General features: G+C 39.9%; 2 protein-coding genes across 3 annotated transcripts; one reads left to right on the top strand and one right to left on the bottom strand.

Moving 5' to 3' along the window:
* The first annotated feature begins 18832 nt into the window (after window positions 1-18832).
* Window positions 18833-27191, top strand: gpr143 (G protein-coupled receptor 143). Its single transcript, XM_036544657.1, has 9 exons — window positions 18833-19088; window positions 21682-21791; window positions 22152-22246; window positions 22612-22704; window positions 23055-23164; window positions 23496-23604; window positions 24299-24416; window positions 24709-24967; window positions 27088-27191. The coding sequence occupies exons 1-9, from the start codon at window positions 18833-18835 to the stop codon at window positions 27189-27191; spliced, it is 1254 nt and encodes a 417-aa protein (XP_036400550.1).
* A 3723-nt stretch (window positions 27192-30914) lies between these two features.
* LOC118788879 (F-box-like/WD repeat-containing protein TBL1X) lies at window positions 30915-63490 on the bottom strand. 2 transcript variants are annotated; one of them, XM_036545059.1, is made up of 15 exons: window positions 63431-63490; window positions 41425-41529; window positions 39195-39340; window positions 38458-38677; window positions 37115-37247; window positions 36190-36331; window positions 34704-34767; window positions 34486-34583; window positions 34168-34228; window positions 33294-33415; window positions 33092-33166; window positions 32626-32753; window positions 31644-31809; window positions 31396-31497; window positions 30915-31187 (listed from the first exon to the last, which is right to left on the bottom strand). In XM_036545059.1, exons 2-15 carry the CDS (start codon window positions 41480-41482, stop codon window positions 31161-31163), a joined length of 1542 nt encoding a protein of 513 aa, XP_036400952.1. In that variant the 5' UTR covers window positions 41483-41529; window positions 63431-63490; the 3' UTR covers window positions 30915-31160. The 2 variants fall into 2 exon arrangements, with proteins under 2 accessions (XP_036400952.1, XP_036400951.1); XM_036545058.1 differs by lacking the exon at window positions 63431-63490 and adding an exon at window positions 62156-62589.
* Window positions 63491-72000: the final 8510 nt, after the last annotated feature.

The raw sequence follows: 72000 nt of genomic DNA, 5'->3' as shown, positions 1-72000 counted from the left end.
CCCTAACCTTGTTTTTTCCTCTCAGTTGTGACACTGAAGACAGTGCTGTGCCATGGGCAATAGCCTAAGCCTTTGGCTCTATGCAGAAGGTAACAGTGGGTTAGCGGCAGTGATTACTGTAGCAATGATTTACCCCTATAAGTTACAGTTGCTGATCTAGCTCTGTGAGTGATCATGTATATCCAATGCCTTCAGACCACATGGCACACCTTCAGTGGTGAGAGTATATACAGTTTGTGGTATATTTGATCTGTGAGAATCCACATATTACATGAAATGCACCTTATGTGGGGGGTATTCACATATGATCAACCAAGGTGCATTATTGAATAATAGAAAGAATAATAGAAAGAATATAAGGAAATACTGTCCCTGTGGTCAATGGATTCCTATGTCTATATTCTAAATCATCCCTGACAAATGACTTAGAAAGAATTTACAGTTCCTCCTGGAGCAAATTCTGATGGTGGTGTATGCCACATATTTTGCAACAGGACCTCTCCTAAACTGTCCATTCGTTTTAGCTTCACAATACATCACACTGACTGCTGGACCATGGCTTCTCTCAGGGTCAGCTGAAGTGACACAGATGCATGGCGACACGACACTTCCACTAACACAGGTTAATGGGATTCACAGCTGGCCCCAGGGCCTGACAGCAGGAACCGTTTACCTGCTCAAAGGTTTCCTGACTGGGAGGCAGCATGGCAGGTTCTTTCAAACAGGGGGCCTGTTCTTTTGGACATGGAGATCCATATAACACAGTCCTGCCTCTACCGGGTGATGGCTCTTAAAAAAAAAAAAGAACAGGTTCGTTCTGAAACCTCTCAATCAGTCCCACATAGTTCATCACTGCAACTACTGCAACTTAAGCAACAGCTAATTAAAATGGTTATCCTAGCAAAGTTTTGATTTTTTTTTTTAAAGAACATGAACAACCTTAGGCACTTTTCATGGGGTATTTGGTCTCTGCTGTTATCCTGAACTGCAGAACTGAAAAGGTAAAGGGAAATGAAGTGCAGTGGAAGATGGAGAAATGCATGATCTAGGATTCACATTCTGACCTGGTTCAAAAGCCCAGAGTGATATGACTGAGCCCATGATTCACAATGCTGATGTCAGCCATTGTGTGTGAGCTCATGTCACTCAACATCAGTCCAAGCAGTGAGCCCACCAGCAATACCAATCAGTGTCACTGTCAATTTCACCAGGGGATACTACTGCATTTTCCCTCCAGTAACATTATTTGTATGCAGCTTGTTTTCGTCTCTTGAAGCACTATAATTCGTTAATGAATAGCAGTATGAAGACATGTATGCTGTAACACTGAGGGAGGGTAGGCTGTTTCAGTTCTCTGAAAGTTTTATATTATACGTACACTTGGCTTATTAACTGCCTTGGGCCCAGAGTTGCAAGCTATTCATCCTAATAATTAAGCCAAATCAAAGTCAAAGTAAACTCCATGACAAATCACTTTCTGTCTTTACAGTTCTGAAATTGGTATTGTTTACATTTAAATTACATTACAATATCACAGAGTATACGTGAATATTCTACATTCATTACTTACATATCTGTAACTTTCAGCATGTACTACAACACATACATAAACACATATTTACAGCAGGGGCTATTTTTATATATATACACATATGCACACAAGACACACACTTTTACTATTCAGGGTAAACTTATCTGCCTGTGGATGTCAAGAGTCCATATGCTGACCAATACAATTTGATTCCTGGCTTTAGATGACAGCATTTTCAAAGTGTCCACATATTCCTGTGGAGCAATTAGTGTTTATCCCTATAGTGGTAAAATACAATGCCTTGCCATGTAACAATGCTGGTCAATTTGAGCCTGAAATATGGCTGACGCAGTGTAGTGGAGGAAAGGCACTCAAAAAGGGATAAGAGGAGAAATCAGTCTCCCTTTAACTCGATCAGATAGATGGAAAACGCCTCAGTTCCCTCCTCTTTGACAACCAGACCCAGGCTTCCAGAAACAAGGAATCTATTCATATGAATATTATATATAATAATCGATGCTATAGATTTATGTAAACAAATAATGTTTCCATTTTTCACAAAGGGCTTTTTTTGCAGCACTATTCAGGTATATAGTTTGGAAAAAGTAGCAGTGACTTCTCTTAAATAAAGCAAAGTTTGGAATGAGTCCTGCATGGCCCACAGCCCTGCAGAAATCCCTTTTTTCCAGGCAGCTTTGTGTGGAAGAAGTACCTACTCAATGATAATTACAGCACTACAGGTGAAGTACAGGTGAAGAACTCTGCAGAAGAGGGATGCAGTGCTGTAGAACCTGGAATTTAAAGCCCAAACCATCTAATCAAAAGTCAAATCCATGACTCCCCACTCCCAGAGCCACCAGAGCGAGCCTGCACACACCTCCTGTATCTTCACACCGCAGAAGCCTCTATAAAGAGCCAGAACGCTCCCCATGGGCCACACACACAAACACACACACATTTGCACACACACAGCCACCATATACAGAAGAAGCTCTCCCCAGCAGGTGCAAGGCTGAGAGGACAGCAGTGTTTTTTTTAAGGACTGGCACAGAAAGATTAATGGTGTAAACTCTAGTAGAGTCCCATGAGAGGCTCTGAATGAAGTACACATGCACCACTGCTCTAGACACTCAGCCAGCTCCACAGGCTGGTTCATGGTTGTGAGGACACAGATAAAAGTGTTTACTTCAGGAAGCATTATTGCTATTATTGCTGATTGTGGTTTCGTCTCCCTTTGGTTGCACCTTTGTTTCCACTGCCATCAAAATTCAAATTTGATTCATTGTTTGTTGGACTAAAAACCAAAAGGACTAAAACCACAGAAATCCTGTCTTTTCACTACGTACAGTGCTGCTGTTGTTGAGCTAACACCAGTGAGCTCTCCACACTATTGCTCATGTTTAGAATGCCAGCAAAAAGAGGTCAAGGGTATCACCTCAGAAAATGTAAAACAACCAAACTTCTCCAACAGTTTAGATTAGATTACAAACTTTGACTACTTTACTACCCTAAAGCAAAGATGTTGCAGGTAATAATGCAGGTACAGTGGGGTAGCATGCAGAAAATATAGCATGGCAAAATCATGCACATTTTCCTCATTATGACCATGACTTGCGTTCAGGGAGATGGGAGAGCACCAAGGAACCACCTTACTTACAGTCTACCAAAGAACAGTGGCAGCTCATCAACAGTGGTCATTGTTGGACCTCCTCCTTTTAGCCCCTGGCCACAGGTGCAAAAGGGGTGTGGCAGAACAAGAACACTCTGTTGTGGGTCTGTGTAACTGCAGGGAATCCACCCCTGTCAGTACCTATCAGTTCTCTCTCTCAGCTGATCTGGAAAACACACATCACTTACAGTCATTCACAGGAGAGGCCCTCCCAGAGGAAAATAGGCTGCTTCTGGAATCACTGAGTGTCTTGGTAAATATTTCATTTAAGGAAAATGATTTAAAGCACAGGCTAACAATAACGGCTGCCAAACTTTTGGACTGGGTGATAGCTATTCTGTTTTAATACAGAGTGCATTAAAGCAGAATGAAAAGAACACTGAATTGCCCGAAGACTCTTCGCTAAAAATGGCAGCACCTATTTTAGTGCAGGATTTATGAAGCGATTCTTATCAATGAGTAACCAGCAGCAGGATGGCACTGGATAGAAGCATGCGTTTGAACAGCATCACATGTGTACAGAGATAAAACATCGACTGAAAGAATTTCAAAAGGTACAGTCAGAGGCACATTCTTAAGACACTGAAATTCTGAGGGCTGTTAATGCTGCTAAACATTTTTACCTAAAATATTTATAAAAATAACAATAACACGAAAACCTCCAAAATGAACAAACACTTGAAAATGAATCATTTTAATAAATAGGAGCAGACAACCATTTGAAAATATAGTCTTAAAACAGTATTTTCAGAAATACTTTTTTGGATATACTGCTATCTAATACTAAATCTCAGGTGATCCAATTTAACACTGGAACATTCAAACTTGGAAATTGGAAAGAAGAACAGATCCACTTGTTTATAAATGGTTACAACTGTTCATGGCAAGAAAATGTGGATTTTCAAAACAAACTGAACGAAATGATCTCTTGTGACACAGTTTATGTGGAGTTATGGGAACAAAGGAAGCATATTGGATCCAAACCATATACACAGTGACAATCATGAGTGTTAGTTTGCCCATACTATTTTTATACTACTGCCACTTACACTTGTGTTGTTGCTTTGTGATCTGGAACTGTCATTAGAAAGGCCCTAGAGCTGGAATGTGGAGTTCTGCCCAAAAGATGATTTAACTATTGAAATGAGGATTTCCAGCAATTAAAGAAGCACGAATGAATGAACGAGCCCTCTGTGGTCTCCTTGGCAGCGCTCCTGATTTCCTCTGTCCGCATCTGCTCCTCCTGATGTGAACCCAGCAGTGAAACCAGGACAGGGGGACCCAAGGGTGACCGAGCACCAGGATCACATCAGCCATATGTGCCCAAGAGGGGAGCTCTGAAGGCTATTTAAGTGTCTGTTGCCATGGCAATCAGGCAGGTTGTTGAGGCTTCTCTCGACGTCTGGCACGATTGCGTTAGTGAGACGGGGGCATCTCTCTGAGATATACACCCCAGAGGGGGCAGCAGAGCAGGGGGTGGGAAATTATCACTGTACCCCTCAGCACAGTAAGCACAGCTGCACATGGGTCCTCCATAAGAAAACTGCCCGTGAATAATTAGTCCCATTGTTGAATGCCGATTGTACCTGTACATGTGCCAGGTTTGTTCACATTGTCAAATGTTAAAAGTGGACATTGGTGTTTTACATTGTTATATTACCTTATTGAGATTTTCATCTTGAGTGTGAGGAGAGCCAGTCATGCTTTCTGGGCTCCAATGTAAACTCATAATAAACTTTAGGGTAGAATAAAATGTGATACATTTACATATATAGAGTAAGGAAAAAATATGTAAAACACAGCTATCTAAAATGTTTAAATTATTTAGATTTTTTAAAATGAACTTTTCACATGGATAATTTACATGCAAGACAACAGTGGCAGTGAAATCAGACAGTTGGCGAGTGTCACTCAACAGCATCATGCTTGACTGGCTGGAATTTACCACAGCTGTGTGCTACTATAAATGAGCAAAGGTCACAGCCTTAATTTACGTTTTGACAGACAAAAAAAAGGCTAATGTATGTTTGTATGGAAAATGACACAGATACAGAAATTGTGTTAGTGAGTATAATGTTACTTTGTGAAACATCACTATTATGATCTGCGATGTTGGGTTTGCTGTTTGGTATTGTTGGTTTTTTTATGATTTTCCCTTTTTTTTATCCCAAATTGGAATTACCATTTGTAGACTAGGCTGGTCTCTTCGCATATGTGCCGGTTCCAAGTTTTCTGAGAGTGTTCAGCTCTGCTGCCTTTTGTAGAAGCTGAAGGGATGTTTGCCTGTGCAAAGCATTGCTGTACTGGCGCCATATTCCTGCAGCAGCCTGCTCTGTGCTAACCCAGAGGAGGGCGTGCTCTGGCATTCTGTTATCCCACTGCCAGGACATTGTTCTCACGCAAACCCTTTTAAAGGACACACCCTGGGAGGGATGGCTACTTTAGCAAAATTGATTTCTCTGTGTCAGTGCCATATCTCAGCAGACTGGAACCTAACTGAATCGCATTTATGGCTCTAAAAAGGTATGCCATTGACATGCGAGCACGGAGATGTTTTCTTTTCATGTGAAAATGTGGGTTAGAATGAGTTTTCTCCTGGAACTATAAATGAAGCAAACAGGATGCCTAGGAGACATTGTATGTACATGCCTCCCAGTGAACCCATATTCGGAGCCTTAAATTACATACGTTTTTTCATTGAATTTTCAACTTTCAAATAGAAAGAACTCATTCATCTCTAGCAAGGAATCACGTGAAGTTGACTATAAATTTACACATAGTAAAGGTCTTAAATAACTTGAAGCAATGGTGTATTTATAGTAACTCACACGTGATACGTTCACACCGGACTCATATTCAGTCCAACTTAAATTGTGCAGAACTGGAGCACACATGCATACTAAATAATATGGTGAAATATTTAAAACAATTTAAAAGTATGTTCACTATGACTGACAGCTGAGGGTAGGAAGTAAGGACAGTAAGAGCTCAGATACTGTTACACTGTAATAAAATTTGCAGGATTACTTCTCCCCAAGATTTTTAAGCTAACCAGTGATACATAAAAACTGCCAAGAGCACTGAAAGGATCTGTCAGTTTGAGAAAAATGACACAGCTTGGGATGAGTGACTTTGACATAGCGTAAACACTCCCCTAGTTAAAAGAGCTGATAATGGGACAACTGTACACAAGTGCTGATCAGCTGTATGTTTTTATCCCCTCAAAGGGAAGCAAGAAACCATCTTTTAATTTCAAAACACCACGGATGCAAACAAAATCAAGTGACTGAGGCATCCTTATAAATACATTTCTTTGGGGATAATTCTTTTGCTGATTGGAAGCATAATTCCCCAAATTAAAGCCATTATATTTGATGTTTTTAGGAATTACTATGTCGAATGCTATACTATTCTGCAATTTTTTTTTGGTTTTAGATGAAACCTAGCAGGATTGATACTTGCAGTGGTTTTACTTTCCTGTCAATCAAACCTGCCTGCTTAGTCTTTGAACTTCTTTTGTTTCTGTGGCTACCTTGCAGGAATAGCTTCTAGCTGGAGAACTTAAAAAATAAATGTCATCCTTTAATGGTGTGTCTAATGCAGTCTCTATCAAGGTGACTGCAAATGTCTTCCACATCAGCTTACTTCATAAAATTAAAAGCACATATGACAGGCATTTTCCACTGTGCAAACAGATGCTGTTTTTGGTTTTTGTTTGCCATGATCCAGAATCACTTTCATATGCAGGCTGCAAAGGGTGTCGATGATAGCCCTCATTTGGAAGATATCTTCCAAAGTCAAATGTGATTTGACATCAGTCCATGATGTTAACGCTTTGGCCTTTCCTTGGGCCCTGACTAATAGGTGTGTTGGATCTCGTTGATGGTGGGAGTCCTTTGGTTTGTCAGAGCCTCTGCTTTGTGGTCAGTGTTGTCCTTAACTGGTACCCAGCCGCTCCAGCGACCTCCAGCTACAGGCTCACGGTACAGAGGGGATCAGCATAATGCAGCGCTCAACTGTTTGTGTGTGGAATACTTCTGACATGAGTGCTTAACCGTTCATCATTATTTAGTCATCTGCTCCGCATATATCCTCACTGACGCATATCAACCCTCCATAGTGAACATTTCTTTGTGACTAATTGAGTGAATTTGATTTGACGTTTTTGATCGCGTTTGGGGAAGTTCATGGAGGACAGGGCAAAGAGCACTACTTATGCAGATCTAAAAGAAAGAAAATGTAAATCAAAGATAGGGTCCAGTTCTGTGCTAGTTGGAGCCATGCATGGGAATATCAAAACAGAGTAAGGCAAATGACAGCTGAGCCTGTGGGCATTTCTTATCATCCTACAGGAAATGGACAAGATAAAAATATAACCACAATAACAGATGATGCAATGAAGAAACTAGGGGAAAAAGAAGTGTAAACAAGAAAAGAGAATTTGATGACAAACTTTAGGTTGGCTTGAAAAAGCCTAGTTTTTTAATAGCTAGTAGTTAAAATTTTTGCTCTAGAGATGGTCTGTATCTGTAACCAGTGTAGTGGGCCTATTTTACTTTTACTTTACTTTCGTCTGCATGTGTTAGAATGTTCAGATTCTATTCATGTTCTATCCATGCCATTGGGGGATGACATCAGTGGACATTTATCAGTGGAGAAGTGCCAATCCCCCAGATGGCATCCACTTCACTATGGTGCCCTGTGGGACCTGCACTATGAAAAATAGCCATTGACTGCACGCAAGTGCAATGGAGGACTGCATTTGTCTCACATCAGAGCTCCTACAGAAATGCAGAGGTTGGCACAGTACGATGAGTCAAAAGTTACCGATTCCAAAAAGTGTTGAATTAAAGGGAGAAAAGCATGAAAAGGAAGTTGTTCTGTTTACCCCCGACCCCACAACATTCACATACTGATCTTTTTTTTCCCCTCACTGCAGCTTCAACCGCCAAGTATAAAAGCAACGAATGGTGGAGGACAAACTTTGTTTCTGTCATAAATACAGACAATGAAATGCCTTGGTGATAAAGCAGAACAACAGTTATTTGGAGGAACTTCCACTAGGGCTATACTACAGTACGTTCTCTTCCTGGTTTTGCATCCCACAAAACCATTGTTACAATGAGGCAGTGAAAAAGTCCATTTATGTACCCAAACAGCGTGTACTCCTTTGCAGTAATGTGCATAGACACCTCTTAGGTCTTGTTCTCTTTTCTTGCTGTCCTCTAGCTTCTACTCTACGTGGGGGCCTACTTTATGGCTGTTTAGGTTAACCTCAAAATACAGACATGCATTATATTAAAATGTATGGTACCTACATGTGCCTTGTGTTATCATGTTGCAGGTCATATTGAGTGATGTTAGAGAAGAGCAACTAGTTGGGCAAGTAAAAGAAAAACGACCAGAAGGCTGCTCAGCATTAGTAAAGGACTTAAGACCAGAATTGATCAGGACTTTTCCAAAGTGACTATAGAAAATCTATTCCTATTTCAGTGGCAGGACTTATTGAGCTAGAAGATGAATGGGCTGCCGCTGCATCTTGGTATTTGTTGTATTGTTTTCTCCCTGAGATCAATTGTCCAGAAAGATATCATTTATGATCCTACAGAAACGTTATTTTCCCACCTCAAAAATTTAATTTGTATTCATTTTAAATGTTCATAATATAGAAAGCAGTAAAGAGCCAGTGGCTCTGATTCAAAAATCTGTAAAATTTCAAATAAATGTGCACAGACTAGGCACTGTTTTAAGACCTTTTATAGATCATAGTTTAGGTGGAAAAAATGAAAAGTGAATGTTTATTGTAATGCAGATATACATGTAATTTCATCCGTGTTTTTTATTATATCAACAATATATCAACATTATACAGTGGATATAAAAAGTCTACGCACCCTTATGAAATTGCAGGTTTTTGAATTGTAAAGACAGAAATAACAACAATGTAAATTTTAGACTTTTTCCATCTATAATGTGATCTTCCAACAAACAAAATAGTTAATTATTATGAACATTTTAAATAAAAACCTATAACACTCTGATTGCATAAGTCTGCGTGTACCCTTTCATAATGGGAGCTCTAGCTGTGTTCAAAGTTAACCAATCACATCAACCAATTATGCCTGTAGCTAAATAGCTACAACTACATTGTTGTTATTTCTGTCTTTACATTTCAAAAACCTGCAATTTCATAAGGGTGTATAGACTTTTTATATCCACTGTACATATCTGCGTCTGTGAATGTGAGAGCTACGTCTAATTTTTGCCCACAAACAAGAGAAACAGGATGGGGATATGGAGCACACGACCTTCAGACAAAATGTGTGGCAAAGGCCTCCTCTTGTTGAGGGACTGTCCTGGGACTCCCTGTGTGGCCTCAAACTCTTGGAAAGAGCTAAACGCACAGTTTTAGAGCTGTGAGAATAATCTCTGAGCTCACAGGCATAGCCTTTAGAGTGAGGCTAAATGGGGAATCACTCAGTGGTTAAGGGTTTAGAGACACCAGACAGGAATCTTTAATCCTTGGGGCAGTAATGGGAACTTTAAAGAGGGAGTTATAACAACAATAAACATTTAGTGATGCAGAATTGCCAAACTGCAATCCAGCTCAGAGGCTAGTCCTGACAGTTTAGAGGAGTGTTGAGATTTGGGGAGTGTGTTATGAAGCCTTTGGCAAGTTTTAACAGCCACAATTTCCGGGCTTTGATGTAAAAATGGCAAATATTTTCATGGGAATCCTCCAAGGTCCTTTTCCCTCGTAAAAAATGAATTGTTTTGAGAGCGACTAGCACAAATGGCCTCTTTAAAAACCTTTGGTTTTGAGCATTCCATCTGGGTTAAGAGTAAACAAAATACTTCTGAGAGAAAGGAAAACACTCTGTTCCAAAGAATGACATTCTGTTTGGAATATTTTGAGAACAGATAAGATGTGGTGAAGTTAATCCTTATTTTTCATTCATGCAGAAATCCAGCGCATCTATAAATTAGGCAAGCTCATAGTTATGTGAAAACCATTTTTAAAACAGCATAATTTGTAATTCTTACAAGGGGTTATGCTGTTGTTTGGAACCAGTCCTTTTCTAACTATATTAATCATTGCAGTCTAACTAAATCTGTTTTATAGTACAGAGTTGCTGTGATTTAGGTCAAAGGACAATGGAACTGACTTCTGATCATCCTCAACTGGTTATGAAACATCATGTCTTCTGCAAAGTGGGTGTGTGTGCACGGGGGGAGACTGATTGCTTTGTCTTGAGTTTTTATCCTGTCTTCTCCTTGTAAGCACCCATCACCAGTTCTTTACTGGCATGGATAACCCCTCAAGAAACATCATTTATGTGGTTAGCAAACACCCCTCCTCTTTTATTTCATACAGGACCTATGCGCACTACTTTGTATTTGACACTTGTTTCTGTGTATCTGAAGAACAGCCCCAACAAAGCCTAGAAAGAAGCCCACTTGAATAAGCTTTGAAGCTAGAGGTGTAGATATGTCCAAGCCTTTATATAGAGCTGCGCAGAGCATAGCTCTGCATGCTACAATTTTGTCAGCTTTTAAAGTTACAAAATCCACTTCAGAGCTGAAAACCCCACCCAGTAGACCAGCCTGTTAAACTCTGAAAGGCAGCCATTTCTTCCTGACATACATATTTCAAGAGTGATTAAATAATCATCTGTTATCTCCTAAACTGTGCCTTCGGAAATCTAAAAGAGGCAATAAATACACTCAATAAAGCTTCTTCTGGAAGGCTGTAACTGAACCTTTTAGCCACAAAGAAGCAGAAGAGCAAAAACAAACACTGAAAACACAATTCTCATTTATACATGATTTTATCTGAGTGTCCTGGAAACAGAGTGTACCACAGAAACAGAGTGTACTGGAGTGTACTTGAGAAGTTATGGCATGCTTGTCAATAAATAAATATTATGCTTAAAATGTTTAATGTTTAGCCGTTTTAGCACTGTGCAGGGTATATTTACCAATGATTATATCCCAATGTCTTGCATCTATTTTCTTGGGCTTTACTGATATAGACTTTGATGGGTATTTGCGGATTTAGCTGAAGTGATTGGCAGTGCTTTGAACAATTTTGCAGATTTCCAGTGCTGGTCTTTTGCCATTTTTATTAGTTTGGGCTTAAAACAGGATCTGTCATCTACCGATGATGACTGGTATCATCAGTGGAGAAGCACCTATCTACTGGATAGTGGACAGGTTTTATTGTGTTTGTATTATTCACAATACTTTGAGGTAAACTGTGATATTAATAATAGGCATCATGGCTTTGTAGGAAAAATGTGTTTCTAGTAAGGTTGTGTCAATGGATTGGCAATGGTGATGTGGTATGCAATCACTGATGTTAAACACTCAGCTGCAACTCCAAGGAAAGCAATCTTTTTTACAGGTTACCCAGTCCACGTTTGGTTACAATGTTGGCTTTTAATCTGTTTTAGACAATAATTTCACTTCACGTTGAATCTCTTTCACTTTGACTTCAGTTGGAATTTGGAATTAATAAAGTGTTCTGTCCATGACATATCTGGCATAATTGTAATACTTTACAACATGTCTATAACCAAAATGAAAAACTTTTTGCTCCCCAAGTACAGAGTGGATGTTGGAACATATATATCTGCTGGATGGATGTCTGAAATTGTATTTCTGTTTGGTGGATATCTGAACTTACTTACTTTGTAGATGAGGTCATGGAGCTCCAGATGTGAATTCCCTATCAGATGGCTGGCCAAAGCAGGGCATGGGCAAATAATGTAACTCAGCAATGAAAGCATTGCACAATGAGAACTTGAAGCATTTTCTCTCAGTTCCTTTGAAGCCAGTTAATAACAGACAGTTCTTCCATATTCAGCTGGGCCTTTGCCTGTGTAACAGCTTCATTTGGTTTCATTTGATTCTTCATTCACTGTCCAGTCTTTTTTGATCTAGCTATATATAATCTACCTTTCCAAAGGTCCTTTTGTTCTTTCTTGTGCTGGGGAGAACCCAACCCACTTTACGTGCATCACTAGGTGAGGTCTGAAACAGATATTGCTTTTAAAGATCTTACTTTCCGCATTACTCATGTTTTCCCCCTTTTTCATTGAAAACTGCTTGCCTTGCTGTTTGGCGCTATAAGTGCAGGTCCATTTGCAGGAGGACAGAGGTAAATGGAATGCTTGCCCCTGGAGAGGGTTGTGCTGTAACAGTCTTCAGGAGTAGTGCAGGTGGGGTCAGCTGTGAGGGCTGTTCTACCTGCGCAGACCCCAAAACTCAATGACTATATATAAGTTACAACATGCAACAACAGCTTTAGTCTGCAGAGTTCATTGTTTCGTACTGAAATACACAAGAATCCTGTCCTAAAAATGCCAATGATAGCTGTTAGTGGGTGATTACCCAATCCTAATACACTGCCAAGCTTTACGTACAGGGATAGATATTTATTCTTTATATGGTTTAGAATGTTAAAAGATGGCAGTTATGCCTCACTGCACATTCATTCCCAGTTGTTATGGCAATTTGAACCATTTCTGACACATCATTAACTACAGCTTCCCACCAGAGATGCTTGGTCACCCAGTTCTCCACCGAGATGTCAGGGCATCCTCCAGAGCACCTATTTTACTTTAAGCACAAGGAGAATAAAGCACAATGTCAAGTGTAGCAGGACAAAGCCATCTGTTTACACTTTGGGTGGAACTGATTTACCATGTGCTACTAATTGGGTAAAGGGATCAAAAAGAAGTTAACAAATTTTGCAAGTAATGATAGCTAACTTCTCTGTGCTCACCAAGTCTCATTGTTACATTCACTGAGGATCTGAAACTACAGTTCTGGAAAAATGTTCTCTCGTCCAAAAAAGTCCAGAGTCTGGTCTAGAAATGCAACCTCAGTTTAGAAAGAGTGACGAAAGTGCATGTCATGGAGAAGAGCAGCAGTCTTAGTGGACAAAATGAACCTTGGAAGATACCTGTATGATCCAGCCTTACCAAAGCGTAGATCATTTTGTCCAAAACACTCAATATGTATGTTAATGATTAAGATGCACTGTAGCTACAACATTGAACACAAGGCCAATATTTGGGATTAAGATGAAATCACAGTGCCCCAGGCAATTTATCCAATACAACACAGTCCATTGGAGACTAAACCCTCAACATTACTTACATAAAGATGATGGATCATTGTAAATTGCAAGAGATTATTCATGTGGAGCACACTCAGTGTTCCAGATCCCCTGCAATGTGAGACAAGAGGCATAATGGTGGCAAAATGGCATCACCTGCCATGTAAGTGTGATATCGCAGGGTCGATGATGCTTACTATGAGGCTGCAAATGTCTGTATGTCCAGTTAACTGGAGCTTCTAATGGAGTCTATGTTAATCACTGCCAACTTTTGCTGTGTTCCACCTACCATTGATGAAGTATTGCCTACTGTCCCTAAGTCATTGTCCAGATCCAAATATCACAGTTTGATGTTGTGGAACACAAGAATCTACAACCACCGTCTCAACTAAATAATGACCCAGCCTGCAGGTATCCCCAGGAAAACTACTTCTGACTGAATCATCACATAATGCAACATCTCAAAAATGCGTTACAAATATCTAGGCATATGTCTTCTACTGAATAGCCTGCACATGTTTAATTCATTAATTTCACTGTAGATCCATGATGATAGCTGCATTTTAGGCATGTGTCAATGCACCCAATCCTGTGCACCCAAAACCAAGACCCCCCTTATCAAGACCCCCCTTATTATCATTTATAGTTAAAAAGTTTGACATTGTCTCAGCAATTTCTGACATGTCTACATAATTGTTATGCATTTGGTTGGTTGCATACATTCTTCTGGGAAACTGTGCCAGGGCTCGTTTTGCTGCTTCCCTAATTCAGTTATAATATGCTATATTAACATTACATGCATTAATCATTTGTAAGGAGCAATAATAGCAAAACAACATTCTTTTTAAGCCTGTATTATGAACTGAAATTTGTAAACCAGCTTCATGTAATTAAAATCTGCTATGGTGAATACAACACTGTTTAATATAAATGTAAATAGTACATTTTGCACATGCAATATTAACAAAAACCACTTCCAGCTACAGTTCCAAATAATTAATAAGTGAGATTATAAGATGCATTCAAAGCCCATACTGATTAAAGCCCATACTGCAATATACCCCCACTATTAAAAAGCTCTGATAAATATCTTTCTCTCATAACTGTATTGTTGGTGTTTTACCTTCCATCCCCCTTTTTTATTATATTTTTAACCATTAGATTTTTGTTACGGCCTTAGACATTTCCATTTGAAAGCAGTTAATCTTACAGTCATTGTGTAGTCTCTGTATTTGATGCACACAGTCCTCCCTTCACGCCTCTAAGTTTCAGGCTTTTAAACTGTTAATTATTCAGAGCTATCAGGTGTTGTTGTGTCAATATGAATCAGCATCAGTCCTGGGTAGACATGACAGCTAGTTGCCAAGGGAATGTTCCTTAGAAGAGGAGGAACTATATTCCTGACAAAGGTTTAATCTACTTTCCACTTTGTGCCCCAGGAAGCTTGAATCCACTTTGATCCACTGCTACAGGATCCTGAACTGAAGGCTCAGTCACACACACATACACTTGGGCTTTATTCAGTCCACTGATGAAATGATGACCCAAAAAGGCACAGTTCAAATTGCTACTAAATCGACCTTCCTCCAAACCAGTTATCACAAACCAGATTTCTCAAAAAATATCAAAAATTCAAAAGCAGCATGAACAGCCACCACAAGCACAGTTTCCACACAGACCAAAACAAAAACTCCCTTACTTTCCCTTGGACTGCCCACGGGTATGTAACGTAAGTCTAAAAGGGGCGTGCCTACATAAAACCCATGATGATTCCTAGCATTTCACTCCAAGTATAGTCCAGACTGATTGCATTTCAGTGAGAAAATGGGACAATGTATAACTGCCAGAAAAATTAAATGGATTTTGCTCTTCACACTAACTGCAGGGGCCACAGGTGGAGCGCTTAAGAGTCACGCGTGACCCTCAGGTTGCAAATAGACAAACTCTGCTCTATGCCAGCACTGCAGTGCCTGACTCGTATGTTTACGCCTTTGGACTTACAAGCTCTCAGCAGATCTGAATGGGGTGCTAGCACCCCCCAGTGGTCTTTATTTTCAGGTGAGATATTCATGCATAGGCATGTGAGAAAGTACTTGAAAGTGCAACAGTATTGTTTATGAAGGCTTTTATGGACACTTTATAATATAAACACTTTATATTATTATAAACACACACATATGTACATATGGCGTGACACTGAGGGGGAAAAAAAAGCTTCACTTATTTGTATTTCAGAAAGTCAAGCAATTGCACACAGCCTTTATGTATAGTGTCACAACAATGTGGATCTAAGCACATTCTTGTTCTTTTTAAATTCTCTTAGAGGGGAGAGTTTAAGAAACTTTTTTCATAGTCAGTGATATTGTCAGTAGCACTGTAGTAGCCTGTGTAAGCAAGTAACATAAGCAGAGGCATATTGCATATTGCATATTGCATATCGCTACGTGATAACTGATTTTAGACAGCTGGCTCAACCTGAGAGGCCTTGACAAGTTAAGATATCAATATATCAACAATTTTCATCAGTATGTGTTATGTAAGGTGGTAAAAATGTTGTACCTACTACAGAATGTTTTCATGGCAAGTGGAAGAGGATATCAAACCCGTTGTTTCTTTCTGGTATGGTTCAGTACACGCTGAACCTAGTCAACCAGAACGTGGCCATCCTGTGAAAGAGTCAGCTTGCTCAGTGCCCGGGATGCTGTCGGCCCACGCACTGATTACTTCATTCCAGCTCACCTAGAGCAGTAAAAAGAGTACAGTGTCAGAAAGGTCAAATAGGGTAGCCATGCCTCTGTGTCCATAACCTTTATTCCATTACAAAACCCATTCATCCAATCCGATCCTAATCTGTCTCTTTTTTGCCAATATGACATTGGTCCCCATAGTGAGAAGTGTTACCACATAGAATACATAAAGGGTTGTTGTGACAACGAGGAAGTTAGAACTACCTCTATCAGTCAGACGTCTCACTGCAGTGCTGTTGGTCTGTGGAATGTCTAGTAGGTGCTTACCTCCTGTGGTACTGGTGGTGCCATTCTAGGCCTGCCCAACAAATAGATACATAGTATATGATACTTGCATCTCACTCTGGAAAGGGTCACCCAGTTTTTGGTTTGGCATACTATGTCATAAACTAGATATTCTTTGCTCAGCCCCTGTGTATTGCTTACCTGTGATAGGATGACAAAGCCCTCTTGCCCATGAAAATGAAAAAAAAAAAGGCATTTTCTCCCCGTCCATAGTCAAAAGTGTGTGTGACTGAAAGGACAATAACCAATCAGCTCATGTAAAATAGCTGGTAATGTGGTAGACTGAATGTTAGTTACATTCGGTATAAACAGTTGCAACCCTTTCCAGAGGGATGCATCTTGACACAGGAGGTCATGAACCCTTGTTCATGAGAATCGTTATGCACTCTGGCTGGTGGAGTTAGATTATTTGTGGGTGATAGCTCTATGTTGAAAGGAATTTATACTGGCAAGGTTCCCTCTGGCACAAGTGTCTGAGAGCAGGGTACTCCAATTAGTCATGAAAGAAATCACCAGGTTCCACGTATTGTAGAGGACTTTCGCCTCTGAGTGACATGCTCATCTATTATGGGATGAATCAGCACCAAGACTGACACAACAATAGAGACAAATTTGCACCTCCTGTTTTATTTTAAGATTTTTATTATTGGTGACAAATAAATACAGAATTTTATGCAAAAACATTTTTAATTCTGAACTGTTCTCATGTTAAGAGGTTTGGAACTCACAGTCAAACTGAAATTCAAGTAAAATTTGGAGAAATAAAGCTTATCCGGCTTAATGTTTTATTCTTTTTGCTCTTAGAGCATGTGACTACCGACTCTGTGGGTGTAGATTTCTGCTTAACAACAAACAATAGGGGCTCTGTTGCCAACAGATTTGTGTTGCTATTAAAGTGACAACAGCATAAACATGCATGCGTATTTGTGTGTGTGTGTGTGTGTGTGTGTGTGTGTGTGTGTGTGTGTCCTACATCAAAAGACATTGACTGCCCCAGCGAAATTGGTGGGAAGGATCAAGGTCCAGGGATAGTCAATGATTAGTTAGGCACACTGCTATGTAAACAAATGTAATGTGGAAAGACAATTAGTAATTGGTAATTGTCTTTGTCTGCCAGCCCATGGGTTAATAACCCACATCTGTCTAATTCAAGGCATATTAAATACAGTGTGTGGCTGGAGAGCAGGTGGCTCATTTTTTCAGGCTGACTGAGTGCTCAGGCTGTTTTTTTTTTTCAATTTTTTTTAAACATTGGGTTTTTGAACACTTGTTTTTTCATTTTTGTGAGAAGTTCTGTAAAAACCGTGGACACAACTAAGAAAGCACATTCATTTTAGCAACGTATTGTAATACAGACATTCCATGACCCACGAATGCTTTGCAACTTCAAATACCCTGTTTCAACCTATTACTGTAACCCATAAGCAACTGCCTGCACATCCTTCCCATTAAATATTTTCTTTTATTTTTTGTAATACTCAGTATCCAAAGATTTCACTCAAGAATCAATCAAAAAGATGACTCATATAACCCAAAGCTTGTTGGAGAGTAAACAACTTGTGCAACAGAGCTTATCCGTTCATGTCTTTACCCACTAAGAGAGTTCACTACAGAAAAACAACATAATCTTGATGTGATGGTTTATGAACTGCTACCATTATTACAGAAAAAAAAACACATCTTCTTCAACTATGGAAGTAAATGGCAGATAAGATAATGCAGAAAATATAATTTGCCATTAGATTTGTTGATTTGTCTACAATATGCAAGTGTGAATACTCGTTCAGCATACTCCCTGCAATATGTTCTCTTCCCACCAGATGGTAGTAATGATATAGAAATGTTGAGGGTGGAAATTGTTTTTGTCATTCTGCTAATCGTGAACTTGGATGGGAAAGTGAACCTTTTTTGATTAATGTATTTGCACTGAACGCTGACAGTTATAAATGGGTTGAGAGAAAGCAAAGTGCAGTGACATTCTGAAGGCATTATTCAAAGAGGAGAAGACTAATGGGGAGCAGAACAGACATAAGCAGAAAAAAGGCAGGCCAAGATTAACATCCACTGTGGAGAGAAGAGGTAGAGTGAGGCATCAGCGAGAAAGAATTGAAGAAATGTGCTCTGAGAGTTCCCAGCTTTCATTTCTGGCTAGGCCTCATGTTCTGAGTCATACAAGAAGAGCTTCACAAGTTATGCAAAAGCACACTTCTTCTTTGTGTGCAACACAGAAGAAAATATTTGGATAAAAAAAGTAGAATGGGGAAAAAAAATTTTGCCCTTTGTCTTAAATGTCACTTCACATTCTTTTGCCTTGAGGTCCCTGCACATGTAGGGCAGCTGAGCTCTGGCTGGGAGGATTAAAGAGAAGCACATGATGATCCATCCCGTGATTTCACTGGGAGCTCAGGCCACACTCTAAATGAATGGATTTCCTTTTTCTTTTTCCCCGCTGACACGGTGCATCGACGCGGCGCTCAATGGCATCTCCCCGGCTGGAGACGTTCTGCTGCCCCAACCGAGACTCGTCCACCGAGTTCCTCATTAACTTTCAGCCGCTGTTTTTCAGCGCCATCTGCATCGGCAGCGCCGGGGTCAGCCTCATTTTCTCCGTCCTGCAGATTTTGCCCAAACGGAGAGGCTACAGGCGCCTTGGACAATACCCTCTCCCCAAACCGGCCTCATCCTCACGAATACTGTTCATCATCAGTGTGTGTGATATCCTAGGATGTGCAGGTAAGGCTAATTATAGGCCTACAGAATCAGAATAGACTTTATTGTCATTGTACGGTGGGGGTACAACGAAATTGTGGGAACATCCTTCTGGTTGACGTGCTTGACTTGATGTTTTCAACTTTTAATTACAGATTTTTAATGACCTGTTATTGTGGAGTATGCATCATTCAACCAAGTAATGTAGCATAATTCAAAGGCTGAAAGAGCCAAGAATTTATGGTAGTTCTACAACTCCAGGTGAAGATGTACATACATCATATGCTGAAAGAACATCACACATGTGGAAGCTACACTATATTTACTGAAATCAATCTTCAACGGCAGCTACAAAGCATGCCAATGTTTGACCTGAAAATCTGTTATACGCTTTAAAACATGTTATATCGCACAGGCAATCAATCACACTCTGTGAAAAACTCAAATGCGTGTTTTGACATGACAGCAATGGTTTACAGTCACAGTACGAAAAAACTAGCACGCACATGAAAGCATTTTGTGGTTATATAAAGCAACTGGAAAGAATGAAATTCTTCTGAGGTAATAGCTGTCAGATTTCCTTATTGCATTCCTGCCATACCTCTAGTGGCATTGAACTTTGTGTTTTAAATATATATATATATATATATACACATATATATATGAATACATATACATGAATGTATACATTCATGCAGATAAATGTTTAAATTACAAACCATGCTTTTTGTCACATTTGCTACTTGCTGAAATACTTGTCAAGTATTTAAAAAAATAGAATTGATTGGCCTATTATTTGAGTGCAGATGGCATGCAAGACATGAGAGGAGGAGGGTCAGGAGATTATAAGGAATGTCTGAGTGAGGGTGCTCTCATTTCAAAAAGACAGATAATATTACTGCCAAAGGCCACAGTCTCACAGATTTCAGAGATACCTTATTAAACATCTGAAATACTACGTGATGGTGCTTCAGATCCATCAAGATTTCCATAAGCTAATCATGACCTGAGGCAGGGTGGGAAGAAGGGAACGTGGAGGAGGGTCACTTCCTGTGCATGCTCTTCCTGTGTGCGCATTGCATTACATTATTGGCATTTGGCAGATGCTTTTATCCAGAGCAACTTACATTGGTTGCAGTTTTTTTTTACATGTTATCCATTTATACAGCTGGATATTTACTGAGGCAATTGTGGGTTAAGTACCTTGCCCAAGGGTACAGCAGCAGTGCCCCAGGGGGGAACTGAACCGGCAACCTTTTGATTACGAGTCATTCATGTCCGCCGTGTCGAGTCACACATGTAGCCATCTGTAGTGCAGTGAGCTATGGGGGGGAGCACATCTATACCACCATGAACACGTGCAGCGTAGCATTACAGCCATGATCTCACCATGTGAGGAGAGTATGAGAAAGGGCATCCTTGTGCAGTTGTACCAGTCCCTTCAGGGAAGCATCCTAACATTCAACATACAATCTTGGTTCAACCACTCCACAGTAAAGAATAACTCTAAGCTACAAAAAAACAACATAAACCAAGGGAGCAAGATAGAAAAGCAAACCAACCCATCTGACCATGACTTAAAGTTATGAATGGGAATAGGAATGGCAAACAAAATCCTGGCGCACCCACCTTACCCTCCCCACTGTGCCTTTGAGGTACTCCCCTTAGGCTGCGGATTCAAGGTCCCCTGAGCTGAGGAGAGATGCTTTGTGAAGTCTCTTATCCCTACAGCAGTAACCCAGCACTTTGGCACAATTTGGAATGGCCAATTCCCCAAATTCTGGAATGTCCAATTTGTTATCATTCAGTCCCATTGTATAACCCCCACTGTCAATCCGAGAGAGCGTGGACAAGCATGTGCCCTCCTCCGAGACACGTGATGTCAGCCGCTGCTTCTTGTCACACTGCAGTCCACAAGCTAAGCTAGCATAGAGATGAGTCGGAGGAAGACATTTCATATGCAGCTTTTGCACATGGACCACAGGCGCCCGATTGACCGGGGTCGCTGTTGCTAATGGGACTAAAGCCTCTGCCGACTTACCAACCACTATCCCCGCCGGAACGAAGCCAATGTGTTCTGCCTGTGAGCTATGAGTCACTGTCAGCTAGTGACGCAGTCGGGATCGAACCCGGACCATAGCGTCCAGTCTACACTCAGAACGAGTACTTTCACCGACTGAGCTACTCAGGAGCCCCGTCCTTGAGCATTTCTGATAAACCATTCGTTTTTAAAATGGGTCTACCCGACACACTGCTAATTGCTTTGTCTCTTGTAAAGCCATCCACACATGGCTTATTATTTGGGGGTGAAGTCCAAAAGGTCTTGGCATCCATTATACAAAGTTTAAGGAAAATCTACTCCTGGTCACAAGAAGTGATTGATTTGAAGCAGAATGACTCTGAAAGCTTTAAATGCTTTGAAGCCGCACATATTTGATACTCAGAAATCACATTTGCTCCCAGACACATACCCATCAAACCTTGTGTAATATCTACCTCCATATCACACACTCATCACACCAATCACTGTCTTACTATAACCTGCAGTTGCTTCGAGGTTGTCCACATAAAGGTGTGAGATCCATGGGCCCTCTGGGTGACCTTTTCTTTTCTTCAGGTGTAATGGTGAGGTCATCCATCTGGTTGGGCCTGCCCGACCTCATCAGTGGCATCTCTGTGGCTGGCAACCCTGATGTGTGGCCAGAGGTCTTCTGCGTGGGTACCGCGGTATGTATGAGGACCCACCCCCACTGCAAGAAGAGACATCACTCTCATGCACTTAGCTACACCATTGAGTATCAGTATGTTTATGCTGTTTTGTGACTTGTTTTTTGACACAGATGGAGGAAATCATGGAACTTTAGCAGGCTAAAATAACATTTTATTTATGAACCTTAAAAGTAATCACTGTCCAAAGTAGCCAACCAATACATATATTTTAGTCAACAATGAGAAGCTAATATCCTTCCACCTGTCTGTTAGGTATTTCAGAAGCTGGTGCAGTTGGCCTAGCCATTGTGTGGTTTTGCAGTTAGCATACCTACTTTTACCTTGCAATGAATTTGCCCATTTCCTGTTCATTTTCAGATGTGGATTCAGCTCTTCTACAGCGCCTCCTTTTGGTGGACCTTCTGTTACGCAGTGGATGTTTACTTAGTTGTCAAAAGATCAGCTGGAATCAGGTATGTCCGTGTTCTCTTCATTTCATTTCTGTGATTTCTGAGCACCTTCCTTTATGGCTGCTAAAAGGGCAAAATACACACTAAACAAAGCATATAAACAAATACATTTATTACAATGGTTGATTATGGTTAATTATATCTGTCTGCCTACCTCAAAATGGTAACATTTATATCTTCACTTAACTTCCTTTAATTCGAGGTGCCTTTCATCCAACATGTATTGTCATGGAATCATGTAATGCAGCAATATAGTAGATAAAAACAAGTGATACAGTATTATATTGTACTGCATGTCATGTTTAATGAAGACATGCTATGGTGAGAGATCTACCATGTATAACTGGTGTCCATGGTCTGTCTGTTAGCACTATCGTGTTGTATCACATGATCACCTGGGGCCTGGCAGTGCTGCTATGCGTCGAGGGCGTGGCCATGCTCTACTACCCCTCCATCTCAAAGTAAGGCGACACCAAAATATTACCTTTATATATACTTTCCCAGCTCATGTTTCCCTCATGTTCTGATGGAACCCCTCCAATAAGCTTTTTTTTGATGTGTGTTGTTCGGATTGCAGTCAAAAAGTGACTGAATCACCATGGGCTGTTGCCTGAAAAAAGGGTAATTACATTGCATTCATCATGGGGAATATATTTGTCATTTTGTAAATGTCAAAATGGATTGTAACCTTCAAATAAATTGAAGTTTTCTGGAAAAAGACAGTAAGCAACTGACAATTAACCCCAAAAGGAGCTACTTGGAGTTCCCAACCAAATCTTTGGAGAGCTCATTGCCATAGCTCTCATTTCAGTTGTGAGAATGGCTTGCAGCACGCCATACCCCATTACCTCACCACCTATGCCCCGCTGCTGCTGGTCCTCTTTGTCAACCCTGTGCTCTTCTCCCGGACAGTGTCAGCAGGTTAGTCTCACACAATGCCTCTTTCGCTATCTCTGAAAAATGTGTTTCTGGTAGTTAACTACCCCCCTATTCAACTGAATGAATTACACTCATTTTACACACTTTTACACACTTAGGTCTCAACCTGCGCCAAAAATGTTTTACACCTTTTGTTCTTACTCAGTTATTTACATGAAGATAGACACATGGCATGATGAGATTGCCTTTTGAGTGTCTCATACTCGACACCAGAATTTGCTTATAGTTAATGTTTGCACATAGTAACTGACAATGTATGGATTCTCCACATCTGTCAAGTGTCTCTGTGCTAATTTTTACATTCACAATGCAGTTACATCTCTGCTGAAGGGACGTCAAGGAATCTACACTGAAAATGAGAGACGCCTTGGAACAGAGATCAAAATACGATTCTTCAAAATTATGCTGGTTTTCTTTATCTGGTGAGTCTACATTTCCTGATATCTGAGGTTGTGTATGTGTCTGCACTAGTCAATCTCTTATATCTTTTGTACCAATTTACATAGTTCAGAAATGTAAATCAATCAATCAATCAATAAAGCAACATTTTTGGTTCAAGAAAAAAAAAATCAAAGCTGGGAAGAGATGACCTACCTTCATGCTTTCACAGGCTGTAGACATTCTGCTACAGACCTATCCGTTGACCCATTTACTTGTTAAATCTGAAAATACCCTGAAACCCTGAAAATATTCAGAACTTATTCAAAACAAGAAAATCTAGAGTGAAATTTTGAAGCATTTTTACACATTAGTTCAAAAATCATTATAACTAATACTTAATATTATTTCTCATTAAAACATTGGATATTGTAATAACACATGGATTTCTTCATTTCCAAGTGCTGAATTCTCAAAGTGATGTATATAATAAACTGATAAAACACAATTTATCAATTTGCTCAATAAAATAACTTTCAGATTGTCTTAATTGTAAAAAAATATGGTCATCTGTTGGGTTGGCCATTTTGTTATTGTGAAAATGTGGTAGCAAAAATCCTCTAATCTGGCATTTATACATACTATATAAGAACACCTGTAATATGATCTGTAACTTCCCATTTAGTCTCAGGGCAATAGTAAGAGTTTGCATTGACATGTACTTCTTCTGCCCGATAGCTGGCTGCCCAACATCATCAATGAGAGCCTGCTCTTCTATCTAGAGATGCAGGCAGACATCAAAGCCGGTCACCTGAAGAATGTGCGGAATGCCACCCTCATCACATGGTTTATCATGGTAAGTGCTACCCTTGTCAAGTGTTCTATCATGGTGGGAGCTTGAGGACCCTCCCATGTACTTTTAATTATATTACATTCTTGGCGTTTAACAGGTGCTCTAGAGTGACTTACATATGTTACAATTTTTTAAAATGCTATCCATTTACACAGACAGATATTTACAGAAGCAATTGCAAGTTAGGTACCTTGCCCAAGGGTACAGCAGCAGTGCCCCAGCGGGGAATCAAACTGGCAACTGTTCAGATACAAGTCCTGCTTCTTAAACACTCTGCTACACTGCCACCCCCCAGGGGATCCTGAACCCCATGCAGGCTCTCCTCAACACTCTGGCATTCCACGGGTGGACGGGCTTCGACGTGGACCTGAGCTTCCAGGGACGTCGGGAGCTGGCCTGGGACTCCGCCTCCACCTCAGCGGCTGCCACAGGCGGCTACAACCCCACCGTGGGCTCCACTACCTTCCACTACCAGAGCCACGTTCAGGAGGCCAAGAAGACCATGGCTGCCAATGGCCAGCACCCCTCCGACGCCATCAGCGTCCTTTCAGAAGGTAATGGGCGCTCCCCTGTGTATCAGGGCTGGTGACGTTCAACCTGGGCAGCATCTCAGACACAAGGTCTCCTAATCTGGTCCTAAGGAACCCAAGCACCACACCCTGTAAATCATCCCCAAAAACTGTTCAATAAACCAGTGGTACTTGCTGTGATTTATGGTTACAATAGGGAGGCACCATGGTATACGGGTTAACAATTGTAACCAGATGGTTGCAGGTTTAATTCCTAAGTCAGGCACTGCGTTAAGCAACCTGATTTACAACAGCAAAACACCTAGTGGTTTAAACGGATTTTTTAAAAAAAAGAAAGAAAAGAAAAAACAAAACAACAAATAATGTGAAAAATGCAAGCCATGCAAATTACCTTGGATATAGACCAAGCAAACCGACAACAGCAAAAAATAAACAGGCAATTGAGTCATTGTGACAGTGAACAGAAAACATTTGTGAAAACATATAAAATATCCCCAACATGCAAAGCAGTGTAGTAGCTCTTACTCGAAGAGATGAACTTGTTCTAGAATTGGAACTCAGGTCTGTAATACTAGGTTCCAGGTGCTCCTCAGGGCCAGGATTAAAGATCATGGCAGCAGTGGGTAGAGAGTAAGGCAGGGGAACTTTAAAAAGGGGAAAACAACAAACAGAATGCAATCATGTTGCTATACTTCCATCATATCAAACTCTTCCTTGCTGCATCTCTCAGTGTACATATAGTGTATATATAGTGTATATATATACGCACATAACTACATCAGCTGGAAACAGGTAAAAATGAGCTTATCATCAAAAAAAGAAAAAAAAAAACATTGGATACAACAATGGAACAATGGATACCTGCTCTGTGAAATATGTGCTAAGAAAAAGTTTATTGACTCCAGTCAACACTGACATTTACTGTGGTGCTAACAGCAACATGGGTTTTGTAACATTAGCCTTAGAAGCTGTATGGGTGACCTACTTTTTCCTGCATTACAATTTTTGTTCTTTTTTTTTAATGTGTGAATTGAATAACAATAAAAAACTGAACATGAACAGAAAGGTGTGAATATTTCTAACTAGTAATTATTTAACAATATATGTACACTGATCACTTGAAAGTATTGAATACATATCCAGGCTCTTGACTTTCTTCTCTGAAAGAAACCATAATGCTTCAGTCAGCTACCACCCACAACAAAGTCCCCAAGGCTAATTAGGTAAAAAAACAAAAACAAAAAAACATTAAAACTGGCTAAATGCAAGGCCACTCACCATTAATAATGAAAACATTGTCACTTAAGTGCAGTTGCTGCAAATGTTGTTGGAGTTTCAAATAGCCTTACATTGTGCTCACAGTGCTCGGAGTCTGTCAACTGGCAGAATAATTTTTACAAAGCTGATCATCATAAGTGTCTTAAAATGCCAGTGGTATTTGCTAAGTTGGTAACAGTGCATGGTACAACCTCGTCATCCAATTAAAAAGAAAACATGAGTACATTAAGGACAGAGAAATATAAAAACAATCTTATGAAAAATACATTTCAGCATATTCATATATTCAGCTGAAGCAAATACGATGCAGCCTTAATTAGATTTTGGCAGAAGCAGAGCCTCTTGTGCTGATCAGGTAATCTCATATCCTTGACCCTCAGATGAAGCATTTATTTATGGGCAACTCAGTGGGACTATAGTGTGTGTGGAGCTGTGAGAAGTTGTTCGATTTTCACTTCCATTTATTGATTTTTGGGATTAAGTGCAACATATAATTTATCTTGGTGTGGGTAATAGCTAAACAGCTCTTGGAGATAAATTTTCAGATTTAAGGTCAGTTGATAACAAAAACACCAAATCAGCTGTCATGGTAAGCACCTGATTTGTTAAATTCAGTGTTAAAGAGTATACAGCCTTAACTGAAATGGCAGATATTGATCTTGCAGTGGTCAGAAATACAACTGATTAAATAAAAGGTATAATGGAAGATCCATTTCTGACATTCCATTCCAAATGAGGCTACAGAAGATTAGCTTAGAGTGACATTTGGAAGGTCACAGAAGGGTTTGGAATGCAGAGGCTGAATCAAAGAATCTAATGACACTTCCAGTTTAATAGAGTCATTTCCCCCCATTTTGTCTTGCTAGGTTCAGAGTCTAGTACAATTGAAATCCACATTTCGAGTGAGCTGCGAGACTTTGAGGATGTAGACGCAGATGGAGAGACGTGGGAGAACTCTACACAGCACTAGCTGAGGAGAGGAGCTGCGTCAGCTGCCAGTCTCTGCTCTCTGCACTACGCCAGCCTGTGAACCACAGTGCTCCACTTTAATAGTGTTTTTGGTTCCCCAGTCCTCTAACGCGGGGCTGGCCGACTGAAATGCAGCACCATTGTGTGATTCCCTCCCTGTGATCAGTTAGTCAATGCCCGAATCCAAGATATGTGGCCTTTTTGACTGGGTTGGCAAAATTATTGACACAATGGCATAGTCAAATGTTTTAATCCATGCCAAAAAACATAGTCTGCTGCTGTTGGCCCTCCTCCATTCTAACATCTTTTGTTTGCCTCTTCCTGTCTCCAGATATATTACTGCCCAATATCAGGGCCAGCAGAGGTTTGACAGTTTTCTCTACTTGATACCTAAACAGTCAGCACGTCTGCAGCATTCCTGTATCCAAATATTCAGTTGATTTGACGTCCCTTTTCACATTAATGTTTAATCTAAACAGTAATTTAACAGCCCCTGAGCTACCTCAATTAGCCTTGCTTTCAAATCCAAGCACCTTAGTGACCCAGACAATCTATGGGACATACTTCTCATCATGTTAAGAAACTGGGAAGCAGACACCCCAAATTGGTTCATTAAACACACCCATATGTATAAATGAGTCCTATCAGATAATAATTAACCTTATGGCCCATTGCTGGGTTTAAGCCATTATGTGGTCTTTCTACAATGTCTGCCTTAGAGACAAACACAAGTATATTTGAAGGATTATGTGTTTAATAACTGGAACTCTTCCTGTGTATATGGGTTTTGTATTAAATGATGGAATGATAAAGGTGTGTGCTGCTTTTACGACTGCTCAGTCAAGTCACTGAGTGACAGAACTCTCTCCTATTGCCTTACCTAGAGAAGCCCCAGATAGATAGGACAAGTATACCGAAAGGAAGATGTTTCCTGAGAACATTCAAGAAAATGACAGATTTCAGTCCCATGCCAATCAACCATGACAGTGGTATTAACCTCATTCTTCAGTGATTAATCTTTGCAGACAAAAAAATGTGTGTGGAATGCTGCAGATAAATGCCGTATTTGCCAGAAGTGGACTTTGTTGTGACATTTTAGCTATTTTCCATAAGCCCCTATGTAGCTTGTTAAGAGTACTTAAACATTTTGTGAACATGCCTGGACATAAACTAGGTTTGGGAATTTTAGAACAGATGATAACCCCACTGAAATGTGCATGCCAACACGAGACTTGATAAACTGGATAACTTTGTAGATTTATATCTTTAATTTAGGATTTAAAAAAGTCTAAACCAACATACTTCAACCTCAAGTGACTCTCACAAGCCATGAGGCTTTCTACTTGTCTTAGCATCATTTCTGATGGATAACACTGATTGTCCACCCCTTCACCAAACCTCACAACAGGAATGAACGGCAAGAAAGACAGATACAGCGTTTTCAATATCAAAATAGAGTGATTTATTTGAGACCTAGAGTATGACTTCATTGTTTTGTCCTGGATAGAGCTGGCCTTACCCTAGATGGGGGTGAGAGAGAGGGCCGTCACCAGGCCTCAGGGTCCGCTCGGAGGACCCCTCAGACCGCTTCTCAGTCTGACACAGACAATAACAGCAGAAACCAGACAGCAGCTCTATGTCAACTATTGACCAACTTCTGAACATTAGGCTAAAAAAATAATAAAAAATAAAAAAATGACCATTGGTTTTCTATGAAGACAAAAATAACAGACCTTTTCACCTCACAAAGTGCACTTCAAATTGCTTGAAAATAAGTTGAACACGTTTTAAAAACGAAACCAAACAAAAATGCCTATCAAAGTTGCGTATTAAGCGTTTAATGGTCACCTGCGTTTACTTGACCCCACAGCGTAGACAACAGACATACAAAATTAAAGCTAAAACCACAATATTGGTCACAAAAGAGAGGACACAGCCACCTACAGCAGGCAGAGCAAAAAAAAAAAAAATCACAGCTGAGAAGGCTTTATGAGGCCCTCAAAATTACCTTGATAAATGAAAGCCGAGAAGCAGAAATGTGACCGCAATAGGTAATTCAAAGTTTCCAATGGAGACTCTATTTTTAGAGTTCTTCCAGTGCGTTTATACCCCTTTTCTACTGTTGAGCTAAGCGAGCACGACCCAGAGCTAAAGCTGGTTGACATATTACAATGCAGCTGCTCTTCTCATTACACTACCTGCAAACTGATACATGATTAAAACCTGAAATCTCTCATGTAGCCACATTAAAAAAGACTGCCTAGACCTAGTCTTCTTTACAAAGCTGAGGTTTCTCTCCTTAAGAAAAGTACATCTTTATCTAGTTCTGCTTTTTCACTATGACCTGTTATGGCAGTATACTCCTTTGTATGTTCTGCTTATTTCCAGCACTGATGTTACTCAGCTTGACAACTTGACCCACAGCTCGGTTATAGAAAGGTCAGCACCGTTAATGAGCACGGAAAAGCACCCTGAACCTGACTTAAGCAGACCATTGTGCACTCAGCTAAAGAGTGGAAAAGGGGTATTAAGGGACAAGCAACCCCAGCCCTAAGGACTGGAAACAGGAAGGTTTTACAGAGACCTTTCCAGAATCAAGTAATTTGAAACCCTACACTGGTATATGAATGAAAACCAGAGACCACTGAAGGTTGGTACTGTCCATCCCTGGCATGAACTATCCTTGTCCTCAAGGGGGGCTGTGTGAAAGCTGGGGGTTTCTGGGATGAATCCTGTCATTTACGCTTTTCACATCCAGCTCTGAGACTCCAGCTCTGTCTTTGAGCCACTCAGCTGACGACTGACAGCAGGAGGGAAACTGAATGGAAAATTAAAAAAAAAGAACTTAGTCAAATAATTAAAAAAAAAAAATAGTAGCCCAATGTCTCTGAGGGAAAAAAAAAAGAGCAGAAGCCTAGAAAGCATGACCGTTATGTGTTCTGTACTGTATATAAACATATATACACAGTATATAAATGTGTATATTCATCTATTTTACAAATCTTTACATTCATTACATTTACATCCAAATGGAAGATTATATAATTATGAACCACTCATCTTGTGTCCACAAAATGTCTTGTGTGCACTGACGTCCACAAAAAGGTTCTTTTTTTGTTACACATTTTGCTATAACTTCAATAAAAAAGTTAGTCTTGGCAGTTTTGATTCTTCATTGATCATAATGTTAATAAATGAATGTATACACAGAGTGACCCCATAACCATGCCTGGTCCAACCATCAGAGGTCCAACTCAAAATGATCAAAAAAAAAAAAAAAAATTACACTTGGAACGAGCAATTCTCCATAGAAAGATGGTATCCACTGTGTGACAGATTTATTTGTTTATGCCACTGCAGCTCTATAAATGTCACTCACGGAGGCAACTTTCTCTTTGTGTACTTTGCCTTTCCCCCCCAAAATAAACACAAGCTGGTGTTTTCCCTTGACAGTCTTTTCCATAGGCAAAGCTCCTGTGGCACCTGTGGATGTCCAGAAAACATTAAGAACAGTCTGGACACAAGCCAGAAAAGAAATCCACAATAGCTCTCTTCTTTGGCCATCTTCACAAAGTGACTAGGCTGATCGAGCTGAACATGCCGCAGGCCCCTGGGTGACCACTCCGCACACAGCAAGTGAACAGCACACTGGCGGTGCTACATTTTGACCTCTTGCTCTCTGTATCCAAATTAAACCCGACACACATCCACATTCGGAGAGGGGCTTTTTCTTTTTTTTTGGTTTCCAGGATTTGGTTTTTTTTGGCACAGCCATTTGGGCTCTTGCTGCTCTCCAGCGCCCTCACCAGGTGGGTGACCAGCAAGCGGCCTGATCTAGCTTGCCAAGACGAACACGTTGGCTAGTGTTCCAGTAATTTCAAAATAGTGATGTCTGAAACTGTCATGGCAGAACAGAGGCGGCATTTTGCCGAACATTCCAAGGGTCAACATCGAAGCCTTTGCCGAGATGCTATTTTCGGAGGTCTAGAACACATACCTGGAGAAGAAAAATGAATTCATAAGGATTACTGACATTTTCACATGTAAAAAGCATGTATTGTCGTTGTGTTTTTCTCTCCAGAGAGTCCTCTCTATTCACACAGACAGACGGACACAGACACACGTAGACACGCACACAGTCACATTACTTCACGAAACAGCAAGTGTTAATGAGTAAGGAGCCAGATGGCGTTTGGATGACTTACTGATCCATCGGACGCACTGGCCCCGACTTTATCCCCTGTACTGTTCCAGCACACTTCGAAGATGCCCCCGGTCCCTCTGTAGCTGTGAACCAAAGCTCCACTCTAGAACCACAAAAACACAGGGTCATTTTTTTTTCCATTTGGCTTTCCTCTTTGCCCCTTGCTTCAAACACATCCCATTTTAATTAACGATCATTTATGAACACACAAGTAATTAGACTGTCAAGGTTCTGGCTTCATACACTCACCGTGGTGTTCCAGATGTGCACACACTTATCAAAAGAGCCGCTGGCCAGGTACTTCCCGTCGGGGCTGAAGGCCACGCTGTAGACGGGCTCCTGGTGTTTGGTGAGCGTGTGGACGCAGATGCCTCGTTCCACGTCCCACAGCCTCACCGTCGAATCGAAGGAAGCGCTGAGGGGGGGCATTACATTACATTACATTATTTGCATTTATTTGCACTCTTATCCAGAGCAACGTACATAGGTTACAATTTTTTACATGTTACCCATTTACACAAATGGATATTTCCTGAGGCAATTCTGGGTCAAGTACCTTGTCCAAAAGAACAACAGCAGTGCCACAGTGGGGAATCGAACCGACAACCTTTCGGTTACGAGTCCTGCTCCTTACTGCTATGCTACACTGCTGCCCATGGGACAACACTTTAAAAATTGTACAGGGTCATGCCAAAATCAGCTCCATTTGAAACAAGTCAGGACTAACAAAACTTGGATTATCCAAGAACAACATTTGAGGCCAATGCAATGTACAGAATAAGAAATCTCGCACTCTGTTAAGCGTGAGATATTATTCCGAGGGAGTCACTCGGGAAGAGGATGACGCTGTGTAAGTGCAAAAGCGTGGAAGTATCTGTCACCACAAACACCACTATGCACAAGTGTTAATGATGTGAAAATCTGCCATCCTGCATTGACACGTTTTAATTGAAAGGGTATTATTAGCAAGCCTCCTGCGCTGTTTCTATCAGACCTCATGTCTCAACTTAGCTGTGACAACGCTGACAAAGATATGGAGGCAGGATTACAGCGCAGCAGTCTGTGCTACAAAGGGCTGTCAGGAACATGGACTTGCTGCCTAGTGTGACAACTGCTGTGCTGTCACCAAGCATTTTGGGTGCTTGACTGCCGTGGCTAGTACAGGCCTGTGCGGTCACACCCTATCAGGGTTTATCCAGCTAATCCACAGCCGACTGCTGCAGTGCCCCACCTGGCCAGCATGGTGCTGGAGCTGGGACTGCTGGTGCCGGGGCCTGTGGGGCTCCATTTGATGGTGTAGATCTCTTTACTGTGGGCCTGGAGGTCATGCACACACGAGTCCTGCTTCATGCTCCAGATCTGAAACCAAAAAATAAATAAATAAATAAAACACCGGTCAGAATAGCAGGCACAAACCCACCACACAGGGACACAAAACAACAACTTATCATTTTTGGGCATTATTAATCAACAAAATACATCACCATTTGTGGTAAATATGCTAAATAATTCATAAAAGTTGTGTAATTCAACATTTGGGACTCACAATGGATCCAGTTTCTCCTGTATCTTGACTTAACATCAGTATGTGTGTGAGGGAAACAGGTGACAAAAAAAAAAACACCACAGACAAGATCCTCCATAACACTGTAATGAAGGCGTGTCCCTGGCTCCTATTTGGACACCGAAAACCTCACCTTCAGGGTCATGTCATCGGAGCAGGAGGCCAGCAGCGTGCCAGACGGGTCCCACTTGATGGCGTTGACTTCGTTCTGAAAGACAAGATCGGCTAGTCAGGGTCTTGACCCTCCAGGCGTCGTGACCCTAAGCCAGGGTGAGCGCAGGAGCCGGAACGCGTCCGGAGGAAAGTGACGTGACCACATTCGCAGTGCTGCTTACCGTGTGCCCCTGGAAGGTCTTGAGAGGCCGGTCGCTGCCCAGCCGGCACACGTGGATGCACATGTCCGTACTGCAGGAGGCGAAGGTAGTGTTGTTCTGCCAGTCAACGTCCAGGGCTGGCGCTATGGGGCACGGAAAGGGCCTTTTCAATCGTCAGTACCAGGGCACCGGACACCATCAACCTCAATTTCACAGAACCATCTATTTTCATAACAGCTGCGCTTTTGCTTTGTAAAGTTTATAGCCAGACAGTGGTGTTTAAATAAAGTAACTGAAAAACAACAAACTAAACATTTATTTATAGATGAATACAGATATAGATTTACAGATATTTATATAGATGCTATTTATTTATTCAGCAGGTCATAATGCCTGATGGGCAACAAACAAAGAAAGTTTAACGACAGGATGAGACTGGTTGTCCTGTTCATTCACCCACCGAAATGAGAAAATGGAGGAGACAGGAAGTTGGAACAGCATACCCCGCAGATTTCATCACCCCAAAATAATACCCGAATAACCCGAAACAAATATCAGGCATCAACTGGCTTTTACACTTCACGACCGCAAGAATATTACAAAGGAAACTACTCAAAAAGCAGGAAGAAATGATAAAAAAATGCTATCAACTCTAATAAAACTGACATAATGAAAACGGAGAAATGGTTTTAATTAGTGTATAGCAAAACCCTGGCAGAGGATAGAGAGCACATCTTCACAACAAGCAGAGAGAATGTGGAGCAGCCAGTGCAACAGGAGGAGGGACAGTGGCGTTCAATGGCAGACACTGCTGTCACTTCTGGCAGAAGGACTGGTGAGTTACTGTTACGTGCATGGCCTCCTGTCGGCCAGTCTCGGACACGCAGTCGCCTACCTGAGTGGAAGGGAAACTGCTGCTTGGCTTCACCCGTGTGCGCATCCCAGATGATTGTCGTCTGGAGAGAGTGGCATGATTGCATGATTAACATGTTAATGTCTGTTTCAGAGAGGTTGCAAGTTCTCACCAACTTGCACTTAACTCAGATTGTTTTATATTGTTGGATATATACAAATTCATGGTAAAAAAAGTTCCAAGCTAACTATAAGATTGTGTATCTGTCAGGATGCAAGCAAATAAAATTGGCTGAGACATATTCCAGCATAATACCACTTCCCTCCCAAGAACATATCAGACATGGGTATATTCACACACCTTGTCAACCCCTGCACTGAGAATGCTGTTTCCCTTCTTATTCCACTTGAGAGCAAATATAGGACCTTTATGTTGTCCCAGTGTGCTGGCCAAATTACCTTCAAAAACAGCAGACAGTTAAATATGCAAGAATTAAATGTCACGCGCAAGGAAAACAATGGAGGGATAAACAGTTGAAAGTGAATATCATTTTAATCAAAGGGAATTCTGAAAAATACCATCTTTTGTCCATATCCTTGCAAAGCCATCATAGGATCCTGTTGCTAAGAGCGTCCCATCACTCTGTTGATGAAATAAAGCACTAATCATTACAACTACGGTGACAGAGCGATGTCCTTACACAGGGCAACTTATAATACATGATAAAATTGCTATACAGTATCAAACACAATCAAAACCTGTTAATCTGAGGTGTGTTCAAATTAGCAAACAAAGGCAAACGTTTGCGAACGTTTTCAAACAGTTTTCCGTTTGCTTTGAATTCACTGCGGACGTTTGCAAACACATACAAACAGTCTGAGGAGGTAGTTCTTGGCGAACAGACAAGGACGCTGGACTAGAGATAGATTTTATTTAATCTTCAAACAATAATTCAAGTGGTTAACTTGTCTAACTGTCAGTTACGTTGATACTTTTTCTGAAAGCCTCTTTTTTATTATCAATCATTATCAATCCTTAACGTTAGCTAAGCAATTGCTCTCTGTGGTCGTTAGTTTAGGCTAACTCGCATACATCACATACCGCTAAAACGTTAGGTATTTAAATTTTGAAACGATACCTTGGTTGTTATTAGTAGCCTAGAGGATTAATGTCATCGGCGTAGGCTGACCTAAAAACCGTTCAAATGTAAAAGTTGAAAGAAAACCCGTTCTCCTGAAACATTTGCCTCAGTTTGCCGAATTTGAACGCACCTCGGGTGTAAATATATAAAAAATCCCATATATTAGAACAGAAAATAATTTAATTCAAGTTGATTTAAATGCAAGCCACTGCACAACCTCTGCTAGATAAATGAAAATGAAGTTACTGTTTAAATTAAATGAGATGTAATATTCAATATAGTCTTTAGAAGATAGTGTGATAAGAGACTGTAAAGGATTATATTGGGAGGCATTTCCCAGTTACTAGTCAATTTTCCAATTCCCTGCTTGTCTGCAGCTAACTGAATGTCAACCTAAATTTCTGGGTAAGGAATTAAAGAATGTGGATAGATACATATGATTTCTGAAGTGAAGATAAATGAAGTGAAGTTAAAGAATGCTAGCCAGTTAAAATGACTATATGGAGCGCAGCAGGGTGGCTCTTGGGGGTTTCACATATATTTAACAGAAAAGAAAAGTGACAGATTGTGGAGGGATACAAATCAACACAGGGCGGTAAAGGAACGAGACTAAATTAGAGATCATCTTTGGAATGATCGAAGTTGGCGGGAATGCCTCCAGAAGGAAAACCACGAGACTTCACTAACATGGTGAAATCAGATACACAATCATCCAATCAGAGGGAAGGACTGAGAAATAATCATTATCATGATGCAAATGACAGGAGAAGCAATGTAACATTGGAAGCAATGAGGGGAGCCTAGCAGCCAAAATGTAGCCTTTGGGTTATGGACACAAAGAACAAGAAACAAAAGGACCACAATCCTTCCCCACAACAACATACACTGGCAAACAGGTATAATGTTCTCCCATGAGCACTCACGTTCCAGTCCAGGGAGGTGACGTCCTTGTTGCTGGGGACGTCCTGCCCCCCTTCTCTGATGCAGTGTCTGAGTACCAGCTGAGTGGAGCCGTTATTGCCGTTCTCGTTCAGGTTCCATATCCGTGCAGTGGAGTCGCCCGAGCTGAGAACCAACGCACAGGCTCTCTGAGTCCGCGTGTATTACAACCGCATACTGAGAGAGCACTTCAGAGTGTATGAGAATACAGCACTACATACTGCAAGAGCATATCTAAGTGTATGAGCGCGTGACAGTACATACCGAGAGCACGCAATTAAGTGTACAAGCGCACAATACCATATGCTGGGAGTTTACTACTAAGTGTAGGAGCACAGTGCTGCATACTGAGAGAGCGCTACTAAGTGTAGAGCACACAGTTTTAATAAATGTGGAGCAGCGCAACTGTCACTATAGCATGCGGGCACTGTACAGATGTGTCACTGACCATCTTCTGACAACAGACTGAACCACCTCTTCAGACCGCATCACGATTCCATCTCAGTCCCCCACCCCCTGACACTTGCTACTTGTATTACTTGCTGTTTAATTTACGTGTAGTATCGTGAGGTATTTTGGATATTATCATCTCATGACTGATGTATGGTAGTATACCTGGCTTCCATTGTCTAGTCAGGTTGCGCAGGTTAACTTGTGGTAAGGCTTGAATGGTGTTATGCTCAATCTCACTGGTCTGGGAGTGCTGTTAGCCTGGTCTGACACTGTTGCTCATTTAACATGAATGGATTCACCTCTGTTCTTTTGTGCTGGAAGTCGCTCTGGACAAGAGCATCTGCTAAATGAATATAATGTAACGTGTCATTAAGTGTACTGACTCACAACCTCTCTCACACGCACAAGAGCACATTCACACACCTGCCTTCTTTCACCGCGGGAGACCAGACTCACCCCGATGCCAGCAGATCGCTGACTGGGTTCCAGGCACAGATGAAGACCTCAGACTCGTGTCCCCTCAGCACGGTGGCCTTGCTGGCAGGGATCTCCATATCCCCATCGATCTCCATGGCCTCAGTGTGGTTATCTGCAACCAGACGACCCCGCTCTTTTTAACCGCTGCCACACGTTCTTCCCACATCGCGCCACTCAAGGACGTGACCTACAGATGAACGCTCCTATCTTGTTTCCATCAAATCCTGTTCCCTAATCTTTTTTTTTCTCTAAATCAGCAGGCTTGCAGCTCTATTTTGAGCTCTTAGTGAAATAAATACATCTGCATCCCTTTTCTGAGGTTATATCACGCAGCTCAGCCATTTCACCATACACCTCATCTTTTATAAACACAATTCCATAAATACCTGCTAGCCTTTACTTGTGTCATCCCTATCACTCAGATAGCTAAATCTGTGGTGCTAGTATCAGTTTAATTTCTGAAATACCTCAGTGTCATGCCACTGTCATTGGGAAGCAATTTGTGCAGGTGTGTGAAGGAAAAGCCTTCACTCGTTCTCTAGAAACTCTTCGTGTTCGTGAGTTGCACTTAATTGTTAAATATGTACCTAGTAAGCATCTTTGTCTTACAATTTGCCATTTTGTCAATAAGTGAGCTCATTTCAATCAGGTCAATAGCTTAATTGTTAATTGTTAGTTTGTTATTAAGTCATTACATGCGTGTAATTGATTAACTGTAATTGACCAACAATTGGCTAACAAGCCTCACCAAATGAAGGTGCTTGTTATATACAGGAGTGTGTGGTTGCACTGGGGTACATTTTCTGATCAGTTGGTTGTGGCTGCGTACTCAGGCTGGTTCTTTTTCGCTTTTTAAGATAAGTTGTTTTGTGCAAGTTAGCTTCTTCTGTTTGTTTTTGTTCTTTGCAGCTTTACAATACACTATTATATGTTCATTCATTTCTGTACTATTATATGTTCAATTATTTCTTCATCAGAGCACTAATACAAGGTAGCATGAGACACGTCATCACAACATATGTAATATTCTTCTGTTTTACAGTTTATTATTTGCATCCTGGTATTTGTTTTCATATTTAAATTAAACAGGCTGTATCACGATAGCTTCTGCACAACTCTAAAAATAACAGTGAATGGACAGAGGCTTATATCTGAGAAGCAATGCTGATATAAGTTCTGATCTCCCATTCCGAGAGCTCCTTTTCCCTGAGAGAACCACAAACCCCACTATAAGGGAAGTACTCCAAACGCTCAGTTAAATCCTGAAAGCACACAGTTCTGTAGTAAAGCTATAGTGTAGCAGTTTGAAGCGTGCTGCTCACTCATGCCGTGGCCCCCGTTCTCCTCCCCGTTGACGGTGGTCTCCCCGTTCTTTGGCGCGTTGTGCTGGCCGGCGGCGGCGCCGGTTGCCATGGTGCCGGCGGCCTGCTGCTGTGCCAGCTTCTCGCGGAAGGCCTGCTGCCGCGTCTGCACGACGTCCGGCATCACCGCGTCGATGAGGGACAGGGATTCGATCGGCCGGCCGTCGAAGACCGTGCCGTCCTGTCGGGGGGAACGACCACATCCGTCACTATCAGCACATGCATCAGAGCCTGTCCGAGCTAAACTTGCTTAAAACGTAAGAATTTGTCTTAGACATACAATTACAGCTATTTGGCTTTTTGTCTGTCAAAGGCTAAATTTGCATTGCACCAGCTGCATTTGAAAGCATTCATGAGGCTGCGTGCACTCAGCACTTTCACTCAAACTTCTTTGTGCATAGAATCCAGGTTTCCATTTCTGCTCTCAGTTAAGTGTCAACATCACCGGTTTCCATTGAGCCTCTCACGGGTTTGCTTTCTGCATCAAACACTGAAACATGACTGTTACAAATGAATGTGTAGCCAGTAATACACTGAACGGCTCACCTTCCAGGTAAGACAACATGAGACTGAGAGATTTTTTAAAAATTTTCCACAAATTCTATTGCTCCTCTGTGCTTCGGGTTGGGATCGTCCATGGTGGCTATCAACATTAAGAGCAGGGTGCTCCTCCTCCATTTAGGGCCCTCAGAGCTCACCTCATTGATACTGATCTCGGCCTCGACATACTGAAGGCCCTTCTGCAGGATGGAGATGAGGGCAGCAGGGGGCACTAGCGTCCCATTGATGTTGGACTGGCTGATGTGGCTCTCGATGCCGAACGTGAACGCTGAGTGGGAGAAACCTGGAGCACACGGATATGACAGGCATGATACAGCGAGGGCCCCGACACCCAACACAAACATATCAAATGCACGTGGCACGCCAGCCGGTTTGGTATGCTGACACAGACAGCTTTCAAAGCAGCTGTTTGCCGTGCACCAGCGGCGCGCGGCTTTGATCTTGACGTAACTGATTCTGATATATTCAAATGTCAAATCTACCTTGCAATGCAGATTGATGGGGCACAACATGTGCCTTGATTTTTTTTCATTGAAATTTGAACTTGAAATTTTTTTTTCTAAAATTTTATTTCAGATGATTCCTTTGAGGGTAAGCCTTGCGTGATGTTTTCAATCACACAGAAAAGTGCGAGCAAAGACTCATCGTATGAAGTTAACTGTTTAACACATGGCGACAGCAAATCAGATGTTGAGAATTAACAACACTTGTATTCCACGAAAAACAGCTCAACATGGATCCACTGGCGTGTGCACTTCCAGTCAGGGAATGCAATGGACTATAGCAAAAACTAGGGACAGTATCAGACAGCGTGTCAGTACAAATGCATCACTATGGCCCAGTTTCCATTTGGGTTGTAGCATAAGCCTGCACATGTTTAGGGGTAATGTGTAAGGTCAAATAAATTGGGCCATTAAACATGCAAAAACATGCTGCAATAAATCACCACCTTTGGGAGCATCATCAGTGGGTGGGTATGCTACCTTTTCCCCTTTACTAGGGTCAACCAATATATTGGCCATCCAATATTGTTTGCCTATACACAGACCTATTTGTACAGATACTGGCATTGGCCTGTTAGGTGCTGATAATGGGCCAATCATATGTCTTCCCTCACACTGATGGTTCTCCCCACAGCACAAACCATGTGTGTTTAAATTTCACTTTACAACACCACTCAGTGACTAAACTATAGAACAGTTGGCTATACATGAACATGTCAAACTCTCAGATAACCCAAAATGTGTCTTTAGAATTTACATACAGTACCAGTCAAAAGTTTGGACACACCTCATTAAGGTAATAGAAAAAATGCATCTAAAGACATTTAGATCTAAAGATTTAAGCTTAAATGCTTGAAATTTGTTCCATAGACAAACATAAATGGTGAATTTGATGCCTATGTATGAATTTCTTTGCAAAAAAAAAATATATATATTTTCCAAAATATTCCAAAAGATTTTTTTATTTGTTTATAACACTTTTTGGTCACTGCATAATTCCATTTGTGTTGTTTCATAGTTTTGATGTATTTATTATTATTCTAAAATGTGGAAAATGGTCAAAATAAAGAAAGGAAAATGTGTCCAAAATCGGAACTGTACATGTACACATCCAAATATATTCTCACAAAACGCAAGATTTGCCTGTAGAATTCATACACATGTGCACATATAAATATATTCTCACATAACCCAAGACACGCCTGTAGAATTCAGGCTGGAAATCCCCCAAAATCAGCATGACTGAGTTCACAAGTCGAAGATGCTGTGGTTTATTCTGTGTCAATACGTAAGCAGGGACATTAGCTGACACTGCAATGACAGGCTACAAGCACAATATGGACATTCCACAATCTGTGCAATATGGGTCATAGACTGACTGACAGAATAGTGGTTTTTCCCTATATGTTGGGTAATTATAGTAATCATGTCTTGTCCCAATAGATACCACAAGGCTCGTGTAAGACTAGTGTAAACATGGCTATAATCTGACTGGACCGAAAGCTCCTTCATTCCACATCCATTTGTCAATTAAACTGAGCAGTTACTTGAGAATACTGTGGTTTATGGACTGTGTACCTGCTGACACAAGAACACTCTTAACCACACCACTTTGCAAAAACATTGTCTTCCACATCTTGTTTAAACCCATGTCTGACAAGTAAAACCATAATATCAGACAATTTTCTCCATTGCAACACATATCCATACAAGTTACATTTCATTTATAGTACAACAACCCTGACGAAGTCAGAAATTTTGTCACATAGCTATTTCATAAAATCTATAATTTTCACAATTTTCCACATCTTCATCTAAAGCTTTCAAAAGAAAAGAGGCAAGTAATATGTGACAGGTGGTTTACCTGACTCCTGGAGATATCTATAAACCAAGAAGTTCACTTCATCGCTGGTTATACTCATCTTAGTCCACCTCAATGGATGAGGTCTGTATAAAGGCTGGGCCCACTCTAAAAAGAGAGAGATAGGACCAGCTGTTAGACAGTGGTGAAAATTGATTAAAGTAAACCTTTTCACTGAGGCACTCAGGTCACTGTCAGTAACACTTTCCGAAATATTCACTTCATTCAATTTGCATTTGGAATTGGCTTTGAATATCTTAATTACTATAAACAATATTCAAGGTATAGCATGTACAGCTCAAGTTGTTAATAATTCTTGGCAGGTTAAGGGGATTACACATGATGATGAGCAAAATACAGAGTCATGTTTTCCATGCAACATCTTGAACCATTCAGTAGAATATGAACAGAGAGGTATAATGAAGAGGCACCTAACTTAAGTGTTGCACTGACACTTTACAGTCAGATTCTTCTGCTTTTTGCATGATTTGTTGGTCTTTAAAAATGAATTCTAATAGTGTCGCTAATGACACACATGTTCGGATGTTTACCAACTGGGCTTAAATCCGGATGTTTTGTGCAGAGTCATTGCCATTAATGTAACACCAGTAAACACAGTCATACATGACAGCTATGGGGGAGGTGAATGAAACCCTGAACAAGCACACATCACTGACACTGCGTTCAGTAAACCCAACAGGGCTGGGACGGTGCTCAGACACCTCACTCTCCCACACCACCAGAGGATGGCAGGGCCTAACCCCTACATCAGAATGACCCTACTCCTACAGACCACTACATTAGAATGAGCCTAACCCTACACACCTCCACATCAGAATGACTCTAACCCTACACACCTCCACATCAGAATGGCCCTCCTACACACCCCCACATCAGAATGACCCTCCTACACAAAGTTACAGAAAGTTCTAGAAAGTCCCTGTGTGCTGCTGAGCATTTGCTTCCACAGGCTCCCCTCATTGGTCACTGTGATCTGAAGAGAACATCAATATCTGAGACGGACAATTCACCAGTCAACCCAAGTGGCTGCTTCTTCTCATACAGCAAGCAATTCTGCCAAGGACAGAGACGAACAAGGCTTTTCAGTACTTTCATTTTGAATAGAAGTAATATAAGATTACTTTCTATGAACGGCACACTGTTATGGCATGAGAATCTGTGGTATATCATGAATACTGGCTTGGCTCGGGTGGTGTCGTTAGACACAATGCAAAGTGGAACAGCAACCCTCTATCCGTGTGAATATTCTTGGTTTTCCACAGGTTTGGGTGCCATGACAGTTTTATGAAACAAATCCACAGCTGGCAGAGCTTAAGGATAGCCATTTAGCTTAACAAAGAGGAGGAGACCAAATTTAACAAGCTCTATTCATTACATGAATGATTATTTTGCTAACGAAAGTAGTTACCACTCTTGTTACAAGGTTGCTCCAGTAACTTTCCTAAAATCTAATGGTGCTGTTGAATTGAACAACAAACTAGCTAACAAGAGGGCTTTTGACATCATTGTTTATTTCACGTTTACTTTACAGAGTTGAGATCAAATGCTGGCTTACAACAAAAACTCATAACTTGTCTTTGTTGCAACCATTCATTTGTGCATGTCCATTCACAGTACAATTAATGTTACTGAGATAAGGATTCAGGAAGTTTGTGTGTTTTTTTTTTTTGTTTTTTTTTTTTACAACAGAGGGGGCACATATTTTGTATGTTACTCCAATCTTTCCTGCTCTCAAGAGATGGATGCCTATAACTTTGTAGCGAGCGCTCAGCCTTTTGGCCACTTAGTCTACATATTTCCCTGGCGTGCAGCCTTGCTTGGATTCTCTAGCTAGTTAGCTAGCTGTTCATCCAACAATGATTCCCTTGTGGCAAGTACTTGGTGCATAATGATATTAAAATGATGTGTGAATCCATTTACCCATGGTATGTCAGTGAGTATTGTTATGGCACTATGTTCATAATTTTGAGAGGCCAACAAAAGTTGTTTTCATTTTTTAAATACTGATGATAATGTTATTGTTATGTTTATGATGTTATATTTGTAATTGTTATATGTGTTAGAAATATAGAAAAAGTAATACCAGCTTACAGTAATCACTTGACGTTAAGGACACAGCACTGCAGCAGTTTAAATGAACCTACATCTTAGATTGAATTTCTCCTGAATGATATGCCTAACTGATCAATTTAATAAAATTCAATTCAATAAAATAACTAAAATAAATACTTAAAATAAATAACGCTTCACTACATTTGTGCATTGTGATCAGCACAAAAACAACACCTGTAGAAAAACCGAACTGCAGACGGATTGAATGCCCCCCCCCCCCCCCCCCTTTATAGGCACTGTTCTTTAATAAACAGCATTTTAGAAATTATTTTTCTCTTCAGTGGGCACAGCCAGTTGTGAGGGTTTCAAAGCACAGCTGTCTCACCAACCAATGTGCACTTATCTGGTGACCCCCACACCCTTTCCTGCTCTGCAGACTCCATCCTTCACAATGAAAAAACATACTTTGTCTCCAGTATCAGGCAATATATTACTGCATCTGCACTAACATTTCCTGTGAGATTTAATGGCCTCTTGGAAAAATCACAAACAGGGAGGCAAGAGCAATTGTGTTTTTGAGTTTTCCATCAGCGTGACCTACATTTTCAAAGCCCTGGGGAATGGACACTATATTCTCTAATTTTAAAGCACTGCAACAGATACATTTTGAATTTATACTGAGAAATCGTTCTTATGTGAGGAATTGATTAAGTAGCCATCTATATCTAATGCATTTAACAGGCCCAATAGTTTCAGAAATAGCTTTTCCCAAATCCTCTTACAGACTACAGTTCTGTGTTAATCCCTTGTTTCTGAGAACACCATTAATCTAATGTTATCTGTGTATGATCATTAAGAGATGTACATGAGAAGTCTGACTTATCTTGCACGCCTTTTAAGAGAGTGACAAACAGCCAATGGCAGACACGCAGACACAAATGGAGGAGGGGTGAACAAAGGCAAAGACATTACATTAAAGTAATAAGGTAAAGTAATGAAACAATAATGTAATAAGACAAAGTACTAAAACATTAACTTAATAAGCTAACAATATCACAATTAAGTACTAAAACAAGTAATAAGTTAAGCAATAAAACAATAAAGTAATAAAACAATAAACTAATACAGCGAAGTAATGAAACAACATAAATAAAGCATTAATGTAATGAGGTTAAGTAAAGTAATAAGACTTACTGAAAAGGAAAGCTTATTTCAACTGCCATGTCGGTTATTTATGCAAAGCATTCAAAAACCAATCCAGAATGATTAAAGTTAGGTTCAACTCCTCCCAAAACTTCAGGCCAAGTCTCATAAGCACTGAGGCCTATATTTAATACCTTCTGGATACATTAGATAAGACATCCATGGAGCAGATCATAGATTTACCATTTACTTTCAAAATGTATAGCTCTGAGTGAACAAGTCATTCTCCACACCCATTAATAACTAAAGCAAGTCTTCCCTCTGACTCTCAGAAGCCAGATCCTTCACATTAATCTATTCTACTGTCAAAATTGCCTCCAAACACTTTAAATCCCAATGTAATTTCAGTGTAGTATATTGTAAGCAGCACAAAAAGAAATCCCTTCATTGATCACACGGCAGATCAATCGATACATCCTTGGATGGTCAAGTCTTTGAGAAGTAACATCAGACATTCACGATTAGTCTCTCTCCCCTCAGATCTCATATTGTTCAATCAGATTTGATTCATTTCAGCTTCAGCGAGACGTGATCAAGATAGTCAATTAAATGTCAAAGACAGCCTTGGTAATGCCTATTCCCTCCAACCTTGGTTCAAAGAAAAACAAGCCACTAATAGAATGAAATATGAAGCATATCACAAACAGAATCATACCACAATACTTTAAAACGTATGTTTTATTGCAAATTCCGAATTGTTTAAAACACATAACGCACACTCCCAAGACATGCCGTCCTTGGGAGACGAGGCTGAGAGGTACTGTGTGGTGTAGTAAAGGCACCGTCTGCTTCACACTGCTTAGCCTCCTTCCCACATGCTCTCCTCACTCCCACATGCACTCAAGACTTCTACAGTAGCATAGCAACCAGCAAGAACCATGAAGACGTACACAAGCCGCAGCGTTGTCCCAATTTCCACCAGGCGCAGCGCCAGCAGGGTTGAAAATGTTACTCAGTGTGAATAATTCACCTCTTCAACTAGGGCTACAGTATAGCGACTCCCGCTCTATCCCTACAGATCACAGCTAGTGTTGAAGTGAAATCCAAGTCCATGACTTAACCAAAGCACTTGGAAAAGGCAGTCCTACACAGACATTCTTATGTTTGTGTCCTAAAGTGACTGCAGAGGAGTTCCTCCTTTATCATTTATGATTCATCTGGATTAATCACAACTTTCTGCTTTTACTGGGAAATTCTTGGAACCTAAACACTTTATTTGTTATTAATAATCAACCAACAGCTGACTTTCTCTGAAAGTCAAAATTGTTCAGAGAAAAGTCATAATTTCTACCAGTGCGTTAGCTGCTTCTACTGAATATTAAATTGCATCATTGCATATGCTGTTCAGCATGACTGCCTTGATCCATTGTAGATTTGAATGCCATCTCCTAAACATCCTTACATGAAATACAGCATGAGTTCTGTGCCACCTCCCAAAGCATCTCTCTGTAACTGATGTACTCATTACTGGCAAGCACTGCTGCTTACCAGCACACTAGGTGGGCACTGGCAGCCTGTCCTGACCAGCTCAAAAATATACAACTGCTTCGCTGTAAATTCCATATGCTTGTCATTCTCGCCACCTGGTGAAAAATGGCAACATAATGAGAGTGTGCCTGATTTTCAACTCAAGCAATTAATATTAGCTCACATTTTTCTCACGTTTTAGGCAAATACTGTCTACAGAAGCCGTAAAAATGGGTTATAGCTTAGTTTTCTACTAGGGATGTGCATCTCCATCACTGAGGCCGATGCGATACACATCTCGATGCATTGCCAACGATCCGATACATTAAAGATACATATTAAGAAACTACTAATGTAATACAATATGATTCACCCCTATTGCGACGCAGTGCGATTCGACACAATTTGATTCAACACAATGTGATTCAACACAATACGATGTGATGCAAAAGAACATGATGCTATGCAATTCATTATGGTATAGATAGTTCGATTTTCGCTCTTCCTCCTCCATGATAATCTGTTACTCGCCCAGACACGCCTCCAACTCGCGCTCGACAAGAATTGGCCACTGACAGCAGTGGAGATGAGAGAGCGCACTTGAGAAACAGTTTAGATAGGAGGAATCAATCTAAATATTAAATTACTGGTCACATTTCTAAATAATAAAGGCATAGGGCCTCTACTAATAATTACATATAAATAAATCAGATTTTACCGATGCAAAGATGTTAGTAACGATGCATCCCAACTTCAACCCAAATTGTATCCGGTGCACACTTTTTTAATCAGGGCAATCACGTTGTGAACTTTTATGCTGGTGCACCGATGTGAATCGGTGAATCTTACCATCCCTACTTTCTACAGATTCAAGGTTACAACTCAACATCATCATCATTTCAGTAAATCCTACATGTACGCTGGTCTTATTGGCAGCAAACACCTTCAGTTCACTCAGATTAAACAGACAAAGGACGCATGTAAATATATTCTTTCACATTATAATTTAATATCAAACATTCAAACTGTACCTTAGGTTTTCCTTCAAATAATTAGGCCTACCAGTGGTTCATGATACAATTATCATTAGTATGTATATCTAATTGGAGCTTAAGGCAACTTGGCAATTTAAGAAGCAGATACTATAGCAAGGTGATGTAGCTAGCAGGCTAACTAAACAGGCTACACAATACCTTTACACTACAATAAAAATACTACACCTGATCTAGTTAACTGTAACTAACGAAAGCAAACGTTTCAGTTTCCGACATTTTAAGCGCAATACATCTTCTTGCTATTCCACCAAAAATACATTGCATTTTGTTACATTACATTTAATGCATGTTATCGATTCGCACAAAATTAAGGTAAAGTATGCACTACTAAAAGGAGACAAATATGGTGACTGGTTACATTCACCCCCCATCTGAGTGGATAGGTAACCAAAATGCTGCACTGGAAGGCATCCCATTACAAGAGGCTTCATGAATGTTTTTACGGCCTGTCAAACAGTTGCCTTGGGGGTCTGTCACACTGAACATCCCTCCGTTCCTTTTAAGATGTGTGAGGGGAAAATTCTCACCACCGTAAGACAGAAAATATGAGAACAGGGCATTCAGTGAAACGGTCTAGTTAATTAATGTAGATGAAAACAATCCTCTTAGGGAGAAAAAATACCCTCCCTCTTTTTTTATCCATGTTAAGCTGTTTTGGTTGTGCTTGGGTCGGGCTTTTGAAGGCTGGGTGCCCTGTGCTTAATTAGCTAACGAGAAGGGTTGGGGCTCTCTGCTTAAAAAACTGGGAGCTGTTGCCTGGATGCTCACTGCCCTTCAAAACTAAACTACTTAAAACATAATTATCAACAAGCACTGGAGGGGTATGCATTCCAGTGGGATTTCTCCTGAACTAATCCATCTATCAGATTGACACATGATAGAATAATTTACAACACCAGTCTCTGTGCATTAATGTTTTGCTCTTCAAAAATGCTTCTTCCTCCAGGGGAGCTTTGCTGAAGAGAAGGGATTTAGGGCTATCACTGAGAAAACACTGCATAAATAAAACGCTTCTGTATTTGAAGTCAAGACATTATCCATACAGATCAGTACCATTTCCATTACATTCAAAGTCTGAAGTCTAAAGTTAACATATGTGCATTTTACACAGTGTTTGCCAGCAGGGAAATGAATAATGTTATGGTTCAAAATGGGTCATTCGGTAGCAGTGTCCAACCGAAAGTAGCAATTTCGATTGCATGTCGATTAAACCCAGTATAGATTCTCTATACTCTTACCCTGGAACTTGTTTCTGTAACCAGACAAGCTCAAAGGCATACAAAGAAAGCACACATTGTCCGTTCAGCAGAAATGAGTTTTTAGTTACTTTACGCAAAAGTTCCTCCTACGCCTTTTCAGTTAAGCTCCACACACACTTGCAACTTCATGGCTGGATACCTTTTTAACTCACCACACTCACAACTGCTTGGTGTTGGTGAACATACACATTTCACAATGCCTACATTAATACTTTATTTCTTTGTTTCATCAGACTTATTTTGATACACTTTCCTCACGCTATGACAGTTAATAGTAAATTTACAATGAGTTCAAATGTGAATTGAACACTTATACCTGCTTCCTTTGTGGCTTTACTTCAAGCTTATAAAGCAGGATGTATGTTACTTGCTGACCCTTCACATAATTGTGCTTGGCTTTTGCACATCTTCAGCTGTATCAAGTAGTACTGTCTACACAGTTAACACACTTAAAAATACAATGCTGCATTTCCAAGGGTGTTTGATACCTTCTCTGTGCAGGAGTCTGAAAAGTTAGACCAAACAAAATAAGCCAGCAGTATTGATTGCATTCACAAATTCTCACAAAAAATGTAAGCAAGGCTTACTTTTAAAATTTTCAACATAAAAATCATACAGTTTATGCACTTACACATAACCTGGGCATAAAAGTCAAAGCTGTGTCCTGTACATAAATGTTAATTGGCCTGGTAAACTACATTTCTCTTCTGAGAGCGGCGTGGCAATACATTTTCCATAATAGCCATGTCTCATCGTCTCATTGTAAAACCAAGTTTCAAGACACGGACCACTTTAATAATGACAGCTGAGCATAAAAATGCGTGTGCTTGAACATATTATGGAGCACTAGAACTAAATTAAGTTACACACCAATGATATGTATATATTTTGTAATTTTACAGCATGTGCCTAAACTAGACAACTATGTAGGATTTTAGTATCACCAAATTTGCATGATAAAAGAAAAAAACACATTAAAATTCTGACAGCCTTTGAATACTGAGAAAAGACCCTGTGGCAAATTTTATTATTTCTTATTCACTATATTCATTATTATTCATTAAAAGCACACACAGGGAGTGGGTGTATGGGTGTGCCTACATATTAAGCTGTCAAGAAAGCAACCTGGCTAATGCTCCTTTCATTGAAAATATATACTTTGTACTTGTACAGAAAAGCGCTTTGTCTTTTTTTTTCTACCCAACAACCATACTCACAACAGTAAGCAAAACAATTCTATATAAGCTGGGTGATTCTGACACACTAAGGTCACATAGCAAAAAAAAAAAATGTCCCAGCCACCAATATAGGAAGGCATTATCAGAATCTTATTGTACTCATTTATTTTAAAGAGAATATTCATAAGCAACAAGGATTCTGCTTGGGATTCAGGAAAACCTAAGGGTACAGGAGGGATGCCTTTGAGTTGCTAGTGAAGACAGATGGACTGTTTGCTTGTTAACATTGTGCACTGCTTTCCCAGGTATACAAAGCATGGTTAAGTTGCCAGAAAACAAGCTTAATCTGCCTTTTGTATCCAAGAGGATTGGGCAATAACACAAATTAACCATTCAATTTTGCCTTTATTTTTCCCCAAGGGGTAATTTTTTACAGTATTGCCTGGACACTTTCAACACTGTGTCTCCTACTTGAATCATATTCACTAATTTTACTTAGTTTATTTATTTTTATTTTTGGTGGTGTTTGAGAAGGTCAGATGTTCTCTTTTAAGGATATGTAAGACACCTGACATAGCAATGTTCTCCTAAACTCTCCTAGGCAAACTACTTGGGGGGGGGAGATGCACAACAGTGTAAGCTTGACATAAATACCACTTAACACACAAGCGCAAGAAGAGATAACTTGCATAGTGGCTAGGCTGACAGGGTCTACACATATTATAGTGTGAAACTATATATAAGAGGTAAATCTCACACAAACATGAGGAGATTTTTGCTGGCCAGGCTGCTCTATAAATAGACCTGGGTGGCTTGTGGTGTGGCGCTCAAGGAAAAGGCTGCTTGGTTTCCTGGTTGTGGCAGGATGAAAGAGAGAGAGAGACTGGAAAACTGACAGCTTAAGCAGAGTACACCAGTCACAGCACACTGTGTAACAATAACATGCATCCAGTGTCTTACAGTATAATTAAGCATCCACTTTCAGATTTACATATTTCACAAACCATGATGTGCCGAAGGGCCCACAAACTGTATATGTCACTCTATTGCAGTTTTTGCAGCATCTTATGCATTTATTGATTTTCATTTTTTTTGTTTTGTTTTGTTAACCTGAGCCAGTGAAGTGGGCGTATATTTTCACATGTGTCAGGGACAGGCTTGTGCAAATGTTCTGTGTGTACATACTCTTAGCAAGTAACTATTTCTTAATGGAAATAAATATATACATCCATTTATATGCCTACATACACATTCACAATAGTCAAGAATAAGAAAATAAGTCATTTTTTCCACAGGCTGACACTCCTAACACCGTTTCTCACACATACACACACACAGACACACACACACACACACACACACACACACACACACAAGTATATGTACACTGCCACTTCCAAAATGGTCACCATGTATAAAGCTTAGCAAAATGGCTGTATAATAACATCAATATACAGCATAGTGTTTACCATATAAACAATATTCTAATTTTCCAACATGTGGTAAACGTTTATGTCTTTACTAACAATTCAATCAACCAAAATTTCACATTTCTCAAATTATTCCCAAAATAATTAAGTGTCACAATTATTATCTCCCTTGTTTTCAGTAATTTCTGTAGCTTTCCCTTGCAAGGATAACAGCACTGAACCTTTTTCTGTTTTATGAAATCTGAAAACAAACTGGGAGTGACCTTAGACCATTCCTGCCATTTCTTTGTGGATTTTGATTTGTGCTTGGGGTCACTGTCTCGCTGGAAGATCTACTAAAGTCTCTGTTTCCTTGGAGAGGCAACTCAGCTTTTAGTAGAGTTCATGACACTGCTGACCTTAACAAGGGCCCCAGAACCAGAGGAAGCAAAACAATCAGATAACATCAAAGACCCACCACCATATTTTAAACTGGGTATGAGGTTATTTTCTGCATATAAATCCTTTTTTATCGCTAAAGTGACCACTGGTGTGCATAGCCAAAGAGCTATATTTTCTCATCTGACCATAGCACCCTGTTCCAATTAAAGTTCCATTTAGCAAACTCCAAGCCCATCTATTTGTTGGTTGCTCTCAATAAAGGCCTTTTTTTCTGGAAAACCTTCCAAAACAGCCTGTTGGCATGGAGGGGAGTCTAATTGTAGACCTGATGACTTAGTGACCCCAAGATGCAACCAAGTTCTGCCGCCTCCTGAACCATCTTCCTCACTGTGTATGTACGGCACTTGTGTCCTCTACCAGACAAGTCTACCACTCTTCCACTGGTTTTAACTTCTTAATTATTGCCCTAATAGTGCTAAGACATATATTTACTTTTTTTTGTACCCATTTCTTGATTTGAGAATGTCAACAACCATTTGCTTCAGTTCATTTATGAGTTCTTTGCATTTCTGTACGATGATGGATGACAAATTGATTTTACATGGATTTTATATACATAAAAGCAAAGTACAGTTCTTTACGACTGAGATTTTTAAAAAGCATCACTTTAATGTAGATTAAATTTTGTTTGATTTTACTACGATCTTTAGGGGCATCAACAATTTTGAATGTTTTTACTCATTTTTTCTTTTCCTCTGTGCAATTTTAGTAAAATTGTAGTAAAATGAATATTTCTTATCGGTACAAAAATGAATATGAATGTGCATGAAAAATGGTACTAAAAGAGAAAAATGTGTAAATATGTGGGGCAAACAAGTAAAGTAATTAACAAACAACAACACATTCCCCCTTTACATATCGAAGACCCCATTTTCTCCTGAACAGTCATCTCCTGACAGATGCGCAAACAAGGCCTTGGAAACAGCAGCCATTTTCTCCTGAACTGCTGTGCTGAGTAAAAGCTCCTTTTAAAGCCCCTGGAAGGGCTCTGTAGCCTTGGCAGTGGGGGCAGGGGAGGAAAGAGCAGAGCGAGACAGAGGGGGAGGAGGGATGAGAACTACACAACCACAGGTAGCCACCGCTGCCATTTCTTCTCCCTGTTGTTTGATGACTCATTTTAGCTTCAAGAGATGTACGCTGGGGACAGTGGGGGGGCCTGGGAGGGGGATCCCAGTTTCCAGAGCAATTCAATACACTGCTGGTTAGAGGTAACATTTATTCAATTTGAGATCAGCTCAAGACCCGACCTCTGTAAGAGCGGTCACTGGAAACTCTGGAATCTCGGTCAGCCATGTAAGACAAAAGGAACAGCGGTATATAGTCAAGCGCAGACAATTGTGGTGAGGCAGCAGTATCTGAAATAACCTTTCCCTTCAGAGCCATGCTGCTACTGCCTGCTTCTCAACAGGACGTAACAAATTGAGTCCTCTGTGACTCTTGATGTAACCTCTGATGCGTCTGCCGTCACAGCACAGAGATTCATCTTTCCCTCTACTCTTCAGAGATTCAGTACTGCAGGATATATAAAAACAACACTGACTTGTGGTGTGCATCGTATAGATGCTTAGCTACGATACATCTCAAGATGGAGATGTTTTTTCCCCAAAATAACATGCTTAAATTTGTTCATAATTCTTACAGTTCAGCAAAACCTTTACACAGTTTGGGCTGTTTTATCAGCTAGGAAAACTAAAAAAACTCAAAAGTGTATAGGAAATAGAACTTTTCTCAACACCACATATTACTCTGCGAGATAACAGAAAAACTTCTATCTTAGAAGACAGCTGAAACATTCCAGAACATAAGATGATGCCCTACAATGTCAAACATAGGAATGCCAATGCACAATTCAAAATATCAAAACGCAGTCATCAAAATAATAATTAACTGAAAAGTTCAAATCCTTCCTATTTCCGAACACTTTCATGACACGCAAAATTGCATACATAATTTTTACTATATATTAATCATTACATATTATGGTGACTTGTGAGCTCCTGCTACTATCCTTATTCAGATACTCTGATATCATGGATGAGCCATGACAACAACCAATACAACACTCAGTAGCTGACTAACAAAGAACAGGCATATGTTCACTAGAATGTAAATTATCTTACAAATTCCATAAAACTGAGTGGACAGTGAAAATACATAATTTTTCTTCTGAGGTGAAAATAACATGATTCTGTGTGTGTGTGTGTGTGTGTGTGTGTGTGTGTGTGTGTGTGTGTGTGTGTGTGTGTGTGTGTGTATGTGTGTGTGTGTATGTGTATGTGTATGTGTATGTGTATGTGTGTGTCTGAATACCCTGACCCTTGAGAGGAAGCAATATGGCTGGAAAACATACTGCACATTTCTCATCCAGTGCAGAAGAGACCAAAAAGCTCAGCATGCTTAGCCTGTTTGCTATAAATTTCAGTCTTTCAGGGTTTCAATGTTCTCTTCATGTCTTCTGAGGAACGTGCATGGGTGAGGGGGCATTCTCAAAGACGGAGACCTCAAAATCCAAATTCAGACATTATAATATTGTTAAATAACCATCTTTGGGGAATCTAATGTTCAAACCTACCACTCAGATGTTAATCATGTAGGGTATGAACATTAGCTGACAATCACTGCAGCACTTAATAGAATATAGCCTATTTACAGTTAATAATTTTTGTTGCAGAGAGTCTTATGTACTAATGATTAAACCAAATTGTTTGTAGGCCTAATATATTTCATTAAATACAACAGTGACAGTTAGACCCAATTACGGTTCAAAGCTATGAAAGTGATGGTAGTATAGCCTATATCTCAGGCATGAATATTGGAATCAACATGATATCAGATGTAGTGCAAGCATGCCATATCAATTTGTTTCTCCCTTAGAAAGACTGTTGTACATTAATATTTCTACCAATATAAGCAACAATTTGACTAGATATAAATCAGCCACGGCCTACAACAAAAGAGGATGGGAGACTACATTTAAACTTTGTCCAATCTTTATAACATATACATGTAAGCTACAATGCCATAATGCCAAAAACTTGATAAAAATGCTCCATAAAATATATTAAAAATAATAAACCCAACACAGACTGCACATTTCACTCCATCAACGTCACATCCGGCCCAAATAACCAAACATGCTCAGCTTCTTCATAGTATGGCCAGCTGTCAACAGTACTTTCTGAGATCCTTCTGATTGTACTTCAGGAGCTACACAAACTTCATAACAAAATCTTGGTCAAGATAAGTACAAGTCAGAGACAGTACATGTCATCGCTTTTCACAGGCCTGCGATCAAGGTGTTACTTATTATTTTTAAGATTCCCTTTGCAGCCAAAATGGAACATCTTAAGTGAGTCCATAAATGCAACCTGAATGAAAACATTTAGTAAAACAACACGTTCATATTCCAGGCCTATGAAATTCAGTATAACCACTTCCCTGCTTAATTTTTTGCTGTGCTGCATCTTTAAAAAAAAAAAAAAAAAAAAACATCACCACTCCTCTGTCTAGTCAGCTTCTGTGCACAAACCAGCTGCTTTCCTTGTGACCTCGATTTACTAATTTAGGAAACACATCTTTCTACAGTTTTCCCCAGCACACAGGAAACATTTCATAAATATGTTGCAAACACACAGGACACACTAATGGGCAACATTAATAAGGATGGTGACTATGGCTTAATTTGCAACCACTGCCATGCCCTCCCACAATCCATGTGCTCCTGCTGCCAACCCCTCTGTCTGAATCCACTTCCAGCTTTATTCCATTGAACCAGCCAGCCTTATTCCATTAGACCAGCCAGCCCTGATCAGCCTGCTCAGCTACACTCAAGAGTGGATAGCCCGAGAGGTTACACTACCACCTATCTAACATGCACCTGGACATGGCTGAAAATCACACCCACCTCAGTACAAGTGCCACTGAGCAGGGTTAAAACCAAGCCTGTGTCAGCACTATGAGTGCCAGTTACCCATCATACCCCTGAGCAGAGTCAAAACCATACCTATCTCAGTACTACAAGTGCAACCTACCTATCGTGCACCTGAGCAGGGTTGAAACCAAGCCTGTCCAGGTACCGCAAGTTCAAACTAAAACATTAACTAACTGAATCAACTATATTCTTGGTGTGCACTTTACTCACAGGTGTGTACAACAGCAATGGATTCTTCTGTTGGAAACAGCATTCACATTGGCTAAGCTGTTAGCTTAGTGTTAAATATTTTTGTTCACTTTCCGGGGAAAGCTGTATTGAGTGTGGATTTTATTCGGGACACCTTTTCCCCTACAGGTGAATTAGGTGGTCAAAGCTGACAATTTGGTCCCATTACCCAACCTGAACATCAGCTACTGTGCAAATGACCAAAATAGATAAAAATGTTTTGTGGGATTTAGTCCATTCAGGCTTTGATGTATCAGAGCTCACAAACAATTGCTTGTAAATTTAATCAAGATAAAACTCAGTGCATCAGAGGAAAATGAAACTATTTAATTTTAATTTCTGATGTTAAAAGACAACAGCATATTTCAGCAAAGTCTTCGACAAGGTGGTTTCACCTTCAAGATAACAGATTTAAGCTGAACTGGACAGTGAGGTATTACCACTGTATTGCTTTTAAGTGTTGAGCTCAGGGAGATACTTTAAGTGAGGGTCATTTTTTTTTACTTTTGATTGACCTTTTCCACAGAAAAACTCCGAAGGGGAAATACAAAAATAACTAAGCATCTGAATGCATCTGAACGCATCTGTAATACTGTCTGAACACAGCATGGTGCAAAAGCTTCCAGTAAACTGTCTAACGAAATCAGATGCCGTACTGATACACTTGTCAGGAAATAGCTTTGAAGTGTTTTCCACACAGTTGCACATAGTGCAGACCTCTGCAGGTAAGATGTCTTGATACACAGCTGTAATGAGCACTTACAGATCTTGAAGACTGTTACCACTGCCTTAACTGAACTCTTGACTGAAGCCTTAGTCAAATAATGTATTAATATGCCCTGGCTTTCACAGTTATGCATTTTAGGTAGACCCCTAAAATACACTGAATGGGCTCCTTAGTGCTTATTTTGGAGATAACTGACCTACAACCAGGAACATGAGGACATCAGTGTGAGGTATTCCCCCCGAACACAAATCAATTCTCTTTTTTTTCAGGGAAACTACAACCACCTTTTTCCTCCACTAATATGTGTGTAAACAAAAAGAAAGCCTCCTGAGGTATTTATCTCTGGTGTATAGAGAAACCCTATCAACCTCAGCTGTCTTCAACAGAAATCACCTGATTTTTTACCCCTAAATCTAATTACAGAATCTCTACTCGTTACAATAACTTTACTAAAGATCCTGCCAAAGCCATCAATATATCACAATGAACAACCAATAAACTGTCTGATACAGAACTTGCATTGTCTTTATTGTGATGCTTAACCACATTAATATAAACTAGGAGATGATAAAAGCAACACATTTTTGCAAATGTAATTTTGATTAACTATATGTCAAACTGCTGCTTTGTCCCACTCCAGTAAATTCACAGTGAACAGACATGTGACTTATAGACTCTATGCAGCAAGTATGTATTTTTACTACGATATTAGTGAGCCCCCAATGTTTACATTGGGGTCGCTGTCCTCAACCATGTCAATGAAATTCATATGCAGATGTTATTTTAGGTGAAATAGAGAGTCGCCCTGAGTTTATGGCAAGTTGATGGTTTGTCTGCTACCCAACAGTCAACATGTCATGTATGCAGACTCCTGACCATGTTCTATTTTTGACACACGTGATCCACTACACTGGCTTACCCTCCTCCAAAAGCCAAAACAGTGGATCAGCATATCGTATGACCCCAATAAATTAATTTTGCAAGAATAGAATGCACTCTGATGTATGTCTCTTGCAGAAAAAAAAACTGGAGGGGCTACATTTGCAAAGATCTTTCAGAGATTCTTAATGAACCAAATGTTCACTGACAACTGTTTTTGATTAGCATACCATCCTTCAACCTCACCCAGTGGGTGTTATATTTGCACCAAAATTTTTGAATGCAACTACGGTGCCATTCAGAAGAACAACATACAGTGTTAAGAACACTGGAATATAACCTACCTGCCAAATCCCCCTTGGATCAGCCCCAAAATCAAAAACATGGGTTGCTTATGTATGGTAACAAGATGAGATAATGGAGGGCATAGATGCATTTGATTGACTCATAACCCATGTAAGAAGGGAGACAACAGTATATAGCTAGTACTTATTCGTGAAAAACATATGCAAATTTACCAGTTGTGAGATATGAGAAGCATGGCAAAGTCGAGCTGATGTCACCGGGATTTCCCCATTATTTATAACCGAGGGGACATGATGAGGTCACAGCAGCAGAGCACAAAGCAGAACCTCACTAGACCAATCAGGAGTGAGACTACTCAAGTGCTTACATGGGTGTCACTTCTGAATGCAACACCCATTCGCCAACTGGCATGTGACCCACACAAACTGCAATCCACTCACGGACTGTAAGTCAGGTTACCTCTGTTCTACTTTAAACAAATATTAGCCACACAAACAACCCAATATTTGTTCAACACATCCAAGTTCCAGAGGAGCTGCCGCACAAGTGCTTTCTGTGTGTGAAGCGCAGTTCAGGAAGGAAGACCACTCACAACCAAAAACAATATTTGTGAAAGATGAAGAATTGATATTCAAACTAAGGAAGAGAGAGGACATTCAGCCTCCTCGCCCATGACTGTAAAAGACTGATGTTGTTTATAGGCTGACTGGGAATAAATGGAAAAGGGCCTTTCCACATTTCTATGTGGCTAAGCATGAAAAGTGTCAAATTAGGGTGCCAAAAACTTACCCAAGAGCCGCAAATCAACCAAAAGATGAACTACTGTATCAGCCTACAACACTGTACTGTCTTAGGAGGGATCACACACAGCACAGACCTACTCGCTGTGTAAATCTCAAGTTTGTGTTAATATATGCATGAAGAATTCCATCTCACATCTTTGCATCCTGGAGCAAGTCAACATCCAGTGGAATCATGCATTTTCACTGTAACAGTTTCAGTGAAGCCCATATATATTTTTTTATCAATCCCCTGCCGTTGGTTATTAATATCTGAATCCAACGGAAGGATTTTTTCAGAGCAATTTTACACCAAATTAATAAAATATACCCAAGTTTTAAAGGTGTGGAAATGCTCACATTAGTGACATGCTGACATCAGTCTCAGAGCTATAAAAATCCTTATTCCAAGCACTTTAATATGGAATGTCCACATATTACATAAAAATGTAAGACCACCACCCCAAAATCAGGTGGTGAAGTTAGTACTGTTAGTACTGTTATATATACTAATGAGCATCTACTTGTACATATAACTAGAAGGAGGAGTTGACTATTCTTGGTGTCTAATAGTGAATGCATGCATATTAGAACTACATTTAGCACTAGAGATCTTGAGTGGTGTCCCCAAACAATCGTCACAGTTCTCATGTGCCATAATAACATCCATGATCAACACAGCAAAAAAGCTTGCAGACAACGCATCCCTAGTGCCCATGTTGTTTACACTCAACTCTCATTTGTACAACTGTCTCGTTGAATTAATATTTAAAACTCTTGCAGTCGTCTGAAATGGGAGCTTCGTTCTCTGTATACATGGAGAGCAGAGCCACACAACAACTATGTGTGTGGTTGAGGTGTCTGTGACATTAGGAAAGGTTGGATGTATTTGATCATGACAAGTCTTCCAGTGAGCTCACTTATCGACAACCTTAACTAAGACACTGGTTCACCTTCATCGGAACAATCATAACACTCTCAAAACAGCTACTTATTTAGAGCACTCATTTTGGTAGCAAGCCTTAAAGTTCATGCTAGCATATGAAGACTGAATGAATTTCAGAGCCAGAAGCTAATGCATCTAAATTCACTAGACAACTGGGGTATGGAATTCAGAACAAGTAACTACAATAGGTATTCTGAACAAGAGTTTTTGAATCAGTGCTATACATACAGAATAAAAAGGCCAACCTAAAATGAAGAAACCTCTCTACAAGTAAACATATCATAGTGGAGTCTATACCACATGATAGATAGTGTTAAAAAATAAATTTGAAACTGAAATCCTTCTTGCTTGTATTGTTGACTAATAAACATTCCAATAGGTTTGTGCCACTCACAAACACACAAGCACATCAGCTCATATTATTTCATCATTTAAAGTGTATTTATTTTTACTCTGATTGTTCAATCTCTACTAAATTTGTGTACCATCCAGTGAGTCAGGCAGAATTGTATTTGAGTCAGTGGCTTTCCTTACCATAATTATAAATGCAAAACACCTACACAAAAAAGATCAAGCAATCCACATAGATTGACAATCACAGATTGAACATGTCTGGCTTCAAACAGCTCAATTTATTGAGGTGCCTCAATGTACCCATCACCATCTGTGCTTACTGGCCTAAAAACAGAATCCTTACATCAAGTACATCCATGCAGATCTCAGGAAGTCCAATTTTAATTTAAGGTGTTTGTGTGATGAGGGCTGGTGAATAAGAAATACAGGCCTAATGGAATGTTAGAATTAGCTGTTAGTCTGTATATTTAATACTTTTGGCACTATGGGTAGGTAATGAAGAAGGAGAAATACAAACTGAAATTCCATAGTTCATCCACATTATATCACAGCCCTTTGCATTTATTTAGAATAATACAGAAAATATGAGGTGCCTGAGTTGTTCAACCGTTTACAGATGCCAAGAACTGCCTACTTAAGACCTGTGTCATAGGAGTCAGAGGACAATTGGAAAAAAGGAAAAACATTCAGTGAAAGTCCCTCCCTAGATTTTAGGATTCATATTTCTGTTTCCATGTATGATCACCACAACCTATTCACAGCTACATTACAGACCTGCACCTTCACATTGATCACCTTTCTGACAAACTCACAGAAGTGCTGTGTCTAGGTGTTGAGTAGTTTCTTTACACTATGCACAGCCCATGTACAGGGAAGTTTTGTTCAAACACCCAGCAAACAGATGTTCACAAACAATACAGATTTTATTGCTCAGACACTGTCATGATATGGAGTTTGGCTTACATGCTGTCATGCAAATTGCGTGATTTGGGTCCCCATTACAATGTATTTCCTCCTATACATATGAGATATACAAGAGCACTGACACTGAAGAGTCGAGTGAGTAAGCTATATAAAGCAAGTAACCAACATGAATGGCTCTTCATAGGCTGACTTTTAAAGATTTTAGAGCAAAAAGATTACTTCACATACACACTACTGCACTGAATAACCATGCTCAGATATGTTACCCAACCCATCTATTCAAAAGATCTTTATCAAAGAAAAAACAAAAGAAAAAACAGAGGGCACAACGACCTGTCCCTGACATGATGTTATTAAAGTACAGAAACGGCATTCTAACACAACCACAAAACACCCAACTTGCATTTTTTAAATGGATTCCACAAATAATTGGATGTGGCAGGTATGTCATCTGCCAAGAGCTGACACTTCTCGGCATTTGAGATATGGGTATGATAAAGGGTGATGGTGAAACAAACAAACAAAAAAAAAAAAAAAAGAAGAAGACGACCACAGGGCGAAGTTACGCAAAGAAATTCCGAAAACACTGAGCAGGTTTGATTTCGTACTTAGTTCGTGTAAAGTAGTCCATACTGATTAATGTAAACTGCCTTCATTGTCAATAAACAATTTCAATAACAGACCTATTTTGTGTGTCCACTGACTTGTAGATTTTAAGTACTTAGTAGTCTACGTGGTATTTCTGCAGTGTTTTGTGTTGAATCATTAACTGTATATTAAGCAAACGCTGTGCTCACATCAAAACTTATGATGCACTTTGTGTCAGAGTTAATCATATTTCTTTTAAGGGGTAAATTAAGTCAGATAACGCGCATAAGCATACGAATTGATTGTCATAGCCAATACATTGTTTGAAAGAATCCACTCGTACCATGATCATATTTGAAGACACCGGCCGGCTGGTACTACTGTTACGCTTGCTGGCCAACATTACAATTGGAAAGCAGCTGTATAATATATACAGCTTCTTCGTTCCCGACACACCTAGTTAGCAACATAGATCTGTACTAGCTATGAAATGCTGTAAATTTAAAATCATAACCACAGGAAACTGCTCAACAGCTGTAACAGAATAAAAGAGGACGCAGAAGACACGATGCACGACGTTAGCCGAGTTGCATGCTTTCCTGAAGCAGCTGTAGCTCAGTTTTCACAAATGTAATCAAACACAAAAAAGCTCTGATGACATTAACACTTTGCATTTACTTCAAACCTTAAACGCATAAAAACAGGTAGCATGACTGCTAAACAGAGTAGCTAGACTAGCTAGCTAATTAGCATTGACAACGTGGATATTCCGAACACACACTCAGCATAGAACACTAACAGTAACAGTGTATTGATTACATAAAACAACCCAAAGTACTTTCTTAAGTGCACAGTGCAGTAGATTCAGCTGAAATCCCAGGACATGAACAGTGAGCTAACCAGTCAGTTTTCCTAAGTTACCAACAAAACTTAAATATTGAACGAATAATCAGCAGATCACCTTACCTTGACCAGAGAATGCGTGCTCGTGAGTGGTAACGCCGCTGCGTTAGCCTGCTAGCTAGCTAGCTAACTTCCACCAGGAAATATCCTCCAACTTCAGGGCTCAAACGTATAGCCAGTTACTTTGCTCCCATTTCATTCGTTAGCTAACTCCAGTATCTTCCCACGGTTGTTCTTGTTGCCTGTGATCTGTAAAAGCGGCAAGTGTGGCCGTATATCGCCGATCAGTGAAGCGGGATGTAAAGTTAGAAGTGGAGTAAATAAAACTCGGAAGGTGCGGATATTTTTTCAGTGTTTTAATGTACACGGCTTGCTAACTACAGTACAGGAGACAGGCTGCGAATGTTGCCGCCAAGAGAGCCGAGGCACTTTGAGACAGAAGGCACCGTCAGTGACCTACAATGGAGAAATCAGCAACTGACCTTAAACCTGCTTATTCACACAGAGAAACGCATCTCTTCACAACAAATTTCCACGATTAAGTTTGTTAACACGCCATCCCAGTGAAGAGGCGCAGTACCCAGTATAAATTGGAACACGATTTCATAATTTGGCAGTCTAGCAACATACCTCGTGTTGTGCTTTGTCCCCCTTGCATACATTACGATATATGCTTCTGCATAGTTTTATTTTACTGACATTTAACATGTCAACATTATTTCTTCTATTATCATAAAATAACTGAAGGGATAAGAGTAGCATATAAGAGTAGCTGTAAGTATTACATAAAATACGTTAACCCTAAATTACTTTTAAGTGGTTTTTGATATCTCCACATCACCGATTTAACGTATGGCTTCAGAGATATGCCTGTGCTTACATGGTATCGATCGCGTACCACAAAACAAGCATATTCAATATTTGCCTATTATTACCGACATACCTATTATTATTATTATTATTATTATTATTATTATTGTTGTTGTTGTTTTGTTGTTGTTGTCGTTATTATTATTATTATTATTATTATTTTATTGTTGTTGTTGTTGTTGTTATTGTTACTACTACTACTGTTGTTTTGTTATTATTATACTGTTTTATGGTTCTATACTCTCTGTAAAAAACATACGAATATATCAGGGTAATAAAAACTGAATACACTTTCCTTTTCTGAAGTGCCCTGTTTAAATCTGCAAGCATTCCAGTATTGTGAACTATCCATTAATTTGCCTTTGAATAACACATTCCTAATTCATAATCCATGAAGATTAAACGGAGTCAGATTTACCGAAAAAGAGAAGCTAGAGCAATTTAAGTCTAAGCATGATGCAACATTACCTTGTATCTGGCCTCTGTGCGGATTCCCTTCCCCCACACGGTCCGCGTGCGACGTGAGTTCCGTTTTTTTTCGCCTGTACGGTCACATTGTGGCTGATTAATTCTCCTTTCGCCTTGCTCAGTCATTCAGATTTGGAAAGTAAATAACAAGTTGACATCATTACAGCTCTGCATTTGTGTGACACATTCCTCCGCTTACCGGGCTGCTGCGAATAGCTGCGCCACAAGTTTATTAAAAAGGGAAAGAGTGCACAATACGTGTACTAATTCCAATAATGAGTCCAGTGCAACCATTAGGGCAGGGGTGTCCAAACCTCTCCTGGAGGGCCACTTGTCCTGCATGTTTTAGATCTCTCCCTGCTCCAACACAGCTGATTCAAATGATCAACTCCTTATGAACTCCTGAAGCTGCTGAATAACAAACTGATCATTTGAATCAGCTGTTGAATCAGGGAGAGATCTAAAACATGCAGGACAAGTGGCCCTCCAGGAGAGGTTTGGACACCCCTGCATTAGGGTAATTTAAAATATGCCTTGTATATGTATTAGAAATAAGCAATTACATTTAGGATGGGATTGTGAAACTGCATTCTCTTGTAAAATGGACAGCATTTTGTTCAATATTGCTGGGGTAACTCATTTGTTCTGTTTAGGAATAGCCCTGAAGGAGTGTAACACAGAAAGGAGTGAAGGTTCTTTGAAGGGCAGATTAGAACCGCAGAAGCTGACAACAGTGGGGAAGGTTGCTTGATTGACAAGCTATGATAGTTTTAGTTATTATTTATTTGTTCTCCATTATTAATAAACTGATCCCAATCATCACCATTACATTAATGTTAAATTTAGAGACTCAGGACTGAAGTAAGAAGTTATTTGTTTATTATTATTATTATTATTTTTGTCATGCACCATGTTGAATTATATAGCACACCATCCATCCAATGACAATAAGAGATTTTAAAAAAGTAAAATAATTACATTCATAAATATGTCTTCCCTTTTGTATCTTTCTTTTCATCCACTGGAAAATATCAGTTCATAAAAACTTCATAAAACTTAATAAAATCTTTCTTTTGGTTATATTCAAATATGAAGCAGTCAATCCAACCAGAAAGGTGAGGAAAAAATTTATACTCAATGTATGTTTTTATGTACTCGATAGAATCTGACAAAATGGGGCTATCCAAGCATTAATTTTTCATTTTACATTTCTTGTTGCGCAGCTATTAGATAGTTCGTGGTAAGAGCCCTTCCTGCCAGGGAGCTGTCGCTGACCTCCTAACAAAGAACAGGTTCAATCTGCTTCCCCACCCCCACCCTGGAGACTGATGAGGGTCACATGACCTTTCTAGACGGCACGGAACGGGGGTGGTAATATATGGCTGTGGGGGAGGGGAGCCTCGAGTCACAGGGCTTTCATTGGGACCGCTAACTTGGCTTAGCGGCTAAAAGGAAAATATCTAGCTCTCCGTCTCGGGGCATTGAGTCCTACAGCACCCATCGACTTATTGGATTTATCAGAGCAATTTCAGTTTATGCGCACGCCGAACAGCGCACGCTAACAAGAGTGTGTCTGTCTGACAAGGCTGGTGGAAACCACCTAGAGCGGATATTATATTTGAAAGACAGACTATGTTTTCGGGAGCTAGTCTGCACTGCACATTCGTCCCACCATACTCTTTCTTAAACTCTGATTCTGTTTTGCTGTGCACACACTGCAGACGCGGGGTCAGTGCGCTGGACACAGACAAATCATTTCACATTTATAATAATCTGTGTTATGCACTGTTATACAGAGGACCATAAAGATGTGGTGTATGAATTAATCTCCTTGGAAATCAAAGCATTTTTAATTTATTTTTAGATTCACACTTTTTCAAACCTGTGTGGTGACGAAATATCTTCATTTAAAGGATGGACAATTGGCATGTTTCCACCAGTAACATTCAGCTTCAGCACAATGGCCCCGATGGGTAGGGATCAATCTAAAAACGGTATTGTCTTTCCATTACATTGTCATGAGCTGCAATTAGCTTTAGAGGGACATTGAATATAGCTCTCTGTCCATATGGTCACAAGCGCAGTAACCTCCCACATTGAAACTGATGTTTCTGTTTGGTGGACATGTTTAATATTTGATTTGACATTCTCTTTATATTTCAATACTGAAAATAGCTTCTGCTTTTGGGAGCTCAAATTCTTTACATGAAGCTAGGTTACTGCTTCCTTTTTAATATGATAAGGGTCAGTAAACACGGCTGTATATGCCTAAGATGATGTAACCACACCCAAGATACATCAACTTCTAGGCACCCAAATGTGCCTGCAGCAACCATATTTCTGCCAAGCTTCACCCACTGCAGGTAGTGTGTGGAGGGGACTGCTTTAACCCCTTGACCCAAAATGACACCAGGTGACCTCAGTTTGCACTCTTTGTAATCTCTACCAATTTTCTGTTAAATCTAGAACAACAGTTCCTTTTTTTCCCCTCGATTAGAGTGACTCAGTTTTGAGTGACACAGATATGAGCGCAATTGAGCTTCCAGATTTAATTACTTTGAAAGCAAATTCCATCAAAAACGTTGCATGTTGTCCTCCTCTAAGGTACACAGCACAAGCACTGCACTAGCACTCTCTGCTAATTTGCGCTTTCATTTCCAAACATAGAATAACCCTCTTTTTTTTGTGACGCAAGGGAATACAATATTGAGAAAGGTGAATTTCAGAGCAATACAACACCAACAATGCACTCTTCTGAAAAGGACATAAAAGTGGTGTGTTTTCTCATTCTGCCAAGCATACAGTAACTCAGCAAGAGTAAGAGAGTCTAGTGATGCCAGCACGTAAATGAAGCAGCATGCTTTGTTTTCATTGATGTTGTGTTTAAGAAGCACCATATAAATACAAAATAAATACAAAGGACAATTAAAACAATAACTATTTCTATGGAGCAAACAGTAAGTCATTTTACTCATGTATTACTCAAATACAACGATATACTGACACAAATATAAAAAATGTGAGGTGAATGGGGCCCAGCAGATCTTAATCCCTCTTAGAATACTGTCACATGACACTGAAGAGGGTGAGTAACTGGGCCAAGATCAGACTCTGGCAGAAGCTGGCAGACATTACGACAGAGCAGTCAATCACCATAGCAAGTAACAAAAATCTTTCCTCCTTGTTTAAAGCCTGAAAGGAAATGTTTTTGGCTAGCACACCAAAATTATAAAGCATGTCAGCAAAATCCATTTAAACAGAGGTATAGTTCTTTAAACACAAAGTATTCATATTATACGAATCATATTATTATTCTTTAAACACAAAGTTTTGTACAGTATTCAGTCAATAGATTCTTAAACCGTCAGATGGGTACAGATCTGTCAAAATGTGTGCTGTATGATTTGTCTTTTGACACCATGGCCATGCATAGTATTATCGAGTCCAAGAAAAAACATGTGAACGATTGCTATGACCTTTATAGGCAATAACATCATTTTCAACTGTAGGAGAGCAAATCTACCCGAAACACACCAAACAACATTAAAATGATTAGTGACATTTTATGGAACCACATTCGATGACTCACATCTGACAACTAGATATGAAGGATGAAAATACAGAAGACAAAGGACGCGGTTCGATAACAGGAAGTATGCTTGAAATGTACAGCCCAGGTGCAAACGGGTTCAAGCGTGGTAGGATATTTCAGTGGTGCCGCTGGTTGAAATGTCAGTGATTACAGGTTTCCATGGAGATGCTGGCAGCTCAGCGCATGTGGGTGGGTTCTGTTCGCCCGCTGCATTCAGCAGGTAAATGGGAATGGCAGCATGCTATTTGTGCTCCTGTCCTCCCTTGTAACGATATGCAGCTGGACCCTGCCATCATACTGCAGGCACTCACATTTGCTTCATCAGCTCCATTTTTCAAAGTGAATTTCTATCTCAATATATCAGAGTAGTTGTTGATTAAGTATGAATACCAGTGTCATCTTGCAATTTTCTTGTACAGATGTATTTTAGATTCATTAATGAATTTACGCAGGTGCATTGGTTGTTTGCAGGTGTACCTTTACAATGCCTGTAAAGGCTGACAGTCTGCCACAGTGTGTTTATACTTGTAAACAAACAAATGGCAACAACATTAAACACTTGAGGTTGTGCAAATTAGGCTTTGTAACATCATGGTGTAACAACCGGCTAATTTGTGTAAGACAGAACGCACCTTCATCTGATAATGATACTGCACCTGGTTTGTTCTGCATGATTACCCACTATGCCAAATTAAATATGCATTGCACATGTAAGTTTGAAAGCAGTATTTGTTGTTGTAAACCAATCTCTTTACTACTAGAATATTTTATGTAGAGTGTACACAGGTAGTGGCACCGTATAAGAACTTTGGAAGAATGATTCTTGCTAAGGCTGGCAAGCTTGTCAGTCCTGGAAAGTAGATTCAAGATCATTATCAGTTTAAATGTAAAGGGCAGAGCTCTGCCTGCCTTTCCAAAGCCCTCCAGATGACTTAACATTAGTAACCAATGTTTGCTGATATCAGTCGCAGATCACCGAACACAGTCATGATCAGCCAGTGAAACTGGAATGGAGAACTGAGTTGATTTGATTTGTTTTGATCTGGATACGAATTAATCAGGACATTAGATATCTGTAAAGGATTTACCATTTGTGTTATCCAATCAAGTTAAGTTTGCTGAACAGGAACTCACAGCCATCAGTCCAGGGTTTTGAACTTCTGACTGACTGTGTGAATCAAATCATCTCAAAATTGTTTGTTAGTATTTTGCTCTGGATCCTTACAGCGCACAGGTGATAATTTGTATTGGGAGCAGCTACAAATGTCTAAATGTTTACATTCCAACAATAATTTTCCTCTACTGTAAGGGCCATTCTGGGCACATAAAGACATTAATTCAATCATTAAATTCTGCTTCATTGTCCATGTTCTCAGGAGAAGATACATGTATATTATTTTTTTGCATGGGATATAACTGAGTAAGAAGAGGTCCCAGTGACCATATGCCAATGCAATTAACATAGGCAGACATTTGACCTTATGTTTCTTAAAATAAAAAAATTGCAGCCCCTTAATAAAGAATGCAATATAGTGTTTATTTTTCTCTGAATACATTTGATGATTTATAGCAACACATGTCCTCTAAGGTATTTGATCAAACAGTTAATTTGATTGACTGGTGTTGTTTGAATTTGTTTCAACTATAAAGTCAATATGCATTGCTTCATTAGACTCCTGCCAAATTGCTGACATTAATAGTAAATCTATTGCGATAAAAGGACTCAACACTTCAAATGAATTTTGTTCTGGAGAGTTGAAGTCCAGCGCCAAAAAGTTAGCCACTGCCATCTGGTGGTAAAATAAAGTGATTGCAGTTAATTTATATGACGTTTGCCCCTCAACTCCCAATTAGATAAAAATAAGTATGACAGTATTATTTTGGATTCAGTTGCAACATTTGACTGGAGGTATTTATGTTGAAGTTAAGTGATCTTTGAACAAATTAAACAGCATAACGTTTGTTTTCATACGCATAGAATGCACCTGCTATAGCATCCAGTGGAAGGTTGCATATTATACTGTATGTCTCCCATTAATGGCTGTGACACTGGTGATTTGGTGTCATCTCTGCTCTTAGCCTTGCCTTTTGTATGCACTTTCATAGTCACTCTGGATAACAGCATCTGCTAAATAATCAAATAAAAATGTAATACATTGTCACTTGACCAGCCATCAAGTTTACATCATTACATTACTGATTCTATAAAATGACAGCATTTAATATGATTCCTTTCTGCTGCAGTGGATGGATGGAAGGTCAGTAGGGAACAGGCATTCATCATGAATTACAAACAGAGCTGCCACATAACAGTCCTGAGCAAATTTGCACACACAACATTAACCTACAGTTACCCCCCCCCCCCCCCCATTACTGTTAAAGCCATTCTCTTTTTAGAATTTTTCAGATTTTTATCATATATAAATTTCCCTTCTGAAGCATTTCAATGGAAAGGATATTAAAAACTTATTTTGGATCAATGGGCAGGTTCCATTTGATGTTTACTTAAATGGCTACAGTGATGCTTTTAGTCTCCTTATCACCTAGCAACCAAAACCGTGCCTTGATTTACCATGTAACCATACAGTGAGGCATTTGTCTCTTATCATAGATAAACTGAAGCAGAAACTACACAAAATTGAGACCTTTTTCATACAAAACCAATACACGTTTTCATTCATCAGGGGCTGGGGAAATCCAGCTCAAAATTATGGTAGCATAGACTAATGAATTATGATGCAAAAAAATTATGATTCAAAAACTTAAGAATAACAAAATATAACTGCTGCTGGATGGTCTTCAGAGGGGTAATAGTAACAGAGGTTACAGTGTGAACTGCTTCACAGGTTGAGCCTCAAGCTATTTATGATTGAGATAACAGTGCTCCTTTCTCATATTTCACATGCTCCTATGATAACCCTGAACTGTTGTTTGTGTATTACAACCATAAAACATCACAGAGTATCACATACCTTTTTACCTCAAAGAAATGCACATTCACATGCTACAGCTGTCTCTATTGGTTATTTCTGGATGGCCTTTGTACCACTTTACAGGTGTGTCAGACAAAGGGTCCTGTAGAAACCTACAGCTTCTGCTGTATAAATACAGACATCTGCTATTGTTCAGCAATGTAAACTACTTTATTAATTAAAGCTAGATACAGAAAGTCACAAAAAGCCTTGCACTCTCAGCCATCAAAACATTTCCATTTTCATTTTGCCATTTACCAGACGGCCTTATTCAGAGCAACTTATAAAGAGCACATACAAAATGCATCTTATAAAGCAGAATGAAATATGATAGATACAAGACACAGCTCACCACATCCAAACATGCATCATCCACTTATACAGTGTCGTGATAGCTGGTGCATATGTGGTTCAGTAGGTAGATAAGTGCATTCATGAGCATTGTATACCCTACAACGTGACTACCTGAATAAGGGAGTCGGGGAGTGGAGGTGCAGCCTGGTGCTTCAGGGTCTTCAGTCTGAGGCAGAAGATGGCCAGAAACTGAACAGGTTCTGACAGCTATGGGAAGCTATGAGGCGAGGACAAGCAGAGACCAGGACATGCAGTTACCAAGGGGAGGGATAGCCAGGTACCCTGCTGTTACATAATGGAGTGACCTGTCCAGCATGTAGGGTCTGATAATGGATTGAAGTTAAAGGGGAGGTGTTACCCTCCCTCCCAGGTAGGCTAACAATAGAGTTTTGCAAAGTATGTCAGCAATTAGCGGTACCCAGTAGAGAGAGATCAGTAGGGGCAAGATTTCAAAGTATTTAAGTATAATAACTATAACTTGCCAGGAGCAACCCCTGTAACTTATTGTATCTATTATTTGAGTGAAATATGTTGCAAACATCAAATCTAGCTTCTCCCAAAGAAACAGTAGGCTACTGCTCTTGATCCAGTCTGTGTCTTAAGTTTACTGTTGACAGATGCCTTTCCTCATCTGTGGGAGATGTGATTCCATGCGGACAGCCTGTTTCCACACATCATAAAATCCCTACCATAAATGACTACAATAAACCAGCAAATGAATGTATTATACACCTTTTTCTAGTGCTGCATAAAATTGAATGTTTAAAAGGTTTTAAGGGTGGTCAGGATTTTCTCATCCCAAGTTACATTACAGCTGTGTACAGTGTTAAAACTACCTGGAAAATCTCCACAATCTTTTATTTAGAAAGAAACTCATCTGCTACATACTTCAAATACAAAACCCATGGGAATATGTGAAGACCCAAACAACAGCAGAGAGAGTAATCATGGACATTACTGTGAAAAACAGGCTGCATGCAATGGTATTTCCCACTCTGGGAATCCTCCATATTTTTCTAGATATACTGTATATAAATGGTTCATTTCCTTGGTTCAAGATACCAAGGCTGAAGTATGTGACAGACAGTATTGTATGCCAGGCCTAGCCATGTGCAGTGATTATGTACATCTCCATTTGTGAAACCTACAACAACAACATGACATTACGCTATAATTTTACAGGTGAAATAGCATGCAGGAAGTATAACATCAGCTGAGAAAAGTGAAGCATAACCAGGTTGTAAACCTACAGGGGAACATCATTATTAAATAACTATTACAAAACGAGCTGGAGATTTTGTTAACATCTTCCACATTGTATGTTTTCTCCATTCCTTAGGCTACAAAACAGTAGTCTGTGATCATTGTAATTAGTTTTGGGAATTAAACTGCTGTTGTTTCTTAGCTACAGATAAAGGTAAGTTTATAGGGATCTAGCTGTAACTGAGGAGTTCTCTTGGAAATTGATTGACCTCCTGCTGTCCTGACATGACCCTGATTCATCCCTATTCCTACAACAGCCCTCCCATAACACATGGGAGGTAAAGTAGTCAATATGAAGTCTTACAGCACAACAAGGAATGCTGAAATGAATACTACACAATATAAGTGGATGAAGGGTGAACCTGAATGAGATATGAGGCCTTCCGTAC

Source organism: Megalops cyprinoides, chromosome 14, assembly GCF_013368585.1.
Source record: "Megalops cyprinoides isolate fMegCyp1 chromosome 14, fMegCyp1.pri, whole genome shotgun sequence".
In the NCBI taxonomy this organism is placed as follows: Eukaryota; Metazoa; Chordata; class Actinopteri; order Elopiformes; family Megalopidae; genus Megalops; species Megalops cyprinoides.
The sequence above is the reverse complement of the archived record's forward strand: the minus strand, read 5'-3'. Positions and strand labels throughout refer to the sequence as shown.

Bases quoted from the DNA above. Each gene is read 5' to 3' on its own strand.
- gpr143 (XM_036544657.1), top strand. From the start codon at position 18,833: ATGGCATCTCCCCGGCTGGAGACGTTCTGCTGCCCCAACCGAGACTCG. The intron at 19,089-21,681 runs GTAAGGCTAATT...TCTTTTCTTCAG, and splicing joins TGATATCCTAGGATGTGCAG to GTGTAATGGTGAGGTCATCC. The intron at 24,968-27,087 runs GTAATGGGCGCT...TTGTCTTGCTAG, and splicing joins CATCAGCGTCCTTTCAGAAG to GTTCAGAGTCTAGTACAATT.
- LOC118788879 (XM_036545059.1), bottom strand. From the start codon at position 41,482: ATGAGTATAACCAGCGATGAAGTGAACTTCTTGGTTTATAGATATCTC. The intron at 36,332-37,114 runs GTGAGTCTGGTC...GTTGGTTCTCAG, and splicing joins AGCGATCTGCTGGCATCGGG to CTCGGGCGACTCCACTGCAC. The intron at 34,768-36,189 runs GTGAGTGCTCAT...TTTCATCAACAG, and splicing joins TCACCTCCCTGGACTGGAAC to AGTGATGGGACGCTCTTAGC.